Here is a 71,485-nt window from a genome sequence, read left to right on the forward strand (position 1 = left end):
TCAATGATATATCATTGGAACACTTTACATGTCCAATGTCTTAAGAACTCTTTTGTTCATAATTGTTTGCCTAATCTAGGTTTGTTGACACAAGAAAGAAAATTAATCATCACTGTTGAATATATGGATATACTAGACTTGTACTAAACAAGAAAATCATATATGTATGCTTGCAATTGTAATATTACATTATTGTGAACCATGTAATCCTATAGTACATGCAACCTAGAAAATGCAAATTTTATAGATGTGGTTCACATGTTAAAAGTTTTGAGTTGTTACAACAAGCAAAATTTGCTTCCATGACCACTTATATAGCTTAACCCCATTCACGCGCCAATACATTGTTATCCATGCATGGGACACCCTACACATATATAGGGCACCATCGCCTATGTACGTATTCCCTTTACACGTGCTCAACTGCCAACATAGGCCATTCCATGTGCACTCGTGTCATACTCTAGCTTAGTATTGTCGTTATTATGCTATGATAAGCATGTAACGTTAATCGCCTCGAGACTAAGGATAGGTTCCAATTGGAAAGCAAATGTATAAGCGGAAAATATTTGCAATAAGATGTGGTATACCGTATACATAAAATGTAACTTTATTAAGGGGACAATATTCAAACATGGTATTTCCAACCTACAAAGCATTATAACTACTAGTAACGTAGAGATTGTTCAAACTTTCAAAGCATCTATATATTCTTCGTCTATTAGCTCATATGTGTCCTTTGTGAGATCTCAAATCGACATACCCATCTCTTGGGCTAGAACCTTAATGGTACCCCTCCCTCCCTCTCGCTCTCTCACACACACATTAAGCTAATGCTCTTTTGCACAACATCGTGATTATTGGGAGAAATACAACACATGGCATCATTCCCACATGAAATCACACAATATATCAACATAAGTTCTCACTTTCTCGATATAAAGTCGTCTTCCCCTACACAAATAAGAAATGTCATTTTGTGTATGTTAGAAAGTTGTCTTTCGTGGCATGAATACCAAAAGTATATGAACTAAAACCGTATAACGTTAAAAAATCTCATAGTGATCTTAAGGTATTGGTAGGACTAGTTAGCATAAAGATAGCGCCTTTAGGGACATGTTCCGCAAAGCTCAACTACAAGAACTAAAGAATCAATCTTCCTTTCCAATATCATGTATGTTTTGGTACTCCATTATTATGTATGCATAATATATGTGAAGATAGGTCAAGAATATTTACAAAATATAAGTGAAAGGTGTGTTAACTAATGTTAGAAATGGACTAATGTGATTGGATAGATGGAATGATGGGTGCATGCACATGATATTGACAATCAATGAATGAAGAGTCTTTTACAAAAGCACATGCATTCAAGGGCCCTAAGAAGAAGTACAAATATGAGGACTAGTTGCCCTCATAAAACACATTACATCAAAACGTTGAAGTCTTAAGATTCTAGTAGTGTAGGATAGGCTTTCGTCACAACGATCATGTTACCTCTTCCAAGGTACCAATCATCCTAATATACATCGGTGTAAGATGTTGCTTGATCATAGCTTGGGGAAGGTCAGGAGGATCAAGTCCTTCTACCCAATCTATTCACCTTTCTTTTGTATTACTTTGGTTGATTGATTAGTAAACGATGCTAACATCCATGGAGGCCATCAAACAATAACCCATTTCACATACTCCAATGATACAACAAACCAAGATATCTAAGGTAGTAAAATAAAGGAGAAATTATATGAACTTATTAAGAATGCTGAAGTATGGAACATAATAAGTTGAATGACTTTAGTGATTAAGCAACATAGGGAATCTACTCAAGCAATGTATCGCCAAAACGTGCACCATGTTAAATCTTTGTCGAGCAATTTCGTGACCTTTCAACATATTTCTTTCCTACGTAAAGAAACAAACAATTCCATCAATGTACTACTTTCTCCCTTCAAGGTATATCTTCCAAGTGTGGGCCATGAGTTGAATACTGAAAGAAGACTTGGTCTAATGTGAATAAAGCCTTTTCGAAATGCAAGATATCGAACGAAGAAACACACATTATACCTTTTTTAAATTGATGTAATGTAATGTGAATCTTACATTAGCTAGATTATTCTAGAAGTGATGTTCATGTGGTACCAAGCCCTCCTTCCGCTGTAACGTTTTTCAAGGCTTGGGAAAGGATTCATTCTCTTTAATGAGAAGCAAATGCGACGTAACACATTAACGCTTATGCTCTTTCCTGAAATAGATCGAGTCATTTCTACGCAGCATTCCAAGCGGGGCACAATAGGAGGATAGAGTGTCAGCTTGGACATTTCGCCGGCCCATACGTGTAGTGTCCTCAGAGAATCATGAGATGGTGACAAGATTGGTATAGGAGAAATGAGGGGTATTGTGGAAAATTAGGAGGGGTATTTTGGAAAATGATGAGGGGCATGGCCCTAAATAATGAATGTTTTCTCCCCTGTTCATTAGTTCAAACTAGAAGAAGAAGAAGAAGAAGAAGAAGAAGAAGAAGAACTTTCCTCTTTCTTTACCTCTCCATCTCTGCATTTCGTTCTTCATCATCAATCTCAGAGTTACACAGACAAAAAAAGAACTCCAGAAATGGGCTACTTACGCTGAATCAGGATTCCAGGTTCCTGATAAAAAAAAACCTTCATTGAGAATCGAGAAAATTTGCTTCCTCTGTATTCCCGTGTGTCTGTGTTTTAATTCCTTACTGAGAGGCCAAAAGATCTCAATGAAGAGGGCGAGGTCATTCATGGAAGGTCAAGAGAGTGGTGGAACAGGGTCCATTTCTAGGTCCAGTGGACCTTCTCCTTCTTATCAACAAACTAACCCTCCCATGGATGCTATGTCTATGAGACAAATCCCTCATAAATCAGAGAAAGGAAGAGATTCCGTTGATACTAGTTCAAGGCCATCATGGCCTTGCGAACAAAGGACAGGGGAAATGCATGAGGGGAGATCCATACCGTCTGTCTCGGTTGTGAAAGAAGAGACCTCAGCCATCCAAACTGTAGTCCATCGCGTTGTTGGTTCTGATCAAATCACTTTGAAAGACATTGCTTGTGATCCAATCGAATCCATTGCTGAGATTCTAAATGTGCTGCCTGATGAAGAATGTGAAAAGCTTAAGTCAGAGCTTCGTGAGATTTTGAATGCTGTTGGGGGCATAACACAAAAGGGGGATTTTTCAGTTCTTCAAAGCTGGGTCCTTAACCGAAGAGACATCCTTCCTGATATATTATCTCACTCCAATCGTACCCAATTACAAATTTTGGTTGCCTTGAAGACAGGCATTCAAGCTTTTCTCCATCCTGACATATCGATCACACAGAGTGTCTTGGTCGAAGTCTTCTTCAATAAGAGATGCCGAAATATGGCTTGCCAGTGCCAGTTACCTGGAGATGATTGTAAATGTGAGGTTTGCACCACAAAGAGTGGTTTTTGCAATGTTTGCATGTGCACTATATGTAACAAATTTGACTTCGATGTGAATACATGCCGTTGGATTGGATGTGATGAGTGTTCACATTGGACGCACACTGATTGTGCCATAAGGGTTCGCCAAATAGCAATGGGTGTATCGTTGAGAAGAGGGAGAGGATCGTCGCCTGAAATGCTTTTCAACTGTAGAGCTTGCAAGCATACTTCTGAGTTGTTAGGATGGGTTAAAGACGTGTTTCATACTTGTGCTGGTGATTGGAACACCGAGGAACTAATGAAAGAATTCGATTCGGTGCATCGTATCTTCCAGGGTGCTGAGGATTCAAAAGGAAGGCAATTGCTCTGGAAGTCAGAGGAACTACTTCAAAAGCTAAAGAATGGAGGGAACAGTGCTACAGTTTGCAGTGAAATGCAACAGTTCTTCCAAGGTATGTATGCTTTTCAATTTCCTAGGTACTGTCCACTTAGTATGTTTTTCTGTTTTTGTTTTGCATTTATATGTTAATGAGTGTGAAAGTAAAATATATGCTACTTTAAGATAGAACACACAAAAGGGTTAATATCCACACTAAATGTTGCTGAAGAACTAGTTTAAAACCACTCTGAACATATATAACCATTACGACTTAATTTTGATGACATATTTTAAATAGAATTCAGCCAATGTTGGCATGTGTTTTAATACCGTGGATGTTTTACTCATTTTCTTTCCACTAGTAAAATATGTTCTGGCAACAAAGTTCACGCCTTTAGATCAGGTTTTTCACTCTGTCAATGTAACATTCCATAGACTGCTTTATTATCACATGGCTGAAAATTAAGGTCCTTACCGTTCCCCCTCAATATGTTCCTCCCTCTGTAACACCATTCCAACTAAGAGTGGCGTCATATGCAAGTCAGATATACAATATCCCGATACAGTCCTTCCAAAATAGGTTGTGACTGTAGGCTTGATGAGCCAGATGTGTAGGAATGTGTCAATGTTGAGGGCTTCATTCTTAGCTGAAATGGGTGCCGACTATCTTTTCCTTGAACCTTATTTGATTGAGACTTTTATGTGATCTTACTGTAGAACTGGAAAGTGAAGAAGATGTGGCGCAATACAAAGGTGAGAATGCAAAGATGGTAGAGCCACAAGAAGCGTGCAATCGGATTGCAGACGTTGTCCAAGAAGCCGTTGCGAAAATGGAAATTGTGGCCCAGGAGAAATCCCGTGCTCTCAAACGAGCTCGAACCGCCTTAGAAACATGTGATAAAGAACTGGAAGAAAAGAAACGAGAATTACAAGATATGCAACTTGAGAGGCAAAAAAAGAAGCAAGAGATAGAAGAGCTAGAGACAATAGTGAAGCTAAGGTTGGCGGAATCGGAGATGTTTCAGATGCGTGCTGATGATGCCAGACAAGCCGCGGAGAATTTGCAACGCCTTGTCGCAGATAGGTCAGAGAAAGCCGAGGAAGAGTACACTACAAGATACCTTCAGCTTAGGCTTAATGAAGTAGAGGCAGAAAGGCGTGCGCTTTTTGAGAAGATTCAACTCCAAGAGCATGTGCGTGCCTCATCACAGCCGAATTCTTCGTCGCAAATGGCCATGATGGGTAAAATACACGATTTGCTTAAACAAGTCTATAGCCCTAAAAAGGATGGCACCAATACTAAAGAGATGTCAGTGGCATGAGGGCACTCACATGACCTTTTTTTTTGGCTTTTTTGGTTAGGATTCAATGCTACTGCTATATACATGGTTTGTTGACATAAGCTGCTTGTTTTTTGCTACATTATCAGCTTTCTAAAAAATTAGTTATGCCCTGTACATGTACTTTTCAGTTTTCTTTTTTTATCCGGATGTTTTGAAGAATGTATCGGGCTTATTCACATCCCTCATAAAAGAGTATTTATTGTCTAACAATATTGACTTGCCTTAGTGGATTATATAGTTTTGAGTCTGGCACACTACCTTGGTTTTTAATATGATGAGTTTTTTAATCGACTACACATTTCAGCATGATTAAAGCCAATCGACGAAATGGAAAATGCATTTTCCAAAATAGGGTTCTATTACATTAAAGCTCCTTTCCATTGTCTTTGGAAGTATCACTAGTTTGTCATGTAACTCTATTGCAAGGGGAGGTGTTGAAACATGGACCAAGTTTGCCCTACCTATTGGATGATCTACTCAATATTGTAACGTCATGTTTAACCATTGAGGGTTATGCATCTAGTACTATTTTGGTGTCTTCTTTATCCTCAAGTATGTAAAGGCACCGTGATCCCATTATATTTGCATGCATAACCCATGGAATGAATAGATCACTCTAGTTTCTACTCTCAAGGTGTCGTCCTACCTAAACATAAGGCCAATATTTGAAAAAGAAATTCACATGAATTTTTGTTGATGGATGTTTGTGTACATTATAATGTGAAGGTATCATCCCCTAGGTTGCTAATAGTGCAAACTTCCTGGGTACAAGAAATTACCCAATTATCAATGATCACAATTATATTATAGGTGAAACCCAACTTCTCACACAATTAACATACAAAATAATAATTTGAACCTTACACATCTACATGCAACAAAGCACACCACCTAATCATGTGAGTGTATGATCCTGATCGTGTAAAATCAAAATCACATAAGGTTCCTAAATCGATAGAGAACGTGTAAATTTGATTTCTTTTGAATCAATCTTTCTCACTATATTTGCCAAAATGTTGTTAATTGTTCTCCTATTTGCAAAGCTTTTTTTAATTGTCTATAAGTGCAAAGGATCAACAATGGTAACTGAAACCTATTAAACAAAATCTGAAAGATATTTAATTATCATCCAAATGTTTAATTAATTAATGAAACAAAGCACCAAGGGTCGATTTATTATTAATGAATTGATTAACTAAGAAATGAACCATTTTGCAATGGAATTTATAAATTAACATAATTAGTGGCATGCTCTTCGTGTGTTATTTTCCTTCGTTCTCTCAACCCCACTCTCACATAAAAGCCCAACTTTTGTCCACGTGTGCAACACCCGCATAGCATAACAATGTCTCTAATCCATTATCGTACAATTCAATTGGCTTGTATTACTATGAGTGCTTATTTATGAGACCTCTAAGGAATTCATGGTTAAGATAATGGTCAAACTCATCAATGATCATATCAACATCCCTATTTAATATCAATCAACAAGGAATTTCAAGAACTTTAGGAACTATTTACTAAAGGAAAAGTTGTTCCAAATTAATCAATACTTTTTCTTGCAAAGAGATGCAAAAAAGAAGGAAACCTGGCTTGTGCTAAGCAATTACATAACCTTATTATAAAAATGGTTTGTTAGCAAACATCACTATTGCAAATAAGATGATAGACATGACAACCATATAGTTGCAAGTGGTTATGACTTGAATGTCTTCGTGAGAAATGCTCTTATAGACATGTATTGCAAGTGCAAGGAGATTCTGATGGGACGTGAGATGCATGTTGAGATTGAAAGAATGGGGCTGTTGGATAAAACTTTTTTGTTGGATATGCCGAACATGAATAAGTATGGCTACAAAGATGATTTATCTTTACCTAGAAAGATTGGTTACTGTCATTCAACATGGCTATACAATATTCATTGTAATATTGGATTATCTTTTATATTGCCGCTGGCCACTTTAATTTTAATACCAATGGAGGATAGTTTTTTATGAAAAAAAAACATCCCTATTTAATGTATCTGCGCCATATCCTCTTATTAAGTGATCCAATGGCCAATGCACTATGATGCACCTATGTGCCCTCATTGGGGTCTCTCTTTTGACCTTAAGTATGGTCCCACTAAGTGGCAGTTTTGGTCGATATTTGGGCCTGAGCGCAACTTCTTCCATCTTCCAATTGACGCAACTCTAAGACCATAATCAATATTAGTTTCATTTTACCATACATCAAATTTGCTTTGCAACCTTCATTCTTTCGTCATAACCTTAAATTCTTAGTCGTATGAGAGCAATGTATTTTATTTTCTATATCTTTTTGCACTATATCATAGGCATGGATCTTCCATCTTCCTATCGGCACAACTCTAAAACCACAATTGAAATTAGTTACATTTAACCATACATCAAAATTTGTTGACAACCTTCATGACTTTCCTTGTACTTACCATCAATTCTTAGCTCTATGACAACAATGTATTAGACTTTCTATATCTTTTTGCACTACATTAGAGTCATGTATCCCGCCTCTAACCATAGTGCACCCCACCTTGTACGATTGCTACATAAAATTGGAGGCTATTTGGAATACTCGGTAGGTTCGGTGGAATATTGGAGAGTTCTTCCCGTCAGGTGTTATTCATATGTCTATGTCCGAGATCCTCCCCTCTTCGAGGAGTCTTTCTAGGACTTGGACCCCACTTGTATAACTTTCATCAACTATTGCCTTGATGGAAGCCCGAGGGAAGCAAAAAAGGCTCATGTAGTATGATCCCTAAGTTAAATACAATGTGTTGCCAATGAATCATCCTATTTTCTTGGTATTCCCCCTAGTCCAAACCCATATTTGTCATCCCAAACCTCACCAAATCCTCAACCTCTTATTCATTCTAACCATCAGCTTAAATAACACTTTGGTATTGAGTAGAACCACTCCACCTTATCAAAACGTCGTCTATAAAATATACCTATGTCCCAAATGGCATGAAACTCCACACGCCTAAGCTCCGCTAGATGCCTATTACCTTTTATACTATCCAAAATCCCTCTGAGATTATGCACAATCTCTATCCAAATTCCCGAATTTATTTGGGCAGGTCTTTTAGTAACATTTTGAAATACCTTCAAACATCGAGCCTTCCAAATATACCAAATTGTAATACTACTTACCAATTGTCATATTTGAGGTTTATTAGTTTGTATTTGTGGATTCAGAGGGGTCGAATGTTTTTCCATCAAACCATGTCTCATCATAATAGCATCTGCAACCTCCTCTTGTTCATATACCAAAGGGGTATGTTCATAATATCAAAGGGGTATGTTAACTAACTACCAAAGATATTATCTTGTTAATTAATAACTTTTCATTCATTGCACTTCCCATGCACTTCCAAACACATAACGTTGGCATTGATGTCAAATGGACAAGACAAAAAGGATGAGAGACAAATATTTATTGGGCACCAAAGAGTGCTTAGCCATCCAATTATGAGCAATGATCTAACATGAAAATATTGTTAATTAATCGTGTTGGAGCAACACAACACCTTAGAGTATGCTCCATGTTCTTAAGCTCCATTCATAGGTTGCGAACATGTATTGAATGCAATAGGAAATATTATGTCTTTTCTCATAAATTGTAGAACATTGTCACATTACATTCAACAAGAAATGTCCTTTTAGCTCGACAAAAGCAAGACATTGCATGCTAAACTATTGTGTGAAAGTAATCTTTATATACATTACGAATCAATTTTTTGAAAATTATTGTCATTTGACTTGTTCCTTTGACACCAGTGCCAATGTGATGTGTTTGGAAGTGTATGGGAAGTGCAATGTATGTGGGAAGAACTTACAACCAAAAGTTGTATAAACTAAGAAGTCTAACCAAAAGAAGTTGTAAGTTTAGAACATGAAAGCTTGATATAGTGGTAAATGTTCTAGTTTGCAAAATTGAGGCAACAGTTTAAAGTATCCAATAATGTTATTGATGTTGTGCTCAACGTTGTGGGGCATCCAATGGCATCTTGTAATCTAGCTAATTGAGGATATTGTTGTATTGTAAATAAGCGCATAGTCCTAAGGCTACGTGTTGTCCAGAGGACAGAAATGTAAAATTAGGAAATTAGCAAACGCCGAGTCCGAGTATCACGGGCCACCGATGGCTCGGCTGTGTGTTAGGGGAAAAGCTATTTAAATGAGGAGCAATACCTCAGAAGGAGAGAGAAAAATATAGGCGGAAGCACTAGCTTAGTCATTCGTAATTAGATAAACTCGTAAGGTCACCGGCCATAGGCTGTGTTCTGTAACCCTTTTCTACCATAGTAATATATCTTAATTGTGCCTATTTGTGTTGCATCAGTCTGTGGTTCGATCTATACCTATGAGTTTCACGCCGCCACGTCTATCAAAACCTCGCTAGTGTTTTCTCTCTGAGCCCTGTATCTCTCTCGACGCCTCTGTACGAGCCTTCACGTACCACGCCCTTGAAGACCGATAGACGCAGATCTATCGAAGGTGTTCACCCAAAGGAATGGGTAACACAATTTGGCACGCCCGGTTACAACTGTGAGTGCACAGCGAACTTCGTTGAAGGTAACCACCAGCCGCCGTTACGGCGCCCTCTCGAACCACGAGGTCTCGGCCACCTGCCCGACGCCCTGAGCCAGTCGAAGGAACTTCCGACTCGGCGGTCACTGACCAATCCTTTCCCGATCAATCGGGGGCTTGTCCAGGGCAATCCTCGCCACCGGACACTCGATCGCGAGTGGATTCAACACCAGAACCCCCGTCGAGCCCTCCGGAGGTCAATCAACCGGAACTAAATCCTTTTCCGGTGCTACCAGAAGAACCACAGTACGACATCATGCCGTACCCATACCCACGATATGCCGACGGACCGGACGCGGAGTCACACGTCCGTGCCTTCATATCCACGTGGCAGGCTAACCACTCCACGCACCGCCTCACACCGGCCGAAATCGATGCCTCGAAGATTGCCAAGTTCACACTCTCCCTCGATGGACCGGCCGCACGATGGTACTCTCGCCTCGAAATAGGAGAGGCCACCACTTTCCAAATCGTGCACACAAAGTTCCTTGAACTTTTTCATCGCGAGGTGCCTAAACGGGAACTGCTACGGCAATTCTTTTGTATATGCCAGGAACCGCACGAAACGGTCGCGCAGTTCACGATCCGGTTCCAAGATCTCTACAGACAAGTGGCCGATGATGTCTCAGCACAATATATACCGGACACTTTCCTTTCCAGTTTACGAGAGCCTCTACGAATGACTCTCGCACTTACAAATTTCGCCAACCATACTATCGAACAAGTCATAGCGCACGTTCTCGCCCTCGATCGGAACCAGCACGACACAGCCTTCTCGATGACATCCTTGCAAAACGCTCTTCCCCAAGAGGACAATCGCTTTCGCCAAGCCCTCCAATGCACGACGTGTTCAGGATCAGGGCACCTGGCCCTCGAATGTCCCCACTGACCACAGTGTCCGATCTCTCAGTCTCGAGCTCACACGGTCGAGCAGTGCGAATATAATATGCTGAACCGCACAACGGCAGCACCGGTCCGCCAGATCGAGCCACGCAATACATACTCTCAGTAGGACGAGCGATATATCTACCACGACCAGGATAACGACCAACCGCGATCCCCGGATCGATGGTGCCGAAACGACGACTACCAACGTGATAATCGCGATGACCGGTACGACGATTATGCTCGATACGATGACGATCGCGATGATCGGTATGACCGAAGGAACTCACGCATGGATCGGCGAAACGGCAATCACAACACGCGCAACAATAGAAGACCAAATCACAACCGCCGACAGGACGCTCCTCAACATGACCAGCGCAACTCCAACACACCTCGGAACAATCCACCACCAAACAAGACCGAGGATCAACAACAACAGCTTCCACACACAGACCGAGCGAACACCAGTAGCTCGGCCAACGTGACATGTTATAAATGTAACCAACCAGGCCACTATGCCACACAATGTCCGACAACCAACCGTGGCAAGGCACCCGCGGTAAACAGTATCATGGCCGATGTTCAAACGGTCACTACCCGGCGTAAAGCGCAGACTACTCAGTGGCAAATCCAGGATGAAGTACGACAGGCAGCAAAAGAATGGGTCGACACGGCCAATAAAAATAATGTCGCACGCATGCAAACTGACATGAAGGACGGGCCCAGTGAAGTACCACAAACCCTGGCACCATCCACGTCGGAGGAGGACAACCAGCTATGGGATGTTCTTACCAACTCCCGCATCTCGCTGCCCCTACATAAACTGCTACCACTTATGCCGAGATTTCGGGACACCCTGGCGGCACTACAGGCCAATACTAAGGCCGTGACACCACTAGTACACCTCACCGAACCAGGAACCGGTCCACCACTCATGGATTCTCAGAACCCAACCGTGCGAATCATCATTAAGGGACAAGACATGCACAGATGCATCATCGACGGCGGATCCGGCGTAAACGTTATTAGCGAATCAACGTGTCTCAAACTCGGCCTGAATCAATGGGAACCATGCCCCTTTTGGCTTCGGATGGCCGACACCCGCTCCGTTCACCCCATTGGTTTAATCCGCCATCTCGACTTCACACTCGGAGGCCACATGTTCACGATCTCGGCCGTCGTGCTACGACTGGAGACACAAGGCGCCTACCCAATGTTACTAGGTCGACCATGGTTGCGTATAGCGAATATCAAGCAACATTGGCAACGCAACATGATCTCGTTCCGAAGAGGGAAGACAAAAGTCTGAATCATCACTGAAGAACGAGTCCCCGTCGCCCTCAAGGCTTCGCCGTTATACGCGGAAGGGGTCCATATGCTCGACGGATTGGCCGATGAGGAGGTCGATGACTTCCTAGATGATCATTCCTCTCTTTGAAATCAATGCCTTACCAACCATCGAGCCATCTAAAGACGAGGAAGTCACGGAGGAGCCACCACCCTAGGATGAACCCGATGCAACCACAGTTGCCGAGCTACGTCATGCTCGGGAGGCTTTCGAACGCGAACTCACCATTTCACAACGAGTGAAAGCATCAACCCTAGAAACAATAAACCTCGGTTCGGACGAGAATCCCCGTACGGTACAAATTGCCAATAATCTACCAACCGGCGAACGTGCATGTCTCGTAAAATTACTCACCGACTACCAGGATGTTTTCGCTTGGTCTTACACTTATATGAAGGGGTTGGATCCTCAATACTACCAACATCAAATTCACATCTTACCCGACACTCGGCCGGTTCAGCAAAGGCGCTACAGGATGAACCCCAACTACGCCGCTAAAGTCAAAGAGGAAATTGACAAGTTACTCCGAGTGGGCTTCATTCGCCCTGTTAAACGGGCTACATGGTTGAGCCCGATCGTAGTGGTCCCAAAGAAGAACGGAAAAATCTGCGTCTACGTCGACTATCGGAAGCTTAACGCGGCAACAGTCACCGACGGTTTCCATCTCCCATTCACGAATAGCGTCCTCGACACGGGAGCCGGCCACGAATGCTACAGTTTCCTCGACGGGTTCAACGGCTATAATCAGATAAGAATGCACCCGGAGGATCAGGAGAAAACTGCTTTTGTCACGGAATGGGGTGTTTTTGTAGCAGAAGTCATGATGTTCGGTCTAAAAACGGCACTGGCTACGTTCCAGCACATCATCACTGAAATCTTTCATGACTACATCCCGGCGTTCATGCAAGTTTTTCTCGACGATTTCGCTGTGTATGACCATCTACGGGAACACATGACCCAGTTACGACTCTGCCTGGACCGATGTCGCCAAGCTATATTGAGTTTAAACCCGGCGAAATGCGCGTTCTTAGTCACCAGCGGCAACCTTCTCGCCCACATTGTCAGTCAAGAAGGCATCGCTATGGACCCGGATAAAGTAAAGGCAATCATGGATGCCACCGCACCCTCGAACGCTAAGGCACTAAGCCGGTTTTTGGGACAGATCCGGTGGCACAGCCGAATGATACGACACTTGGCCGATTTCATGACACCCTTACACGAGGCAGTCCATCGCCTTCCTTTCCAATGGACGTCAGTCGAGGATACGACTTATCAGACCCTGAAACGAATGTTGTCACATGCCCCGGTGGTCTAGTCTCCGGTTTGGTCCGAACCGTTTCACGTCTTCGTAGATGCTTCGGACATCGCCATCGGAAGTGCTCTGATGCAATGTAGACCCCCAAATTGGTATAGGCCCGTGTACTACGCCAGCCGACGGCTCTTGACCGCGGAAAAGAATTACTCCACCACCGAGCGGGAGGCCCTCGGTATGATTTATAGCATCAATAAATTTCGGCATTACCTCTTGGGCCGAAAATTTACCTTTCACGTGGATCACTCGGCCCTTATTTATTTGGTCAATAAACAAGCCCTCACCGGACGGTTGGCTCGGTGGATGCTCCTACGACAAGAGTTTGATTTTCAGATTCAGCATCGACCCGGGGTACAACATGCCGTCGCCGACTACTTGAGCCGTCTTGAGTCAGGAGAACCGGCGAAAACAACGTACGACGAGCTACCGGATGCCAGCCTATTTAACCTAACCACGATACCAAACGATAACGGAGATGAATGGATCACGGAGATGACCCATTTTCTCACTACCGGTGTACCTCCCGAGCACATGACCCTTGACACGAGAAAACGCCTAGCAGTGCGTAGCCGGAATTTTTGCCTCGTCTCGGACATTCTCTACCACAAAGGCTCGGACGACATATGGCACCGAGCGATTCGGCAATTCGAGAAGAACGTCGTTCTTCAAGAAGCCCACCAGGGAGTAGCGGGGGGACACTACGCCGGGGATTCCACGGCAAGGAAAGTTTGGCAAAGTGGATTATGGTGGCGAACAACGAAGAAAGACGCTCATGAGTTTTGCAGGGAATGCGATTTGTGCCAACGATTGGGGCAACCAATGGAACAGTCACGGATGCCACACCAGCCAATTTTTCCGTTGGACCCATTTCAAAAATGGGGTTTGGATTTTGTAGGCCCTTTTAAACCACCCGCGGCCCGAGCAGGGAATAGATATATTATCGTTGCCACGGATTACTGCACCAAATGGGTCGAGGCTAAGGCACTCCGAGATAACACGACGGCATCCACGGCTAAATTTGTGTACGAGCACCTCTGGTGCCGTTACGGATGTCCAATCGAGCTCGTTAGTGACCAAGGTGGGCACTTCATCAATCATATAATACGTGAGCTTACACACCACTACGCGGTGGTGCACAAGAAAAGCACACCATACTACCCGCAGGCGAACGGCTTGGTAGAATCGACCAATAAAATCCTCCAAACCATACTGAAGAAGATCGTCAATGAAAACAGGACCAATTGGGATGACAAACTCCAGAGCGTGTTGTGGGCATATCATACGACTTTCAAAACAAGCATACAATCGACCCCCTTTCGAATGGCGTTCGGGTTAGAAGCCGTAATGCCTGTTGAGTTCCAAGTCCCGAGCCTTCGAGTTCAAGTCAAAGCACGGCTCCCCGAGGCCAAATCCGAGCAATACCGGCTGGAACAACTCCTCGAACTCGGGGAAGATACGATAGAGAGTATGGCCCAGCTCGAACAACGCCAACGGCAACGCAAGGCTTTCGTGGATCGACATCGACATGGGCTGGAGAAGGAGCTCACCATCGGCAAACCAGTTCTTCTTTTCCAAACATGACTCGGGTCAATGCCGGGAAAATTAAGATTTCAGTGGACCGGTCCATTCTGGATCATCGACGAGTTCAACGGGACGTTCCAGCTCGGCACACTCGCCGGCGACACAGTCAAAAGCTAGGCCAATGGTTTTCGGCTTAGACCATATCGAGGGACTACACCACCCAACCCGTTTACCAAGCCACACGGCACCAACGAGACTCGGGAGATCACCACGGAGGCCGCCACGTGTCCCCCTGAATAAGGACTCACCCACCTTCTTGAAATTAATAAAAGTAGTAGTAGGTAGGATTAACCATAGTTTAGCCACTGTTTAGCTACACCTACACCACCCACCTAGGCACCCACAATTTTAGGAGCACCCCTGCCACCACCCCGGACCCCGAAAGCATCCTCGACATCTTAAAGGAGGAATGAAACGAGGATCACGCCTAAAAGGCAATTTTTGTAATATTGTAGTATTTTGTAAGTCGTGGGTCCGACGGACAAGGTCCTGTCCCACGGGCGTGCCAGGTGTTGTCCAGAGGACAGAAATGTAAAATTAGGAAATTAGCAAACGCCGAGTCCGAGTATCACGGGCCACCGATGGCTCGGCTGTGTGTTAGGGGAAAAGTTATTTAAACGAGGAGCAGTACCTCAGAAGGAGAGAGAAAAATATAGGCGGAAGCACTAGCTTAGTCATTCGTAATTAGATAAACTCGTAAGGTCACCGGCCATAGGCCGTGTTCTATAACCCTTTTCTGCCATAGTAATATATCTTAATTGTGCCTATTTGTGTTGCATCAGTCTGTGGTTCGATCTATACCTATGAGTTTCACGCCGCCACGTCTATCAAAACCTCGCTAGTGTTTTCTCTCTGAGCCCTGTATCTCTCTCGACGCCTCTGTACGAGCCTTCACGTACCACGCCCTTGAAGACCAATAGACGCAGATCTATCGAAGGTGTTCACCCAAAGGAACGGGTAACACTACGTATAGGATATTAAAGGCCTTCGATTAGAAAGGGACATTGTTTAGATAGGTCCAACGAAAATATATTGAATTATAAGTAGGAAAGTAATATATTCACTCAACTATAGTTCTCAATTGTTATATTATATCATTTGCATAAACACCACTAATGAGAGAATTACTCACACTTACAAACTTGTTTCTATATCCCCCCTACTATCTATCTATCATTGTGGGGATATGCTCTAGGCGAATATATGCATGATGTTATTGTGGATCGAGTTTGGAGATTGCGTTTTCTCCCGTCTCTTCTCTATTATGCAGTGGTGGTGGTCCACCTTGTAAAATTCTCTAGGCTTGTGCACGTCTTTTCCCCAAGCGTTGTTTAAAGTGTACGAGATGTGACCATATCCGATCAAAGAACAAATCATTTAAACCAAAATCAAGTGAGCATTGTGGCATGTTTCTCTTGCAAGCATATTGAGGTGTTAGACCACTAGTGTTGGTGACAATTATCACGGAAACCCTTGAGCATAGAAGAATAACTTGTCCACTCCTAAAAAATGGCTTCACAACATCACCACCACCAAAGATCCATGATACAAAGAGTGAGAACGGCGACAATACCCTTGAGATGGCAATGTTAATAGGTAAAAGAGCTTGCAAATTAATACAAAAATATTTATAGTCCCTCCTTTCCATAGTAAGGTAAATAATGTGGAGTCACAAACCTAGCATATGGAAACTCCCAAAGAAAAGTAAGACAAAACATGCTTGAAGTGAGCCAATTTGTTTAGATAGAGCATGTTATATGTTTGTTAGTGACAATTTTTTCTTTTGTAGTACATGTATCCATATAGAATCAAATAAACAATACTCTTCATGTAATAACCCTCCTCGGATATCAACAAAGAGGAAACTTCACTCAAAATTATAGATATATATGTATAACCAAGGTTGAACCTTGGACCATATCAAGATGACCATCAAGCACATAATTTGAGTACAAATACAAGTCAATCTATTGGTCTATGACAATATGACATAAACAATGCTACATCAAATGAAAGTTATCTTAATGATCTTAGCAATATAGTCTACCAAATTAAATATCTTAACAAAATTATAAGAAGAAGAGACTTTTGGATTGTTCTTCAATTGCCAACCTTCCATTTGAAAAATATATTTGTATTCTCCATATTCTTTGTCTTATATATTTATTTATTTACTTTTATATCTATTGGCAAGTAGTCCACTATTCTAACTAAATAAATGCAGCTTCGGCAACTGGGATGAAAGAATCACTACAAAATTTGTCCTATGAGAGTATTACCATATTCGAGTTTCTAATACCAAGAAGATTCATCTACATTCCATTGTCTTGGAAAGGAAAACCCCCATCATTTCCTTTAAAAGTGTTGCTTGTAAAACCTTATAATGTCTTTAAAAAAATATGGATATACATCATTCCCCTTAAAAGTGTTACTTATAAAGTCTTGAAAAAACATGGATATACATGAAGGAGAGAAATTCTATAACCACGTTGATTTTAGTCAACTTATGGATCACAATCTTTTCCAACTGGGGATGTGCTCAAGTCCATCTTGGTCTCCTTTTGTGTAGTATCTTAGTCTCCATTGTGAGAATGAGGCAATCTACAAATTTGATTAGATGAAAATTTATTAGAAATCTTCAACAAAAAAGAAAACATCAAGTTTTACATTTTAGAATGCATAACTCTACCTTTAGAATAAATTTCGAATTTGTTCTTAAAGGGAGAATACTAGCTCTGCACGCAACATATGAAGCACTAACGTCCAAACTTAGTAGAGTATGGTCACTACTATGATATTTTATGTTCTTGAAGTCACACAAGGTTTCATAAGCTGATGGTAATTGAATAACATCTCTTTTCGTGATCAGTGAACAATACTGTGAGTGATAAATTCAATGTATTCAAATCATAGATGGTGAAATAGTTTTTGAAATTCACATATTCATAATTCTACATAATGGTGTATGTTCTCGAGAGGTAATATAGAAAACACCCCTCATATCAAGGCACAATCAACTCTACCCCTTGATAATAATAACGTAAAAATACTTGTAATACCCATAACGTAGAAAGTAAGATTTAAAATAACGAGTTTCCTTTTCAAGACAGACTAATTTCTTTTTTTTTGTTGTGAGAAGTATTATGTATGTAGGAATTCTTCTTGTGAATAAGATAACTATTTACCTTAAAAAGTATGCATCAATTATTCTATGTTGCCATAATAACAAAGAGAGATATAAATCATTCCATGTTGTACCAAGCATGTGCAAATGGTCTGAAATTCTGAATATTAATTGGGATTCAATGTAGGATTGGATATCATAAAAGGGAGACTTCGTCAAATTGTCATAGTGCTCTTCCACGAGCATCAATTAATAATATAATAGAATCATGTTTGTAGCGTGATTAGCTAATGCTAAAAATCAAGGTGACTTCTACAAAATGTTTTTGATTTTAACATCTCCATCAAATCTGAATCGAACATTACATTGTTGTTCTAAAGCACAACCTTCGCATAAACATTGTCACAATATTTTAACATCCAAAAACAATTATATGAACAAGCGTTTTGTCAAGTCAATGTTCTTTTATTGTGGAAAATATGTTTGATGGGTCTCAAACAATGCTTTGTACATAAAAACATACATGTTAAACCGCACGAGTCAATGGGTACTCTTAGCCTGAAGATTCCAATGCATCTATCTATGGGTATCAAAGGTAATTCATAGTCATACCAAACATGGAACTTGATTGCATTGGGAACCATATCTATTCTCAACATGAGTTAGAGCAGGACATCAAATGTTCATATGGGTCACATCTCCTTGTTAGATTAGTTGTCAATACAACCATCCATGCACCTATCTATTCTCACCATCGATATGATTTCACACTCCAATGAATCTATCTATGGGCATCAAAGCTAATTCGTGGTCATAGCAAACATGGAACTTGATTGCATTGGGGGGCATCTAAATTCTTAACACGAGTTAGAGCATGGCATCAATTTTCATAGTCAAAATGCTCATATGGGCCAAATCTCCTTGTTAGACTAGTTGTCAAGACAACCATCCATGCACCTATCTATTCTCACCAAGGATTATATTACAAGCCTCGTGAATCTAGAATTTGATGGTATCTAGGTCCCACTAAAGGGAAAGTTTCCCTTTGACAACTTGAACAACCCCATGCAAACTCAAAACCCTTTGATGAATAATAGGTTATAGTCACACAACACCATGGATATAGGCGTCAGATATCGTATTATGGGATAATGGATCCCATTGAATATTATTTTATTGGATATTACAATGACCCAATCTATAATTGGATCATATCCAAACTTAAGTCATTCACAAATATTCTTCACCTATTCAAGTATTTATACCAAATCAACACCTGAAAGCATGAAGAGAGCCTACCACACTTTATTATTGGAGCATACATATGATATTTGTCTTCTCTTACCATTTCCACTATATATATTCTATAAATTTTGAATGTACAATAATGTATTTTTCTTGTTGGTTTATCTTACCATATTTGGTTGCTCCACAATATACTATCCATAGTATACACAAGGAATGGCATCACAATTTCTAATAATTTCCAAAATCACACGTACACAAAAACCACTCAACATCATGAGTTCCACAAATGTTTATCTTCTTTTAATAATCCATATTGATCTTACCTTCGAGATCATTAGTTAACTCTCAAATTAATTAACCCTTTGTAAGTACAGATATATTTATATATGCTCTTTATTCAAGTTGAGCAACATTGTGTAAAAAGATGCACACACCATGGGCAAGATCTTGAAGCAGTGAAGTGTTTTGAACATATGCAAAGCGAGGGGCTTTCTCCTTATGTGATCTCATTCATTTGCATTTTAAAGGCTTGTGGAAACATAGGAGCTCTATTCAAGGGTAAACAAATGCACAATATAATTCTAAGCTCGAGGTTGCTGAAAATTGATTTTATGCTTAGAAATAACTTAGTGAATATGTATTCTCAAAGGACAACATTTGCATGCAAAGGCCATCAAAGTTGTTTTTGATGGAAATGTGGTCGTGGGAAACTCTTTGATTCATATCTACAAAAAATGTGGTTTGATAATGGAAGCAAGAAGGATCTGTGATAGCATTTCACGAAATGTGATTGCATCTGGATATGCTGACTATGGGCTCGAAAAGCAAGTGTTCTATTGCCTGGAGCAAATGCACAATCTCTAACAAGGCAGAACATGGAGATCACAAAAACAAGTGCTCTTATTGAGATGTATGCAAACAATGGAAGTATACTTGAAACTCAACAAGTCTTTGCTATAGGACAAGCAATAAGTCTTACTGAATGAACTAGTTTAATTTCAGGATATGCTCAAAATGAAGAAACAATACATAAAACACTTAGCACTATGATGATTTGAATGGACTGGTTTATTTATTTATTTATTTCCCCCCCCAAAAAAACTCCTTCCATTAGTTAGAAAATTTTACAAACGAGACGATTATGTACAAATCCCTGTAGGGACGCGATAGTTCCATCTTATGTGGATGCCCACTGACTCAATAAAGGGAGAGGACGACCATTGTTGGATGAAGGCTATTCGTTGTCTATGAATTTAGTGTTGGCTTGATCTTGTAGTGGCTGTGACATAAACCATCGCCAACATTCTATGCTTTTTCCTGGACCTTCTGCAATGTATCCCCATGACAACCCCTTACGTGATCCCAGTAGTTTATTAGATTCATCCTTGATACATGGGTTCCATAGGATATGTTGACTGAGCTAGGCAGGTTTGGAACTCGGTTGATCGCACTTGAACCTTCTGCAATGTATCCCCATGACAACCCCTTACGTGATCCCAATAGTTGATTAGATTCATCCTTGATACATGGGTTCCATAGGATACGTCGACTGAGCCAGGTAGGTTCGGAACTTGGTTGATCGCACTTGAGCCCTTGTCTAATGTCACACCATGCCTTCCACATGGATGCATTGAATGGACTAGTTTAATTTCGGGATATGCTCAAAATGAAGAAACTGTACAGAAAACACTTAGCACAACATATGTATAGTGTTAACTTTAATTTTAATACCAATGGAGGATATTTTTTATGAAAAAAGAAGATGCACAAACCATAAGAATAAATACAAATAGAGGAGAGATCAAATTTGGAACATTATTATATATAAATTTGATAGTGTTATAGAGGTAAACTTTGTGTTTTTTGCAATGTCAAGGAGAGATAGCGTGTTCAAGAATTAAATCAAGCAAAATGGATTTGATACGATAATATTTTTATATCGTTTACCATGCACATATATGTCATCCTCCGACATAGTGATTTGCAATTGCACATTCCAAACCCAAACTTTTCATGCACGTCATTGCTCCATGGCTATAAAATTGGCTTTACAAATCCACGTTCAATCATATAATGATAAAAAAGAGAATCACAGCTTCGAATATTGATTTCACACAATTTTACTGTCGTGGCTCATATGTTTAAAAAAGCAGTAGCAACTGCCTTTTGTTTTAAATCGTGGTGGGCTAAAAACATTGCACTTAACTTTAGATCATGCTAGTAGCTACCACTTCACACCTCAACTTTGGCACTATGATTTCACTTTCCACAACTGAACACCATATTGTTGCCTTTAGAGGGTGTGACCACTAAGGCAAAACCCTAAACCCTACTTCTTCACAAAGAACATCTTTACCACAATCCAAGAATTGAAGTAGGAGCATTTTGTTATACATTTTTTATTGCATGCAAAGCATGGTATGGTCATTGCCATGTGTTTTATAACGAGTCTAGTTTGAGAACTAGCATAAAAAATGCAATCGTCATAAAATAAGAGAAAGGGTGTAAGACCCACCTCCTCTGATCAACTCATCTCATCAACTTTGAAAGGTTTGCTACCATGAAAAGGAAGGGTTTATAAGGCGAATACCTTAGAAAATTTCAGGAAATTCTCAAAATACCCCTAATAATTTTAGAAATTGTCATGAAATACCCCTCTAAGAGCACCCCCAACATTTGAAGGAGTTCTTTTTTACAAGGGGTAGGGGTACTAAGGAGATTTTCAAAAAGTAAGGGAAGGGGTATTTGGAAAAGGAAGCGTTTCCAAGGCCTTCTTCCCCCGAGGGAGACACTAGTGCGCAGTTTTTTGTTTAAATTTAAAAAAAGAAAAAGAAAAAATTGAAAAAATTAAATTAAAGTATTAATGATTTACAGAAAAACAGGGGAGGGGAGGGGCTCTGAAATCTATGTAATGAATGGGATGGGATTTTATAATTTATTTTATATTAAATTAATTGATTTGTTCTTGATTGATGGTATTAACCTGATTTAAAAAAATCAGATTAAAAGAGAAATCAAAATAAATAAAATGATTTAATATAAATAAATAAATAAATGAATGAATAAATAAATAAATAAATAAATAAATAAATAAATAAATAAATGAATAAATAAATAAATGAATGAATAAATGAATGAATAAATAAATAAATAAATAAACAAATAAATAAATAAATAAATAAAATGATGGAGAGGTCATGGTAAGCAGAGAAGCTATAATGGCTGTCTGTCTGTCTCTCTGGAGGCCTTTCTGATTCTGCCATTCCCAACTCCTCTGTTTCTCCTCTGCTTTTTCTTTGTTCTGTTTTGTTCTGCCCTTCCAGAGATCATAAACCTAGTTTTCTCTCTCTCCCTCTCTCTTTCTGAGCACTCATTATTGAAAACAGAACAAAAAAAAAAAAACAAAACAAAGGAATTAAGGAAGGAAGAAGGAAAGGAATAGTACCAACCAATCCATTGGAATTTGGAATCCCGTTTCATTTATTCTTCAATTCTTCTATTACTATTATTTCTAATCCTCCATATCCACGACTCCACATCAATCATCATCATCATTCGGCATCTCATCCATTGCTCTGTCCTTTCGCCTAACTGCGCCTGTGCCGGCCAATAATCAATCCTTCCTTCTCCCAACATAGCCGGAGAATATCATGCAAAACAGACGATTTTATAGATGCGTTTTTTATTCCTTTGATGGGGTTTAGGGTTTTAAGGTCTAGGGTTTTGTGTGTCTGGTGGTAAGGGGATTAAGGGTTTGATTGAGAAATCGTTATTGTTGATGGGTTTAGGATTTAGTGGCAAATTTTGTTTATTATTCCTAGATAATAAGGAGTAAGGTTTGATAGAAAATTTGGCCTTGCTGATTGTTTTAGGGTTTAAGGTTATTGTTTAGGGTTTAGGATTCTGATAAGATGAAATCAAGCAAGAAGCTCCACGGTTCCAAAGCTCCCATTGGGATTGTTGAGAGTGTTGTGGTGGCAGTGAATGTAACTAAAGAAGAGATGACCAAACATGCGTTAGAGTGGACTTTGAGCAACATAGTTCAAGCAGGAGACCACATTACGATTGTTGCTCTGCTACAAGGAGGAGCAACGGGACATGGTGAGTAACATCATCTCTGCGAGTATGTTTAACTCACTCTACTCTATAACCCTTACATGCAGATGCATAATTTTCCTTCTCTATACATGGGTTTAGGGTTTAGGGGATGTGCATGTAGCATGTGTATTTGCTCTCTCCATTGCTATATGTTTTATACGTGGATGTGGATGTGCCTGTGTATCATCTATATGTATATGTATCATGCATGTGTGATCCGATGTAAGTTTCATTTCTGTGCTACTGTTTTGTTAGGAAGAAGGCTATGGGGCTTGCCTTGGCTAGCAGGGGACTGTGCAAATAGAGCAAGTAGAGGAGTTAAAAGAAGAGTTGAAGAAGTGATGGAGGACCTTTACCCTCGCACCATGCGAGAGCTCCATGCTCTCTGTGATGCCAAACAGGTCTGGTATCTCTCTCCTGAGTCTTTCTTTCTATGTGTGAGAGAATATAATTTTGCATTTGAATTTACTTAATTCAATACATGGCTAATATAACAGGTCACCGTGAGTGTAAGAGTAGTTCCTTGTAACTCTAAAGGAGCCGTTTCCATGGAAGCTCAGAAAGTTGGAGCAACTTGGGTTGTCCTAGACAGGCATACTTTGCTTACTTATTCTTGTAAATTTGTAGTTCTTTTCATGTGGATTTCCTAGTCTTGACTTTGTTTGAATGTTTTCTTCTGGCAGCCAGGTGAAGAAAGAAGAAGGAAAGAGGTGTATGGATGATCTTCAATGCAATCTAGTGGTGGTTATGAAGGGGGATGATGCAAAAATTCTTCGGATCAACCTTCGCTCAAGTAAATGTAAAACCGCTCATCCTAATCTTCATAAAAATCAGGTTGCTGAAACACATTCAACGGCTGGAAATCCCCGGCAAACAACCGCGTGTTACGGTGATCCACGCTCCCTGATTCGCAGGATTGCAGAAGAAGAAGGAGAAGGCACTTCCTTAAGCAGTCCTGAAGTGAGAACTCCTTTCACTGCCACTGACAAGGGCACTTCCTCGGCCACAAGTTCGGATCTAGGAACATCTCCTCTTATTGGGTTGGAGACAGTTTCACACTATGCAAAGCATGACCATTGTGGTTTGTCCATGTTGATGAATGAAACAACATCTCCTAAGCTTGTGGGAGATGAGAAAAGCAAACTGCGTACAAGTCCCCCGACGATGGTACAATCTGATACTGATTCTGAGTACGAGATCCTTGCTAGGGATGAAGAATCTAGTGGTCATGAATCTTCCGAAGCCACTAATGCTGGTTGTCGGGATTCACTCAGCTCAAGGGATACTCTAGATTCCATTCCTCATCCAATGTGGCAAGATTATAGCATAGAAAATGGTAACGTCTCTCTTTTTCGCTGATTTTTAGTCATCATTGTTTCAATACATGAGATAATCCCTTCTTTGTGATTGATTTTTCATATCGTAGAGCACAACGAAGGCCCATGGATGATGCACATGACCAAGACAAGACTCGATTCTGGCAGCGTCACTCGGAAATTGGTTGTACCCTCTCAGCTAGGGAGATCTTCTACACCTGCATCTCCTTTAGGTGCATGTAAGAGAATACCGGGAAGATCTGCAGTTTCATTCAATTCTAGAGAACACCGCCATCTGCAAGGCATGCAGGCTCATCGGCAAATGCATGCTGGAAAATCCCTGCAACCCTCTGAAATCGAAAAGAGCAAATGGTCAAAGAGAATGCTAGCCATTGATGATCTGCTAGATAAGTTTTCTAGATGGAATCCTGATGACATTAGACTGAATTTAGAATTGGGAAGCTATGATGTCATGTCAAATAATATGGATCTTGAAAGAACTTCGAGTGTGAGAAGGGCAGTGTTGTTATCTAAGAATGTGCCTCTGGGTCCTCCACCATTGTGCTCTATATGCCAACATAAGGGTCCAGTATTTGGAAAACCACCTCGAAGGTTTACTTTTGCTGACTTAGAGCTCGCTACCGGAGGCTTCTCCCAGGCAAACTTCCTTGCAGAAGGTGGGTATGGATGTGTACATAGAGGCGTTCTTCCGGATGGCCAAGCTGTGGCAGTGAAGCAACATAAGCTTGCTAGTTCCCAAGGGGATGTTGAGTTCTGCTCAGAGGTGGAAGTCTTAAGTTGTGCACAACATCGGAATGTTGTCATGCTCATTGGATATTGCATTGAAGACAAGCGACGGCTACTCGTATATGAGTTTGTCTGCAATGGGTCCCTTGACTCACATCTCTATGGTATTTGATTTTTTCTTTGATTTGAATGCTTGAGCGTAATCACACATTAATGGGTCAATTAGGCTGATGAGTTCATCATGATTACGTTAAATGGATCAAGTCGGCCAAAGATGGGTCCATTAACTTGCAAATGTCTGTGTGGTCTATCAATGTAGGATTTACATTAGGCTCCTAACAATCCCGATTGGCAACTGTGTCTTTAATAGGTGCTATGAGCATGAGTACTTCATAGATCATGATTCTTGTGCTTTGATAATATTTTGAAGGCAAGAAGGATAAGGGTTGTTTAGAATGGGCGGCTCGCCAAAAGGTTGCAGTTGGTGCAGCTCGTGGTCTAAGATACTTACATGAGGAATGCCGTGTTGGATGCATCGTCCACCGTGACATGCGACCAAACAATATTCTTCTTACACATGATTTTGAACCAATGGTAACTTAATCCAATGATGCCTATTTTCACAAAGTGCTTCAATCATTGATGTACTATTGCTTTTATTAGGTAGGAGATTTTGGTTTAGCAAGATGGCAACCTGATGGTGACTTCGGGGTTCAGACTCGAGTTATTGGAACTTTTGGGTGAGGATCTATTTCTCTTCATTTTCTAAAAACATCCTGAAATGTTTAACGCAGCAATTTCTTGACTAAATGAACACAGGTTCTTAGCACCTGAATATGCTCAAAGTGGGCAAGTTACGGAGAAAGCTGATGTCTACTCGTTTGGAGTGGTACTATTGGAGCTCGTTACGGGTAGGAAGGCTGTTGATCTAAATCGGCCAAAGGGCCAACAATGCTTAACTGAATGGGTGGGTGTTATTGCCATTTACAAACTAATCTTACTCATAGTTCTTCGTAAATGAATGAAACCCTGTATATCATGTGAATATGTACATGGATATGCATTTGCAAATATGAAATAAAAGTAGTCAAGTATATATAATATGGATGTGCCATATATACCCAGGCCAGAATTTCCGTTGGGCACATAGTACCTATGTGAAACAAACCTTCATAGAAACTTTTTCTATAATGCCTTTTAACCTTTGGTGGCATGTGTTTGCAGGCACGCCCTTTACTTGAAGAACGAGCCACTGAGCAGTTGGTGGATCCTCTACTGAACGGTAGGTTTTCAGGTTGTGAGCTGCAGTGCATGCTGTATGCAGCATCTTTATGTATTCGAAAAGATCCACATCATCGCCCACGAATGTCGCAGGTATCACACTAAATTGTGCTCATTCTTTTTTACATTTTTGAAATTTTTTTAAATATCCGTAGGCATGAATTTTTAAATATTGCATATTGATCAGTATATGAATCATGCATTATTGGAGTTATTTGGAGTTAAATGATTTGTCTGTGAGCAATGGAGTGTATCTAAAGTTGGATTTATATTTGTTCCAATATATACTCGATGTGAATAGCTTTGATTATTTGTGGATGGTAAAGGTCTTAAGGATACTCGAGGGTGATGTGGTGATTGACAAAGGTGGTTCTTCGTCAACACCATGCTATGGAAGGAACTTGGATTATGATGACAATACCTCATCAGGATATGGTAGCCAGAGTAGCAGAATGTTCAATGAACGTGTGGTGAATAAAGTGACTAGGGGTCTTGCCCCTCCTTGGAGGATGAATTTCAATGCTTCTTTTGAACCTCGAGTTGAAAATAACAGTTGTGATGGGCGCGATTCTAACAAACTCTCATATGAAGCATTAAAAGCCGCATATAAGGATAAAAGCAACACTAGGAGACTCTCCTATGAAGACATTATGTAGAGACTCTTCTACAAACGAATACACTGTCTACTTGTATACCTTTGTAATGTTTATGCCAAATTTTGCTCCTCCATTAATGTCTCTTTTCTTCCTTTTCCCCCTTGAGGAAAATGTAAATTTCTTTTATAATATACATAATTCAACCCAAATGTAATTCATATTTCAAATGTTCCCTCTATTGACATAATGCACATAGCATATTCAGAGATGGTGCCTATCTGTAAAAGGAAGACAAAAGCTACTTACAAGAAAGGGGGTATTGATCAACAATCATTTGCTGATTGCTTCTTAACTAGTAATTGGGAATTTTCGAGGATAAGATTCTAAACTTCAAGTGTAATCTAATTAAAGCTTATAGTGGAATCATTTTAGGTCATCGTCTACTGTGTATTGTCAAACTCTTGTACTTATTGAAGAGAGGCCACCGAAATTGCATACCAGAGATTGTATATAATGTGTACAAGCAAATAATGGAATCGATTGCCCATAGACTTTTGGGAGTTCTAGAAATACAATTTAAAAGGAGAGCTCAAGTTTTGGTAGTCTACATTTTGAGGTAGAGGTAAATATTCATCAAGATTTCAGTTCTTTAATATCAAGATTCAAAACTATATTTTGTATTTTTGGGAAAAAAAAAACTATATTTTGTGTGTTATTTTGGACTAAAAACTTAATTTAATGAAGGTATCAGAGCCCCAGATCTGGAAATTAAGCAAGTACAAAATACCTTTAATAAAATAGAAACATTTTATAGATTGGGATCTTGACTTAGTACAAAAACACCTTGACTTCTCAATAATGGAATCGATACAAAAACACCTTGACTTAACAAAAAATTAGTGTAGACTAAAAACCTCCTAGTGCTTGACTTAAATAAACCACACGCATGTGTAATAATGTTGTAGGCTTTTTGAAAGCCTTTATTCACTTATCATGAATAAAGAACATGATATAGTGGCTTTCTTTGAGCCTTCCACTATCTGCCCTTAGTCACAAGGTCGAGACCAATTTGTGCTCCACAATAAAAATGGTCAATGAAGTAACAATAATAATATAGTGATCCATGATTCTCTCGACTCTTCAATCGGCACCTCTACTGAGGACCTGCCTCCAATATTTCTTTAGTCAGGTTCTTGTCATTCCCCAGTTTGCAATCAGTAAAGTTTTCAAAGTTCTTATTGAAAAGCCCAGCTAACTTGACCAATGTGTCCTTATATTCAGTTGCATCAGACCACTACATAAATGAAAATCACACACATAATCCTTTCATGAGGATGCATACACATGTTAAGCAACATTAATAACAACTTCGTTTACTAACATAACCACTTCATGGCAAGGGATAAATTTGGGTTAACTGCTTCTGGGGAAAGGGATAAAAGAAAAGGTTAAATCATTTTTTTACCGTGTTCTCAGGATGCAGCATTGCTGAAGGTACACCTTCCACGTGGTCTGGAATGTGAAGCTTGAACACCGGGGTCTCTTCATATTTGGCATTTAATAACGACCCATTGTGGATGGCATCAATTATTTTCCGAGTATATGAAAGCTTCATCCTCTTGCCAATGCCATAACTAGGATCACAGTATTAGATTACTAGTTAAAACCTTATATTTGTTTGATTCATACCCAAGTAATTATTAATGGAGTATATAAATTTGAGCATAGTTTCCAATTATATAAATAGAAACTCAGCCAGTATATAAATAGAAAAACAAAATCTCAAACATTGGCGCACATCACATTCATGTTTAACATCCATCAATCACAAGCTGCATTTGATTCATACCCAAGTAATTATTAATGGAGTATATAAATTTGAGCATAGTTTCCAATTATTTAAGGCATCAAAGAAACTCAGCCAGTATATAAATAGAAAAACAAAATCTCAAACATTGGCGCACATCACATTCATGTTTAACATCCATCAATCACAACCTGCATTTTTCTTGTAGAGGACATATTTGCATTAATGATGTCATATATATATACACATACAAACACATATATATGCATAGATTTGCATTTGATACAATCATGTCATATACATATACACATAACACACACACACATACAAAGAACACACTGACTTGTTTACCTCTCCCGCCCACCCAATATTAACTAGCCAACCAGTTGCATAGATACATAGATATATACATATAACAATATTAACTAGCCAAAAAGTTGCATAGATACATAGGTATATACATATAATAGATACACAGATACATGCTGACTTGTTTACCTGCCTCCTGTCCACCCAGTGTTCACTAGCCAACCAGTTGCACCATGGTTTTTCATCCTTTCAGCTAGCATGGCTGCATATTTGGTTGGATGAAGCATAATAAAGGCAGCTCCAAAGCATGCTGAAAATGTGGCCTGGGGTTCCAGGATTCCGTCCTCAGTACCAGCAATCTGTTTAATTATTGTTTACCCAGCCAAAAAATTAGATAAACCTATGTGGAAAAGAAAAACATTGCAAGAAAAGAATAGAAGACGATTACCCCGTAAGGCACATGACATCTTACCAGAGCAGTGTAGCCACTAATGAAATGATACATTGTCTGTGGCAATGTTAGCTTGCTCACTGGTGGTAGAACACCAAATGCGTCACAGGTCAGGAGAATCACATTCCTTGGATGAGGACCAACACATGGTAACTTTGCATTGGGAATATAATCTATGGGATAGCATGCTCGTGTATTTTCTGTGAACAACAAATAGACACAATTCTTTTACGATGTTCTCCCTTTCTGGATTGGTAGATAGCTGCTGTATCCAACTTTACAACCAAAACGGTTTGAACAATTTGAAAGAAAAAGATATGAACCTGTAACAGATCTATCAAGATAATCTACTTCCCTGGTATGCTCATCGAAAACCACGTTCTCCAACACTGCAAAATAAGAGTTAAACTTCAAAGTTAGCACTGTGGTTCTTATCATCATGTGACATGGATTACAAAGTAATTTTGCAGCTCTTCTCAATTTTGAATCATAGAAATCTTCATATTCAATCTAAAAAAATCACAGACATTTTTCAGGGCACCCTATCAGGAAAACTTATTTGGCATTACAAGAATCACAGCCAATCAATGAATCTATGTATATCCATGCCCTGAAAAATGAATCTATCAATGAATCTATACCCACCAATCAATGAATCTATGTATATCCATGCGTCCTTAAATGCATGGACATACTTTTAACATAATAATACATAGTAGAATGGATTATAGAAACACCTGTCCCAAATTTGATGGCATTCCAGATGTCTGGTTCTTTATCCTGAGAAAGATCAATGCACTTGGCATAACAGCCACCTTCAATGTTGGAAACACCATTATCACTCCAGCAATGCTCATCATCACCAATCAAAAGCCGGTTAGGGTCTGTTGAGAGGGTAGTTTTACCAGTTCCTGCGTAGTTACATATAAACCGGCCTTAGTGTAAAGGAAACAGGAAAGTAATCTTAGTACTTCAAAAAACAGAAACCAGTATCCAAGACCCTTATCTACTGTCCAAACCTGACAATCCGAAAAATAAGGCTACATCTCCATCTTTGCCCATATTGCATCCTGAGTGCACAGAAAGGATTCCCTTCTTGGGCATCAAATAGTGCATCACGCCGAACAATCCTTTCTTCATTTCCCCTGCATATTGAGTACCAAGGATCACCATTTCCTTTCTTCGAAGGTTAATATCTATACTAGTTGATGATGTCATGTAGTGTGTGTATCGATTGCATGGGAATTGGCCAGCATTGTAAATAGTGAAGTCTGGAGTTCCGAAATCCTCGAGTTCTTCAGCAGTTGGTCGAATACACCTGCCAAATATGATTAGTTCCATATGTTAACTAATCCAACATATGCATGTGCATACATCACAATAGAGCCTAGCACACTTAACAATAAGCTAACAATGGGTTGTAAACAAGGATAGCCCTGGATAGGTTAGCAGCACCATAATGGATGGAGCATTATAGAAAGATATCAATAAACATAGAGGCCAACATAGCCTTTTCTTAGCGATATAGCTGGTGAAATGGAGATGTAATATGAACTAAGTGAAGAGGAAATTCGAAAATCTGTACTTACATATTATACATGAACAATGAATGATAAGCTCTTGCAGAAATTATCCGTACTTTTATGCGATGCTCTGGATCCCAGTTGAGGAATTGGTCATTCACAAAGACCTGAAATTTTATTAAGTCAGTAAAGCACGTTATGTGACAAACGTGAACTTGGGATTTCTCATCAGTAATGTTTATAAATGCCTTTTTGCTTAACCTTATCCAATGAATTGAGATAGTCCACCGCCCGCTCTCTATTGACAAGAAAAGTATGCTCATCCATCTCTATGTTAGGGGAGCCCCTGCCAATACAATGAGCATAAATAAAGTTAAAAACAGCCTGAAGAGTATAAATACAGATACACAAGTGCATACATAGCCTCATCAATATTCAGACTTGAAAAACATGCTCATCGGCGGACCCTATTCTATGGATAAGAAAGGGATACAAGGCTTTTTAGCACATACATTTTTTCATGGTTGTTGGTTTCATGACAAAGCATATATCTTTCGCATTCAAAACTTTATTGCTAGAAAATGCACTTGTTCATGGTTGCTGTCTTCATTACAAATCATATATGTTTAGAATAAAATTGTATGGTTACCAAATGCAGAAGTTCATAGCTTTTGGCTTCACTGAGAAGCATATATCTTTCAGGGTTTCACGCTACATATATACAACAGTCCTAATAAATGCTGATATGCTCATAAAATTTGGAGATAGGATACTTACAGGGTTTCATAGTATATATATGCAACAGTCCTACAAATAGAATGTTGACATAGTCCATAAACAGGTGGATATAAAATATTAAAGACATAAATTTATCCTCCTCTAATATGGACTGCTAATCGAAGGAATTTGAAGCAATGTTTAGATTAAACTCATCTCCTCAACAAAATCATCGAATGGATAATTCTATGGAATTATCGAATTTCATTGAATCTCATCTAATTGGTAAATAAGATTGTTTGAGCTGTTGTGAATAGGAATCTTACTTTCCCCACCAGAGGTCATCCTGGCTTAGTTCCTCCTTGACCACCCTTTTGTCCCTTGGAGCACGGCCAGTCTTTGCACCAGATAATGTTGCCAACGCCCCAGTTGAGGTAATGAAAGATCCCTTTTCATACTTGATAGCCTGTTCATACAGCTCTTTACCAGGCACCAAAAACAAAACAAAAGAGCTGAGATAAGGAACAAAGAAAAAAACAGCAAACATATAATAATGCTTCCAACTAGTACTGCAACCAAAAATCATCTTGTGTTCTTGAAATGCTGACCTGCAGGGGAAAGATTGTACATGATATGAGTGAACTTGAGAGCACTATCACTTATGTTAGGCTGCAAAGTAAAATGTGGCTTGGAATGATGCTCAAAATTATTTTCAAGAGGTGCCTCCCCTTTCCTTTCTGGGTCACCCCTAATGACCTTGGGGCCAGTTTCCCTCGTAAGGGATGCAAGCGATGCACTGAACAAGGGGAAGAAAACAGAATCATTATCATTAGGGTTTAAATTTAGCATAAAACCCATTTCATGTACATACATATGCTCCACCTGAGCTCATTTTCCACATGGTTATCACAAATGAAGACATGAAAATGAAGATGGTGTTAGAAGTTTAAGATTACATACAAACACAGACAGACCAGATACAGGCTAACAAACTGACTGACTGACCTGATGGACTGGAGTTGTTGACGCTGGCGGAGATCATCCAATGGCGACGAGTGGTCTTTAGGGGTGGATGGGGCGGAGCGTTTCCTCTGGAGGGAGTGAAGCTCTTGTAGCGTGCTCACTCTCACACTCGGTACACTATCATCTGTGCACACATCCTTCACTGCCATCGCCTTGGTCGGTGTGTAACCATTGCCGTCATCATTAGTGTTGTTGCCATTGCTCGCAGTCTCTTGATGTTTCTCCACATGTGTGTGGATCATTGGGAGGCCATTGATCCCATTCCCATGGCCATTGGTGAAAGAGAAATCTTCCATCTTGCTGCCCATTCCTGTAAATTAAGGACAGATTAGGGTAAACATAGCTACAGAGAAGAGAATGTAATAATTAGCAAAATAATTTCTCTTTCATTTATCGTACTAGGATGAGATTATTGGTTAAGCTTGGAGCCTATCAAAACAAAATGTAGTAGGTTCAAAACTCTCTCGCTCAATCAATCAATCAATCAAAGTCAACATTGTTTTCTTTCAATTCCTTGAAAATGGTGAAGATCTTTTGATAATTATTAACAGCGTAGTACTTTCCTTAATCACTGATCATGTAAGCCTCTCTCTTTGCAGAGAATGTTGGTGTTTAATTAGAAGGAGTTCTAACCAAAACCAAGGACTGTAATTAAGTATATTTTAAATTAAAGGAATAAGGAGCCTTCTTTTTAACCAAACATTTAACATTGAAAAGCTCTAAATATAACATGCAGAAGGGACCAAATCCTAATAAGCAATGTTTAAGACCATTGAATTAGGGTTTATAAGCAAAATTTAGTGGTATTAAGACCCTCTAAAACAAGCAAAACTGAGAGTCATTAAGGCCTTCTAAAAATGAATTGAATGGAGTTAAGAACTTTTTAAAAACGGGAAATTAAATCAAAGAAGCTCTTAGCAGCTCTCCATAAAATCATTGTATATGAAATGAAGAGAGAATTTAAATAAATGAAAACATGATTAGTACCTTTGGTAAGGAAGCAGGAGTTAACTGAGAAAGGAAGAAGAAACAGGAGCCAGAAGGGGTAGAACAAGAAGAGAATGGAGGAATGATGAGTATGGGTATTGGAGCAGGGGGGGGAAGGGGCTTCCCTATTTATAGTTCTCTACAATAATATATTATATAATTAATATTTTAAATATTATTTCATTAGTACATATCTTTATGTTGTATGTTGTATATTGTATGTTGTATATGTATGTGTGTGTGTGTGTTGTATGTGTGTGTGTGTGTGTGTGTGTTTGTGTGTATGTGTATGTGTATGTGTATGTGTATGTGTATGTGTATGTGTATGTGTATGTGTATGTGTATGTGTATGTGTATGTGTATGTGTATGTGTATTTGTATGTGTATGTGTATGTGTATGTGTATGTGTATGTGTATGTGTATGTGTATGTGTATGTGTATGTGTATGTGTATGTGTATGTGTATGTGTATGTGTATGTGTATGCGTATGCGTATGCGTATGCGTATGTGTATGTGTATGTGTATGTGTATGTGTATGTGTATGTGTATGTGTATGTGTATGTGTATGTGTATGTGTATGTGTATGTGTATGATGTGTAGTAGTAATGTTTTGGATGGAGTGGGTTAAAAGAAATTTAGAGAAACCTCTTTTTATTGAGGCTGTTTTTGTGTTTAGTTACCAATGGACCCTCTTTAAAGCACCTCCTCTCTCTCTCTCTCTCTCTCTCTCTCTCTCTCTCTCTCTCTCTATTTGTTTGGAATCTGGATCATCTTTTGGAGGTTCCTTATTGCAATGCAACTCTTTAGTATTTGTATCTCTCTCTCTCTCTTGCTCTCTATGCTAGTAGTATTCACACCTCTCTCATCCGAGATATATACGCTTCTTTCACGTCACACGATCCACAATTATCTCTTGACCGAACCCAACACATGCTACATCTCGACCACTGGTTTGGCCATGTGAAACAAAAACCCCAATTCCATCTTGCTCCCGGTTTGCAAGCATGAAGTCCCCCATTCTACCACATGTAACTAACACCCAAAAGAATCGTCTCGATCCAACATTCCACCCTTGGGACTACTCACCCGACTCTCCTAGCACCACCATCCAATATATATTTTGTTTGCTACCATCTCGACGTAAAGCTTCATCTTGTATGCCAACAAAACACAACCGCCATCTCATGTTATTTGGACAAGCATTCACCTTTGAAAACTCTAGCTTCCAACCCATGTTTTTTGTGTTACTACCCCAACATTCTGTTGCGTCCTCCTACAGCTTTGTGAAGCGCGATATTTCGGCACCCAATTTCCTCTTTTTTACCTCAACATCACAAATGCATGCATCATAGTTCACATTGAATGTCTACAAAATACATTATTTCTTATGTGGGACAATCAAGTTTCACAACCATTCTTTAGTCGACAAGGATACGTAAGAACTTCTTGGCTCATTTGATTGGTGGAGATTTGCATTGTTCAACATTACCTTTGACTAGTGTGCACTGTCACTTTTGAAAACCCATTGTTTAAGTGGGTCTACAAAGAAACCTTTTGGCGCTGCCTGTAACTTAATCAATCATGCTCACCAATTGGCAATTGTTGTCGAGAAAACCAAATAACACATTCATAGGTGATTTTATTCTTGGGATAAAATGTCACATAACCGCTGCATTTCCTTGGAGAAGTAAAATATATTGGACGTTATTAAATCAAAGTTTCTGGAAATCGCCCCTCATTATAAATATTCCTTGAAGTCTATTTTTAATCTACATCATGTACCAGAACCAAGACACGATTTATGATATCTTGAGTCATTTCAAAATTATCAACATTGTGAATTAATGCCAAACTTTAACTAGTTGCCATTAGGTTGTTGAAGAGTGGGCAAATTTACATTTTGTCTTCAAACACAATGGGAAAACATATTAGGCTTTCAAATACCATTGTTATTTTAAAAAGGAGAAAAAAAACCCAGCCCTTGCCGTTCCTATCTTTCTTTCAATGTGATGGGAAAACATGTTCATATTTAAATTATTGATGTTCCTTTCAGAAGGAGAAAAGAATACCACCTCGTGCATTTCCTAACTTTCAATATGATGGAGAAAACATATCCGTCTTTCACTTATCAATGTTCTTTTGGAAAGAAGAAAAAAAATGCCACCCCATGCATTCCCTAGCTTTGAACACAATAGGAACACATTCTAGTCTTTCAATTATCAACGTTCTTTTGTAAAGGAGAAAACTACGCATCCCATGCATTTCCTCTCTTTTTTGTCTATCTTCATAATGCGCATACCAATTTCACTCAAGTATGAGTCGTTCATTCTAAACTTTTATTATCGATCGTCTATTGCCACTTCAAGGAAATATTTCGTACATTTTGTCTTCTTTTATTCTCGAGGAAAGCATATGAATTTCCTGGAGAACTGCTTATATCTATGTATATTTGCGCGTACATAAAAGGTGATGCATGAGTCCCATGGCAAACAAACTCAAAGCATGATAATTATTGATAAATACGATTCCCTAGTTAGTCCACACTATCTTGATCTATGTTACAAGTGAGAGCAATGTGATACACATGAAATTATCGTTAATGCCAATTTATTCAAACGAATCTGCCATTTCTCAGATATTGTTCGCATTAAAAGGAGTCCCTTATCTTTCTTTTTTATCACATTTACGTCCTATTCTTTATGCCCACTTAAAGCCTAGTTGTATATGACTATCTCATGCAAAAGTTATTCCTTCTTCTAAAAAAGTCAATCAATGGTGCACATACATTGGCAAAAAGTTTGTTCTTGTCACGTATGGCCATTATTTAGAACCTTGTGATAGAATACCTCGTACCACTTAAAAAACTCTTTGTTTCCAAATCTAGTGAAGTTTCTCATATCGCTTTTTTATTTACTTGTTAACTATTTTTAGCACATTTTAGTGAATATATAACAATATCCTTGCATGTTGTATCTTTCCATTTAAATCGTAAAACATTTCAACAATGTTTGTAGCCCATAAAGTATGTACATATATAGAACCCCCATTTCTTGTGTTCTATTTGTACCATACTCCTAGTGCAATGCATATTTAATGTAATAATTGGGAAGGGGGGGGGGGGTTACAATTCTATCTCCTTGAGTTAAAACCCATTGAAAATAGACAAAAAAATCCTATTTTAATGATGCCCAAATAAGTGACACAACAACCCAAATGACTTTAGCAATCGACCACTATGGGAATCTGTGCCTCGCATCCTTGAGCAATATGAAGAATGAACATTTCCTTGAAAATATGTTAGCATTTTAAAGCCATTGCCAAAGGATCCCAGTCAAAGAAACACATTTGCTAGTAATGGAAAACTAGGATTGCCATTCTACATCCAACACAAATGTCACCATTGAACCCATTGAATCCCCATTGAAAAATGTGTAATCTGAACGATATCTCCATTACAAACAAAGCTCCATATTCGATAAGCTTAAGATATAAATTATTGGCCAAAATTTATTTATTTTGTTATCTATAATAATAAAACCTAATACATTTGATCCAAATGTGATTATATGCTTTTTTAGCATTCAAATGGTACTTTGTTCTATCACCAAGCATGCTTAGCATTATACATAGTGGAATTCTAACATGAACTTGTCTTTTTAAACCCAATGTAATAGCTATGAAGATATGAGTACCTCAGTTGGTTGAGGATTAATACAACGCTTGTACTTTAATGATAGCAAATAACTGAAGCTCAAAGGTCACTCCAAAGACAATGCCAAGTACCAATGAGTCATTATTGAAATGTTAAGGCTATGCATGAATGGTAAGCCACGTTTTTACTAAGTTATGCAAATGAGGATTGTAATGTTGAAATTTTTAGGTATGAACCTTAGTGATATACTTGTAGCCTTGTAGGTTGTTAAGATGAATGGGGGAGAAATATGTCTCTCGTGCCGATAGACAAGTAACTTTGTAAAGTGCAAGTCCAAAACACACCATAATTGACGTGGTATATGTATAAATTATAATGATATAGTTATTATAATATACAATGTATAGATTTCTCGTTACCAGCAAAAATAAATATCATACTAAAAATTTATGCAAATATGTGCCAAACATTTTATTCTTTTCATGACTCTGTGACTCATTCTCTTGAATGGTTTAATAGTGTATAGCTAAATTAAACTTTATTGAACACTTGAAAAGTGAATTCTTATTCATCTATCCAAAGTGATTAAAATAATTTCAATCAATATTGATATTGACTCATTCGAAGGTGCAACATTTGTTGTGTTGATGTGTCTCATAGAGCTTAACTTGTTCAACATCATATAGTTCAAATATCACTAACAGTAGAGAACATCTTAAATAAGTTAATTGATGTATCGAGCGCAACAATCACTTGGTTGGCCACTCAATCGGCCTCGTGGTTTCAAGGGTGGAATGGCAACAATCCTTCTTTAAAGGTGATGCAAGGATCTGTGCAACCAGCGCAAGGAGGTTTATTCTTCTTACAGGAACGCTGCGTGGACATATGGGTATGAGTGGTCGGCCTTACAGTCTGGCAAGTGTGGGTATCTAGGTGCAAGGAGACTTTCGCAGGTAAACGAACCCCACCGGTTGAGAATTTAATGATGATCTGGTTCAATCTTATTTCTACGTTGCGAGGTGAGTTTGAAAGTCTTCAAGGGCCATCTGACGCAAGTGAAGAAGCTAGATCTCGTTTCTTGCTGAAATGGAGCGGTTCGTCGATGCTGCAGATAATGGATGGTAAAGTGAAGTGGAATTATCAACCACCACGGTGGTTGTTCCCTCCAAGTGTACCTAACATCTAGATGGGTGTTGCCATGAGGAGTGAATGGAGGACATCTATGCTGAATTTTGTTTGTATGAGGCTCACGTGGAGAATAGGCGTTTGAGTAATGTTGTACACATAGAATGATGTGGTGCTTTGGAGTTGTTTTTTTTGTTGATGCATCTACACATATTGTTTTCCTTCGACATGCAAGATGTCTTGTAAGATATGAGTTGTAAATTATCCTTTCTACATTGCTTAACTAATGGAAGTAGTTTTTTTTTGGAAATAAGTTAATTGATACATTCAATTTGTTATTCCTTGGTAATACATTTACTCTAGATACATTTCATATTGAATCTTTCATGAGATATTGGATGCATTTCACACCATAATCACCCAAATCCATAATCACCCAAATTTTGAGTCATATGTCTAAAGGTGATGAATTGAATGTTTGTGAAATGTATAAAATGTTACTTTTTGTTTTTTTCCAAAATGAAGCTACTTTCCAATTAGTTAGGAAGGATTATTAGAAAGCGACTATACAAGGAGGCTTAAACATAGATCGAGGAATCTCCCCCCCATCAAGTTCAAGAAAATGAGACTAGTTACATCGCCTTTTGAACTGACTACTTAATGTAAGTACCTATAGCTAAAAACAGTGCCCTTCAGTGATGGCTAGTACAAGACAACTCCTCGGGTCGACAACGAAGGGAGGGTGGTAAGTGAGCCGGAAACAGCCAACGTGGGGGCTGGTAGTTCCACCTCGGGCCACTTCCTCCTTGTGTCACCATAGGCGTGTTCTGCCATTTTTGCCAAAAGCGCAAACGGGCAATAACCACATCAGTGGAATGGCTGCAAACCTCATCCAATTGCCCTCGTATGCAGCTGATAAGTGCAAACCATATGTCCATGATCACTTCCTCCAGGGGCCACACCAGATCCTGGAAGACCTTTAGGCGACACGCTTTCCATATATACCACAGGGTGAAGCCTGCGATCAACATCCAAATGTCTGGGAACCTAGGGGATGCGGACTGCAAGCCTCTCTCAAATCGAATCTTGGCGATTTTGCCTCTTAATTTGCATCAAATATTATGCTACATTATGTAATCATTGGTCACACAATTTTTTTGTCCAAAGTATTTTGATAAAGATTTGGAGAGTCTAGATGATACATAAAACAATAGATTTAATGTTATTACTCAATCATTTTGGGAAATATTCATGAGTGTTGATTGGTAAAATAATAATATAAATGAGCAAGGCAATATCTTATTATGAGGATGAGAAATTGTTTTAACAACTATAAAGTAACCTTGATTGATGAAAATATTGTATCTTCTATAGTATTATGTGGGTATCCGGTCAATCTTCTCTTAGGATGGATAATATCATCTTTCTATAGTGTTACACTTGTTTTGGAGCACCACTTACACTTGTTTTGATCATAGCAAGCTATGATATTGTGTGGATCTATGAAAATGTCTTATGTTTAAGCTTTTGGATGATTGATTGCTAAAAACGTTTGAATGACAATGGAGTGCCAAGCCAGAAATTTGTCATTTCAATAAGGTTGACATGTTTTAAAAATATGTGCACCATGAAATGGTAGATTGCACGTCAAATTGTAGCATTGCCCATATATATCTACAAATCTATATTATTTGTCTTGTTAAGGATTTGCTTGGACATATCAATTTTAATATATAACGAACGAGAATTAATAAGTGCTAATTTGTAGAGCATTTGGCAGCATGAATCATGGAATGCATTTGGTGAATTGGTATATGTAGTAAGTAGTTCAAGGGGATTGATAAGAAATGGTACATTGTTGAGGGATGGTTTCACATTAACAGGGACCAAAATGGTACTTTTTTTGCATTAAAAATGTACCATTTTTTTGCGCAAAAATAGAGCCTCGTTGAAAGTTGAGAAGAAGACAAGGGGAGCTCACCTCGTGAAGCCCATGAATAAAATGGTGTCGTTATTTCACATGCGTGTATTTGTGGCGCGTACAATCGTGTATCTAAAGGTCATCATTCGAACACAACGAAACCATTCTCTAATTTTGGCATATGTCTGGGAATTTGAAGACTTAAAAAATAGACCATGACATAGTGTAGTTCTAAAACCCCATTGATGTGATTGATGAGGCCATGTAAGTACACTTTAACATGTGATGCTTTCTATCAAATTTTGTAATCCTACTCAACAATAGAAGGCTTTTGTACACCTCTTAAATCCACTTAGTTCAAAAAAGAAAGAAAGAAAGTGATGACACCACATAAAATATCCACATAGTTCAAAAATCATGTCTACAATGAGAGATTAAGCCATTCCCAACTCTATACATTTATGATTGATTGGAAAGGTCATATGTATCGATAACATCTATACCAATTTAACATTATTGTGTTCTGTCATTTGTATGTTTGATGAGTTGTATCATATGAAAGGTATGGCAAATGGTAGATAAGTTACCATGAGATTTGGTGATTTATTTGTTGCATACTTTTGCCTTTATAGGTTTTGCATAAAAGAATAACTCCATTGTCTTAGCACTTACGAACTCTTCATGATCCCTTATGAGCATGTGTAAAATTTACAAAAATGGCAACCAAATCTACCATAAGAAATGAAGCATTTAAAGAAAACACTAAATTTAGTTTTTACTAACATCTAGTCCTTATAAGTTGTGATGACCATACAAGAATGATATTCATATGGTCATGATTGTATATGAATGATATTTTTATGGCCATGACAATCCTAAGATGTTTAATACAATTTCGTGTTCTTTTTTATTCAAATATTTTAGTTTGTTATGACACTTCTATTTTCTCATCAAGTAAGCAAGTGACACATCTATAACTTTTTCCATACACTAATTATGTATAAACCTTTCCTTTGATATAAGTTATAACATGATAATGACTAGAGAAACATGTTCTTGCACATTACAACTACTAAATGTAGCACCACCATATAAAAATATGTAGAGGAATTTGCAAAATTCTCAATTTTTCTAACAAAATAATGATAGTTTATGGTAATATATGTGAACAAATCTAGAAAACTAGCATTAGACTTAAAGCAATTTTACATTACCAATATTATTATAGCTCAAACCATGGTCTTTATACTTGTTTCTAAAATAGAAAACTTTTTTTGTTCAAGTCACTATCTATAGGATCCGATTCTAGACTCTCATATAGTATGAAATTTGAATATGCAAAAATAGATTTATCAAAGTAGGACACTACTAGTGAAGCATTATAAACGAAATGATCACTCAAAGATGAATGTTAGGAAGAAAAATTGTACTCAAGAATATGTTTTAACTTTATCAATTGAGCAAATTATGAAAGAGAGATTCATTGCAAGTGTTAGGCTTAGCCACGTAACCTAGTGATGAAGTGGGTATGTTGTAAAGGGGACATAAAGGACTCTAAAAAACATGGTGCTCTCTTTAAAAAGGAGGACAAGTGTCAATCAGAAATGTCATAATCATGAACATGTGAACTTTGCTAATGTAGTGAAAGCCACTTTGTCTTACGAAATGTTGTCAATAGACTACTGGCGATTTTATCGATGACAGAAAGTCACGAATGACGCAATAAGTATTAGTTTTGTTTTTTAGTATGTTGGAGCTGAAATGATTGCGACTATTTAGAGAACTGCCAAAAATGTTCGTTAATCGAGAAATATCTTATTCAACTATCCTATTTGCGATGATGAATACTACACAAGCAAAGGACCAACAAAAGAATCTAGACATAGGCTTCACGATATCTTGAAGACAAAATGATGTTTAAGAACATCAAATTTTGAGCTAGATGGACTATCATATTTGCATAATGATGATGGACATATGTGATGTAGCTTCTATCTTCGATTTACAATCTGAGTCATAGAGACAAACGATGATCCGAACTCCAATCCTTTAGAGATTGGCTAGCTAATAATATTTTTTTCATCTCGATAATGATGTAGAAATACCATTTTTTATCCCTCTAAGAGGTTCACCACTTGTCTCAATGTGTATCTCAATTTCTAATTGTTTTAAGGCTATTGTATCTCTACATATAGAATGTAGGTAGCATTACTCATTAATAATTATATTCCATTTGCCAAAAATTTCCCTCAATTTATATTGCATTATAAAAAAGAACTTAGAACATTTAGTGAAAAGCTTGTTAACATTCGAATTATGTGTATGAGAACCTTAATTAGCTCATGGCTTGGTATCACATGAAATGTTAGCATGGTAATACATAGAATGTTATTACTTGAAGTTGGAAAGTCGTCCCATAACATTTGCAATCTTTACACGATATCAACAATGGCTCTTATAATCAATGTTTGAACTGATAAAGAGTAATATATATATATATATACACACGCATATCATATAATTTCAATCAACTAACACTTTACGGCATGATAGGTGTGGGTGGCATGTTTTTTCTTCATGTGGGCTAGATATGGCTTCATGTTTCAACATGTAGTACAATAGTGAGCAAAGATGTATTGACCAACAAAGGTCTTCCATTTGTAAAGTCGTCTTAAGAGAAAAACAAAATTCAAGATTTGTTCTCCAATGCTCATTCAAATGCACCCTTTTCTTGATCATACATATTAATGTGGCATATCACTTTTATGATCCTCCTTTTAATAATACGAAACATTTTGACTTGTGAATCTAAACATTTGAAAAGTCAAAGGTGACATGCAAAATTTACAACAATGTGGTCACAAAATGGGAATGAAATAGGGTTTGAAAGGCCCAAAGTGCCTAATTGTGACTCATGTACAACATATGCATTGGAATTAGTTATAATTTCACATATTTTATCGTTAGTGTGTGTGTGTGAATTAATACATAAATCATAACAAACAATAGAAAATCCATTCATAGATCTATATTAGCATAAACTTATGTCCTTTTGCACCGATTCTCTTGACGATGTTGAGGTCTTTTTATTGAACATTTTTATGCTCTCAAATTATACACAAATAAATGGTGAAATTTGTAACCATGGATTTCTAACATCTCTCAAGATATATCAAAGATTAGGAAAGTACATAGCATTAGCCCTATAACGACAATATGATCCAATACTATTATTAGAGCAGTTATGATCAAAGATAGTGAGAGGTCATTTTATAGACTACCAAAATTTTGAATTTCATTGTTGTTCGAACACATGGTAAAATACATATGGTTGCTACACCAAGCACTGAATTCAAAGTTAAGCTTTGACTAATGAAGATAAAACACTTAGTCAAGTGAGGGTTAAACAATGACAAGTTATCTCCAACAATATTCATGTTTGATTTTAAATCATAGACAATAACAAAACATAAATTATTTCTTAGCTTAGTTGTGAGGTGGCCAACAATTGGATACCCTAAAGAATGAGCATAAACAATTAAAGTTATTATTGGACTCCAAATTAGGATTACAATTAGTAGCAAGTAAACATTCTACAATATTAATCAATACATTAAGAGTAGCATAACAAAGATAACCTGAGCGGTATCAATGGGTAAGTCAATTATCCATATAAGCTTTGTGCAATTACTGATCAAGGTGGCAAATAAAAAATATCTAAGCTTATCATGAAGGAGATTTGGAGGTAGATTGCATTGACTTGTGAGAGTCTGATTCACAAGTGTCCTATTGTCAGTTTCACATTTATAAGGCTTGTAATTAAACAATGGAGAGCCCCCTGATACTGATTTTGAATTGTGCATACTGCTGCAGAATGTATGGCAGGTGCATCATGCTTGGATGATGCTTGCTACGCTAAAATTATTGCATTAAGTAACAGGTATCAAACACCATATTAAATGACTATCACAAGTGCCAATTGTAAAGAATGCTTGCAGTAATGATTAGCTAATAGAAAACTCTTGGATATCTAATACAAATGCAACAGCCCACGCTGAAAAGAAGTTCCAATCCAAGCCAAAGCACAACGTTAAACCATTGCCTTACATTAAATCCTATAAGAGACTTTAGACGATCCCATAAATACAGGATACATTTTTGGAAGTTCTAAATTTGCTTCTATAGAAACAGGGTTGTTTTACATTTTGAACAAATTTTTATGGACTTTTGTAACTGTGCGGCAAGTCAATGATACACGGGTTCCATTTCTCTTCAATGTATCTTCAAAGCCAGTCTGGCAATGCTCAGAGTCTTTCAAGCAAGCATCTTTTATCTTCGAGTGTTCATTGCAATCATCATTTGGAGTGCCGGAAAGAAAACCTTCTGGTTTTATCAGAGAAGTATGAAGATTAACCTGCTGTAAGTTAACTATCGTTTCGTCCAAGTTATGTTCATAGCAGTCGCTAATTCCGTGCAAATACTCTGAGAAAACCAACCATTTATCTCGTTAGTATAACTATTATCCAAGTCATTTAAAATATTGTCTTTACTGATCTTGATATGCAAACTGTAGAAATATATAGAGTGAAAAAAACACCCAAAAAACCCTGTTATTTCTCAAAAATTACCAGAATACACATTTGTAACGGTATATTTTGTACTAGACACGGCTATTTTGGTAGCTTTCACAAAATTATTGGTATTCTGGCAAATATCTAGGATATTCTGGTGTTTTTACCAAATACACACAGCAAAGAAAAATAAACAAACAATTTGCACTTGATTTAAAAACTCAGAAATGGGAAGCGCAACGATTCTCTCCCCACCTTCATATGCGACATCTTTGAACACGAGCAAACTTCGAGGCATCAAAACCACAGACACTGTCTTATGTAGTTGTTCAACAATCAAATTCGCATTATTTTCTAGCAACCGTTGGTGAGGAGAAAAGTGCAATACTGCCGGTGATCCCAGTGATAAGATGGATACCACAGGAAAATAAGCTGGACCATCTTGATGTGGCTACACTTCGACACAAGAATACAACACAAAACCCAATAGAAGAAAATATTGAGCCTAAACAAGCAGGTATTGAGTGGAAATGACATAAAGATCAAGCAACTCGAAAAAAATACCATAATTCCTTGACCCGGTAAGTATTCATTGATAAGCACATGGTTAATCGGTGATGGATATAACCCCAAGTCATCACAAATGGTTCCTGTTAAATCGGATAGCCATGATGGCACTGCAAGTAGTGTTAGTATGAATGACTAGTAGATGAACATGAGATTTCAGGACAATACCTACACTTTTGTGGCAACAATCCTTTCTCGTGCACAACTCCTCCTATAGTAATGATGATGTATTAAACATTCTTCCATAGTCAGTACTGAGAATACAATATGCAATTCCTCATCCACATCTATAAAATCATTGCACTAAAACTTACCCCAGTTCTGGAGCCTCCGGTTCTTTAAATATTTCCATTTCGAACTTGACACTACATTAACCTGAAAAACATGTGAAGACATAATTTATATTGTATTTCAAAGAATTTATTACATTATCGATGCTTCACACATGTAAGAGATACTGTATGAAGGATCTGTTAGTGTACTCTAATAGATCATGCTCTTGATTCGACTGGTTGTCATGATGGCTCAAAGGCTCTACATGCTAGCCCAGGTTAAGCCCAAATTGATTCCTCCATTAATGGTCAAGTTGATCTCGAGAGAAATGAAATAATATATTTTTTGAAAGGCCAAAAAGACCCCTGTGAGACCAAAGAAATTACATCCAGGTGTGACATGTTATTACAAAAGCGGAAAAGAGACTGGATGATACATCGAGGAAGGGTAGTGTGAATTAGGTGAGAGGACAGGAGTACTACTACTGCTACTAGTAACCATACAAAGATGAGGGGATCGATCTCATGAAAATCCATATAGCTCTCCCTAAAATGGCATCGATATCATCTATGGTATATGCCCAATTGAGCATGTTGATGCACGATGATGCTCCAGATCTATAGATGCATTTGCTTTTTAAAGTGTTGAGATCCATGCATTTAAGTTTATCAAGAACATTCTAAGCTCGAAAACTGGATCAGTTGTAATCTGACACACACTATTTTGGTACAATCGATCTCATGAAAATCCGTATAGCTCTCCCTAAAATGGCATCGATATCATCTATGGTATATGCCCAATTGAGCATGTTGATGCACGATGATGCTCCAGATCTATAGATGCAATTGCTTTTTAAAGTGTTAAGATCCATGCATTTAAGTTTATCAAGAACATTCTACGCTCGAAAACTGGATCAGTTGAGGAATCTGACACACACTATTTTGGTACACTCTGTATCTCAGTCTCAATCTCTAGCTGATATGACTCCCGCAGTTTTCTTGCGCTTCATGAAGAAAATGTACTGTTTGAAATTGTAGCTTGAATCTTATCGGAAAACTAACCAAAGTACGAGAGAAAAGAAAGAGAAAAAAAGTCTATTCTACATCTATGCTCTAGGTATATGGCAAGATACATACGGTAAAGTAGATAGTACACATTGCAAGCTTTCGTACCTAAATGAGGACCTGGAATAGGGTACAGTATAAATCTTAAATGGATCAATATACCTTGCATTTACACATAACCTTCCTCACATTTGTATTTGAGTATTTTGCAGTTTATAAACCACCTTCTCTCTCTTCCTTGGTGGTTGGCTTGCTGGGAAACCAGGTTTGACCCTCATGGGCTTGGTGCCATCCCATAGATCATACTCAGTCTCCTGTGGAGACTAATAATATGTCTAGATATCTCCATTCTGGTTACAATGCCCATCTCAATCACAACTTTGTGTAATGAAACTCATTTTTTCTAAATACTGCTCTCTCCTTTTTTTTCGATGCATTGTATTACTGTATATAAACATCAAAATGAGGTGGAAAATCCACGGAGAATTTTTAACAGCATGAAAAGAAAAGAAGTTGGGGAGTTGAATGCACCCACCCAAGACATGAACGACATAATTCAAAAGCATAACATAATTGTTTCTGAAGAAAAACTTAAACGGTTGATAATGATTGGGAAAAAAGAAATTTGTTCTCTCAAATGCGAATACTTACAATAGGCCATCCATATCTACCCCATGTATCGTGTGCTTGATGCGGATGTGCTTAACCAGAATGAAGACATTATAAAAATGATGCTAAAATTCCTTGTTGCAAAACTTAGTCTTTATATGCTATCCCTTCAAAACTAATGCACAAAAAAACTAGCTCATTCCTTTCCGTAGTCAAAACGAACTAACAGTAAATTTTTACTTAAAAAGAACAAGAAAAGGGGCTACTTTTCCATATATATATATAAATGAACTCTTAATATATGCAACTGTATTCATGGTTCCTCGCTTGTGAATGCGTGTTAGATGCGGAAAGGAGACATAAGAGAGAAAAACGAACAGAGACACCATACCTGATGTAAGAGGTGAGTCTGATCATCGGAGCTTATATAATCAGGAATGTAGAAAATGGTTGGAAGAGTGCCAACACGAAAGAACTCCAGCTCATGGGAAAGACCCATCTTTGTCTTCTTCTTCTTCTTCTTCTTCTTCTTCTTCGTTCCGTCTGTCTATCCAGTTTATTCCGTAATCTCTCTATCTCTATCTCTGTCTCTGTCTCTGTCTCATGTTTGTGATTTTTTGAGTAGCCCCTGAATTCTACTTTAATTCACCAAATGCCCCTACGTTTTCTTTTATCTCTGCAGATAGCCCTAGGCTTTCTTAGGCCCTATTAAATAGTATAGTAATTTTTATTGGAATTTGGTAGACCTTCTACGTCGCCACAGGTTCCACATAACTTTGTTTATGGTGGACAAGTGGGAATGCAATTGGCGCAAAGAGCATATCTTTGCAACTTGTAGTGCCAAACTAACATATTCCTTTATCCCGATTTCATGAATCAAATATACCCTAGACAATGTTTCAATGTCAAACTTAATGAGCTATCCGTTTTAGGTATGTATGACCCCCTATAGCATAAGCAAGTGCATGAAAAGAGAGAGAGAGAGAGAGAGAGAGAGAGAGAGAGAGAGAGAGAAAGAAAGCAATGGAATGACATCATGGCTTTCGAAGAAACAACCAAATGAAGAGTGTAGGGTAGTAGTACTGCAAATTGGGTAGAGGAGATCCTACCACGGGGAGAGAGAGAGAGAGAGAGAGAGAGAGAGAGAGAGAGAGAGAGAGAATGAATGACTTAAAGAAGCAACGCATGGAGTCAAAATCTAGTGTTAGAAACTTTCACAAGTACCCACATTGAGGGATAGGCACCTAAATTCTAATGCTTGACCTATTTGTTTGTTGGAAACCGTTGTGGTTGGAATGGTCTCATCTCCACCATTAGTAACAGGGGTACACCACTTCCCTTGTGGGCATCTTTAGGCTTATGATGATGCATGTGGAAGAAAATTTGAGACAAATTCAATTATGATGGAGATAGATTCCTAGAAGCACATGTTTTCTTTATTACTTTGGCCAAATGGAATAAAGCAATCATCAAAGAAATCCACTCAAAAGTCATTGCAAAAGTATAGTTTGAGGTGATCACAAAACTATAAATACCACGAATGGTCATCCCTCTCGATCTCTTGCTTGTTGTGATCACAAAGGTATACTTTGAGGTGATTGCAAAACTATAAAGAGAAGGAATGGTCATCTCTCTCTCTCCCTCCCTCTCTCTCTCTTTCTCATCCTCATTCATGCATGGTTTGTGGAACATTGAAAGAACCTTTTGTACAGTACTATTAGATGTATGTCTGGCTAGATGTATACAACCATTGCAACCTCTAGAGAGATCATAAAAGTGAGTTAAAGTTAACAAATAGATAAGATAACATTAGTTTTACTCCAATTAGTTTTTTGATAGTGTCAAACATTCATATTCTCAATCTTCATCCATGTTCATAACCTACGCATGCTTGTTGATATACCTATGCACAATATTATGTGCCCTTACAATGACATAGTTATACATTGTGTTGTGCTTGATTTCCATTTTCAAGCATTCACAATACAATTTGTGAGTGTTGGATTAAAATGGGTCAAGAAAGCAATTACATCTGCAAGCACATATCTTATCAAGTTCTTCGAAGTTTATGAAGATAAATGCATGCCTTAAAAATTGTTACCCAACTGGTTAAAACAAATGCCAATGGGCTTCCATATTGGCAAGTTATTGGAAAACTCCGAAGATGATTTTTCATATTAGCAAGTGTGATATACCTAATTAGTATCGCCAAACTGCGGTCTCATGTAATATTCAAGATTATTAAAATATATGACTGACAAGACAAATACCAGCCACATAATTTTACGTTCATGGTGAAGAGAGTCATGTGACAAACCAATTCACCATAAGCCTACTCAGAATATAAAAGAATATGAGACCAAGTTTTTACCATGTGCTTCACCGTCAGAGTTAAAATTGAGGTAATATTCAAAATGCCAAAAGAAAATAGGATTTCATATAGATCAACCTCCATTGGTTCTGGATGATGTTGTCCTTTGCCAAAACTTTGAATAACAGGAAAAAATAAACATCGAACACCTTACAGAGAGAGACTCCAACATTATTATATTCACTATTCTAGCACAAGATGTAGAAAACAAATGCAAAGCTCTATGCAATTTTGCGATCAGTGTTAGAATAATAATACAAAAATGTGCAGAGAAACATATAGAGAGAAAAAAAAAACCTTATAGAGAATATCTGAACATCCACTCTTCTAGCAAAATATACAATGCAAAAGCTCTTAGCTTTTACAAGGCTGAATTCACTCATCAACAGTTGATGTAGCAAGAGATGAAGCAGTTGTAGCCGTTATGATGGCATCTACCACATCTTGCTTTCCTCTACTCATAGCCTCGTCCAAAGGTGTTCTCTCGTACCTGCTACCATTGCTCAAAGTAAATTTCACAAGTTTTTAATTGAGAAAAAAATAAAAGGGTTTCTATTAGAGTTTCCAAGCAGCATAATTCCAAATGAAGCAATGCAATACAAAAAACACCAATGGCCTCACTAAAATCTAAGGGACATATCCATACATGTGGGTGTAGGAAAATGTGTTTTCTCTATTTAATGTAGAATAAACACACATATATAGATGTATAGATTCTCCAAGGTTTTTCTTTTTGAACTCTCAGATTGTCAGCATCTTTCAGGATATAACATCAAATTCATATTATTCAGTCAGTATCATCATTGAAATGATTAGGAATACCTTCTCCATTGATAACAATTGATATTATTTTCATTTTCGTTTAATCGATACTTTAAATCTTGTCACCACAAAAGTTTGTTTTAAATCAATTTCATATCCACGTTACCGATTCAAAGCACTTGCATCAGCTCCTCTTGCAATCAATTCTTCACACACCTAATATGACATCATCTCCAAGTTCAGGAAAAAAATGACAAGCTATCGTGCGAAAAAATGGAGCTACTTTTGATCAAACAATACAGACCTTAACTTGACCGTTTAAAGCTGCCCAATGGAGAGGCGTATTTTTCTCATCATTCTGAACATTGACATCCTGTGGAAACTAATAACAATAAATAAATGACGGAGTTGACAAATATATATAAAACAATAATGACAACACCATCTTAACTCACTAATAAGCCTAAAGTCTAAAATTTAGTTTATTACCGCTCCTCGATCAAGCAAATACCCTAAAACATCTAGATGCCCATTTGCCGATGCCATGTGAAGAGCTGCAATTTGCAAGTCACATATATATTACTTAATTATATATGTACGAAATTATCTTTTATTTTTATAGCATTTCAGCATAGATAAAAATTTTAATAATCAATAAAATAGGAACACAATAACCACCCACAAAGAAAGAAAGAAAAAGAAACGAAAACCCAGCTATAACTTATGATTAATATAAAAGTTGAGCCTCAACATGCACAAAGCTCCATGATGCTCAATTTAAGTGATAAATCCAAAGGGTTTCTTAGAAAATGCAGAGCTCATCAGACTCATGATAGAAAAAAGTTTGAAAAAATCTCAAGGAAGTTTCTTGTTGATACTGCAAACAAATAAATGTGCACGATAGAACACTGAAAATTAACCATAGCATTTTAGAAAAATGCAGGATCCAGACAAAAATTGAATAGATCAGAAAATATGCTGCAGCACCATTTTTTCTCAAAGAGGCCAAATGTATTTCCCTTGTCTTAATTTCATCTATTTTTTAGAAGGGACAAATGTGAAGTAATGAATGAAAAACGCATAAACAGTTGCACATACATGATCCAATTTGATAGCCAACATATATTGCATTCTGCTTTGAGAAACAAATAGAAGACAATGAATAACAGCATGGTGAATTGTCAAAGTAATCACTTTTAGCAAAAAAACACATAAAAAAGTTAGATGGCAGGGAAGAAAGAAATATTTTCAAGCACACTCAATTCATTAAGACTGAAAAGCTATTAGTAAATGATAATAAATAAAAACATTTTACCTGTTCTTCCATGCATGTCATGGCGATCAAGAAGAGGCCCATATTGTACCAAAATCTCCTTAACCTCATCGATATCCCCATACCTAGCTGCCTAAACTCCAAGAAATCCAAAGACTTGGATGACAAAAAGAATTTACCACATGTGAAACTATGCTATATGTGAAATACAGGTTGGTCTCTGAGGGAGATGCAAAAAAGAGAATTGAGCTATCATGGCATACAATCAATTTGAGTGTGTAATGAGCAGATATAGATACACAAAATCAACTTTCTCTTTCAAATGGCTGACATTAATGCCTGGAAACTCTCTCTCATAAATGTCTACCAATGAATGCAAGACATTGTCTGGGATACAGGTGCAGACCTTAGGCATTTCGGATTGATGCCCACATCAGACGGTTAGGGATGCTCTTGGATAATGCTGCTCCTTATATCACACATATCGTTTGATAGTCTTGTTCAGTACTAGGGGCACCTGATGCGGTTTATTGATTTGTAGCTAACAGCTCTAGTTTTAGTTTACAATCAATTCAACGAACTGTGTCTTCATTATGTATGACATATGAGGTGACATTATGATGGCCTCCAGAAAGAGGCCAGCATATGCGTAACATCTTCAGAACGTCCATCCTGGATGTCTATCTCCTACTTGTGTATGCTTCACAGAATCTGAGAGTGAGAATCTCTTGTGTTTATGTTTATGGTGATGGAGAGAGACAGAGAGACAGAGAGAGTTGGCCTTACCTCCACGAGTGAATCAACCATGGGGTCTGCTTCATGTCCAATTATCTCCACAGTTTCTGTGTCTTCTTCAGAACAGTTTGGCACTGCCATATCTTTGCCTCTCTCACTCTGTTTCTTCTATACAATCAAATGCTCTGTTTATTTGTATTGTCTGCTTCTAATCGTGTTCTTAATACAAAAGCCAATTAGAGATAAATGATTAGAATGGAGACCCAATGAATTTAATTCATTCAAATATCCTCAAGAGTATTGGGGAGGGGTATATATAATCATTTGGAAAAGGAGTGGGGACCCCCCAATGGAAATCGATTCATCGAACGTTCCGAGAGTATCGACTCTAAACGACTCAATTAGGGTTTCAACTTCAACATGTATGTGAAAAGCACGGATCTACAAAAGCATTTCTAAACCCCATGGTCTTCAAGTTTACGTTGTTTGGTATCGTTCAACGATTGTCTCTTAATGTCATCTTATTTTCCCTTCGTGTTCATGTGCATCTGGAAATTTGGGGAAAGCATGTTTCTTCAGGATTAGGACACACAGAAAGAACTCGCTTAAAAAGTCAAAGTAGGTAGTGGTGTGTGTTCACACCACTTACACTCGATTTAGGAATACTTTCGAAAAACTAGACATACATACATTTGGTCAAGAAGTAAGGGTGACTTTATCTCTTACAACTAGAGGTATGAACATAATAAACTTGTTAAACACATTGCCACGGATCTTGTAATAATCTTCCTCGTTGGAAGGGAATCCCCATCAAATCCTTGCGGGTGCTAATAAGGCATTAGATGTAGAGAGCACAAGTTGAAGCATTGCCTTTATCTAACATATAAAGACTTCAAACATCACTACCTATGTCAACGTTGTACATCGACACCTGTGCATAAATTCTAGTCTTGTTTTTAAGTACAATTGAGGCCATTACTTCACATCTAGACCATAGGTACAAATCTGGACCAATGGGCTCGTTAAGCTTGAGTTTGGTATATTTGTAGCACATTGCTCCATCACGCACGATGATCCTTTATAACTCTTCGAAAGATGGCTTTACTGATAAAGACCATAGGTACAAATCTGGACCAATGGGCTCGTTAAGCTTGAGTTTGGTATATTTGTAGCACATTGCTCCATCACGCACGATGATCCTTTATAACTCTTCGAAAGATGGCTTTACTGATAAACTTTCCGTAACCCGAAAGTTAGAAACAATACCATAGCCATCGAGACCATGGCAACAAACACATACGACTTGGTTTCCGAAAGATCTAAAACGATGTGAAACAGAAAGTCTGGCATCATCATCGTGATGACCTTAAAGAGATGGCAAAGAAAGCCATGAGGCAATTGGGCGGGGGGCGAAACAGAGAACGAACGAGATGTGCAACTAGGAGCATAACAAACGTAAAAGATTGGATCGAGCGAAAGGAATTGGTAAAAGCCAGGCGGTCATTTGAAGAGGCCGAAATGGCCGGTCTATTATTACGACAAGACCAAATGAGAGAGAGAGATGGGCATTTGGGCAGGCATAATAAGAGGATTGTTTTGTTGATGACCTCTCTCTTTCTTTCTTTCTTCTTCTTCTTCTTCACTCGGACACATTTCATTTCCAGAGGGAAAAAAGAAAGAAAACTACACACAGCTGTTGTGGTGGGAAGGAAGAGAAAGAGAGAGAGAGAAGAAGAAGAAGAAGAAGAAGACCCAGAAAACTACACTCTGTTGGAAATCTGACATTTCTTAGCAGATCAGACCAGTATGTATTGTTAGGGTTCGCAGAGAGGAATCGGAAATAAAGAAGCATATCTATTTCCCTCTCTCTCTCTCTCTCTCTCTCTCTCTCTGTCTCTCTCTTGAGTTGGATCGATCTCCTCGTCCGTGTTGTGTTGTTCTGTCTCCTTCCAACTCGCAAAAAAACATACATCTCCTGATTCTTCTTCGCCGTGTACCATGGTCTTCCCTTCTCGATTTATAGCCATCGCTCTCTCATTGACAATACTCCATTCCAATTTTTGGCTGCCTTGCTTCTGTGACGAGACATCTAGCGACGATGACCGGGTCCCCAAGCAGCCAGGGTGTGATAATGTGTTTCAACTGGTAAGGATTCTATGCCTCCAGCTTCTTGATTCCTACAACTATTACAATGAAAGTGACAAATACGATGGTCATGGGGATGGCTATGATGTATATGGGTATGATTATCTTAAAGATGATGTAGAGTTTAGCAATACTGAGGATGAATTACAAGGGTAATTTAGCACCATATAGTACTCAATGGCATGCATGATTGGTGGGCATGAATTGTTAGCAAGAATGAAGACGTTATCGACAATCTAGCAAATGTTTGGTACTCAATAGATGTTGGTCGTGGGAAGTTTAGCAACAATTAGAACTGAATATAGGAACACCATTTGTAATTTAGCAAGGCAGATGGTGAAGGATATGGAATACTTATTGACATTTAGAACTGAATAGATCAGAATTGATGATGGGTACACATAATTTAGCAACCAATAAATTTCTGAAGTAGATAATTTGGACAAGAATGACGATGGTCATGGATAGTTTTGACCATAACTGATAATTCAGCAACATTTTATACTCAATAAACGAGGAAGATTGATGAGGAGAATAGTTGAGTTAAAGCATGAGATAGTTTAACAAGATTGGTGATGGGCGTGAATAATTTAGATACAATTAATGCTCAAATAAATCATGGGTATGGATACTTCAGCAAGGTTGGTGATGGATATGTAGAATTTAGGGACAACTGATACTCAAATAGGTCATGGGTATGGATACTTGAGCAAGATTGATGATCGATATAGATAATTAGCAATATTTACTACTCAATGGAAGACAAAAATGCATAGTTTTGAGCACCATTTGAATGGACATGGAATTTTCAGGTGAAAGTTAGGTACTCAATAGATGGAGGAGATTCTGAAGAGCTGGTAGGATTAAGCGCAAGGTTTGGAAGCCTTTTACCTACAAAAGATGAACAAGCTTTAACAGGACCGTTGACTCTTGCGGAACCTTTCAATAGCTGTTCTAATTACACTTCTCAGGTTGTTTCTACTTTCTACTGCGTATTTATTTACATTCCTTTTGAATTGGCATCATTGAGTTATTGAATCACCTTTTAGAATCTCAGTTGACAGGAGATATGGTTTTAACAACTCGTGGAAATTGCACGTTCACAACAAAAGCTAGGGAGGCTCAAAGTGCAGGAGCAAAGGCGCTTCTTGTCATAAATGACGAGGAAGGTAAGTAGTGACAGAAAGTACTATAGTTATGTCATAGTATTTTGGGCAAAACATCAAGATACATCTAATTTTTAAAAAATAATCAGAATGTCTCTATATAGCAATGATTTTGTGCTTGGGTTGTTATCCTGGTAATTCTTGGGAATACCTAACAACTACATGTTAGGGGTATTTTGATGGTTTTCCTACACTTTTCATTGTGTAAATGCCTCACGGTATTTTTTTTTCTTTCCCTTTACAGAACTTTACAAAATGGTGTGTTCAGAATCTGGTGTCTATACTGACATAGATATCCCATCTGTGCTTCTGCCCAAAACTGCAGGGGAAAGTCTCCGAGCTGCTTTAGCTTCTGGATCAACAGGTTTATATCCTAGGGCCCTATTTCTTATTCTTTGATGAAATTATAATGCCTTAGCAAAGTACTTACTACAGAGAATTTCTGTTACTAGGAACTAGTCACAAGTAGATAATTGTATATTTCTAAGTGTCATGCCAAAACTACAAACTTAATAACAGCATAGCTCTCTATGAAACATATTAGATTGTATTCTTTAAGAGAGATTACTATGGTCTTGCTACTCTTATGGGCATAAGGAATCACAATGTCTATATCTTGCATTCTAGTGGTTCACTTGACTGTCTGCCACCATATTTGATGTAAAACGGAACTAGAAAATATTATTAAGGTTACCACAAGGGAATTTTTTCTAATATACGAAAATTTAAAGCATCCTATGACTGTAGGGATATTGTTGACTGACTTCTGTAATGAGGTTAATATCTTAATTAAGGGAATTTATACATTCAATCTATCCAGAAATCTTAGAATGGTTAACTATTTGAAGTTGAATTATTTTTTAATTGTTACTTCTTCTCATTTCTCTCCAAATAGTATTATGGCTTCCCATAACTGCTATGGTAGTTCCAACTTTCTAAATGAACAGAGGCAGATATGGATGGTCTAGCATGATCAAATGTATTAACACCTATCATGATGATTGGTCTGTATGTTGTTTTGCCATAATTTAGCTAATAACCCAGACTGTCCCTTCTGAATATGATCTCATTATTTTTTGGTTACAATTATAAAGGGAGGCTGGTTTTGTTATACGATGGTTAAGATCATAATGCCTTCGTTTTAGCCTTGGAGTGTTTGACATCTATAGTGATTTAAATGAATGCGGTGTTTTCTGGGCTTTGACATGCTAAGGCTGTAAAAAAGGAAGTGTATAATTAATAGTCCCAGCATGGATAATTCCTGCAATGACTGAAGATCAAGCATGTGGATTCTGGAATCTTCTAGACTTTTTTTTTCTTGTTTGGAAGGGTTCTAATCCATAAACTTGTCATAAATAAATATGCCCCTCATTTAAGCAACCTTTTAAAGTATACAAATCACACTTTTCAATGTGAAATTGACACATGTTAAACCTGTTCTAATTCAAATTGTATTATGCCATGCATGATATGTTATCCGCGAGTACTAAAAATATACAAAGTATAGGTCCTCGGCCTGATATATATATATATATATATATATATATATATATATATATATATATACGTATATATAATATCAGACCTTGACTCCATGAATGATTCAAAAAGTGAGAAAGAAAGAGAAATTTTGATGTTTACAAATCATAAGAGAAAGAAAGGTGAGTAAAACTCATGAGTTTGATGATGACCAGCGGTGCTTGATGATGATGATGATGATGATGATGATGATTTTCAGGGGTCCTTTTATGAGAGTTAGAGATTCGGCAAATGTTTTGGCACTATCATTTATGTATTGTTATTTGATTTTCTCTTGCTTTGTGGTTCAAGTTTGAACAGCACTCATTTTGTTCTTTCTCTGTAGATAACCTTCAGTAGTATGTATTTGTGTGAGCTTTCAACATTTCTTATATTACATATGATAGTTTATTATGTTATATAGCTTTTCCCCTGCTTCTAGAATGTAATCACGTTCTAGGATGTAAGCATATATAGGATGTTACTACTTTTCTGTACTTCTACACGTTCTATAGATGCAAAGTGTAGATTATTATTATTATTTAAGGTATGGCTGTATCATCTTAAATTTACATGGACATAGGCACAAGTGTAAATCACTAAACGTTCCCGATCAATGGATCTATCCCATTTCTTGAAAATGCATTTAGAGTTTTTTAACATCTGAAGAAATTCTCTGCAGTTGAGTTGAAGAATAACAATTTCTGCACTATAATTCCTGTCATGCATATGAAGTTCTGAATCTGTTAAACTTTATCTGGCAGTGCAAGTATCACTTGTCTCACCAAATCGACCTTTCTGGGATTTTGCCGAACTATTTCTGTGGATTATGGCAGTAAGCACCATAGGATGTGCTTCATACTGGTCTGCAGAGTCGGCTAAACAGGAAGTCAATGAACGTTACAGAGAGCTAGATGAAAAAGTAAAGTGGACTGAAGTTTGGATTGAGTAAATTGAAGAATTGGAAATAGGCATTTTTAGATTGTGATTAATTATTTTTTGCAAACTTTACTTGTTTTCCAGGAGTCACCTTTTGATATGGAGCTTGAGAAGATGAAAGAAGACGAGGATTCTGTGAACATAAGCATGACTGCTGCAGCCTTCTTTGTTCTATTTGCCTCGGCATTTCTGTTGTTGCTGTATTTTTTCTTGTCTGAGTGGACGATATGGATTCTGGTGGTGATCTTCTGTATTGCTGGTGTTGAGGTAGGGCTCCTTCGTTTGTGTATTCTTATTTGTTAGGCAGTTGATAAAAAAGCAATCCTTTCTTCAGTTCTCAGGTAATAGAATTGGAAATAACTAAGATGACTTGTGTTTGTGTTTTGATAGTTTTATTGATTTATATTCTTTCTAATATGCAGGGTCTACAACATTGTTCAGTCGCCTTGCTATCAAGGTACATTAGGAACATAAATACAACCAATAAGGACAATGACTTCTGAACAGAATAAAAAGCAATTGCCAAAATTGTTTGCATGCAGATGTTTCAAAAAATTGGGGCAAAGATATGTTATGGTTCCATGTTTCGGAGATATTTCAGTTATTGGTCTCATTGTTTTACCATTTTGCATAACGATGGCACTGTGGTGGGCTTTACATCGGCAAGAGTTTTACGCATGGACTATCCAAGATATATTTGTGAGGAAAAAATTCAAAGTTCTTATCATATGGATTCTGCATGATTACTGTGGCATTGATCTATCTGATTTTCTTTCGTAGGGTATTGCCTTTATGATTACAGTCCTTCAGATGATTCGGCTACCTGAAATTAAGGTGTTGTGGCATAATATAACTCATTGATTGTTTAATCCCTTGAAAGTGCTAATTTAGTTTTTTTTTGCTTCCATGTTATTGCTTTTTGATTGTCTAGGTTGCAACGGTGCTGTTGAGTTGTGCATTCTTTTATGACATCTTCTGGGTCTTCATCTCTCCTCTTATTTTCCATGAGAGTGTGATGGTTGTGGTATGTAATGACATTTCCTTGTACTCATACAATTGATATTACAGTATCATATAGTTGTGGGGGTAAGATATTTATTATGAATGATGGCTTTCCCTGTATATACCCTTAAATGATCCTATAAAGCGTTGATGCTTAATGTTGACAGGTGGCAAGAGGTGATAAGAGCGGTGAGGGAATTCCTATGCTTTTGAAAATCCCTCGTCTTTCAGATCCTTGGGGTGGTGAGAGCATGATAGGATTCGGAGACATCATTCTACCAGGGCTTCTCATCTCTTATTGTTTGAGGTTTGTCTTGTTTTACTCTGTTTTTGTCATGTCTAAATTTGTGATGTAAGAAAATTTGTCATCAAAAGCTATACATACAGGTATGACAATGCTACCAAGAAGAGCATAGTTGGAGGGTACTTTTTATACTCTTTCATCGGTTATGGTGTCGGTGAGTGTAACTTCTATGTGCGACAAGATCTTTGTGTGTGACTTCTATATGGAGAAAATTACTGATCAGATATCAGTATTTACTGATCCTTGTATCACTTTGCAGGTCTACTAATAACAGATATCAGTTTGGTTTTGATGAATGGACATGGTCAACCAGCTCTGCTATATTTGGTTCCTTGCACTCTTGGTACAAACAATTTCACTAGTAGTTATTGTTGTTCAAGTGGTATTGTGGTGGCTATAAATTGCAATCGATGATGTGATTTGAAGAATCATCCTCAAATTGCTGTTGTTTTTATGATGTTGGTATGCTAGGTGTTGTCATCCTTCTAGCGTTGTACAGAGGAGAGTTGAATGTCATGTGGAAAGCAACGAAGCAGAGAGAGGGAGAAGTTGCAAGGAATGATCCAATTGATTCCATCTAAGCATATTTTCTCATCACTCCTTAATAAGAGAAGTGCAATAGAAGTTAACTGTTCTTGCATGTGGTAAAAATGTCTTTGAAGAGCATCACATTGGAAAGCATTGCCTATATAATGCCTTCAGAGTAAAATATAATCATATCGAAGGCGACCGTGGAATTTGCCTTTTCAAGGGCTCTAATCCTTATGTATGTATGTACGTATATGTGGCTTCAAGAGCCACTTCATTATATGTTTCATCTGGATCTTAGGTCTACAATTTGATCAAATGTCCTCCATTGATCGGTTATTCAGACACTTAAAACCATTGTATATGCAATATTTTCCCTTCTAAGGATATGGGAGGCTTATTAAATGAGCTTTTCTCTAAGGTACACAGTGTTTTGCCCTGACTGTATTGATAAGTGCAAATAATTGTGTATGTAGTATATGAAGTAAGGTTGTGTATTGACCTTTAATTCGATATAGAAGCCTTAAAAAAAAACTAAAAAGAACTAAAGAGTGGGTGCTTGTGATATTATTGTGAGAAAGTTATATGTGTTACTGGTCTATTGGTGGAGCTTGTTTCATTTAGTTGTTAAAACAACATGCACCACCTACTACATTCTCAGTAGCGCTATCATCATCTTCAAGTGTTACCCTTTCTATGCTGAAATTGTGAATTTCGGTTAGGTATTATTGTTTTGCCTTCGTGATGAATCTTTGAGCCTCCAATCACTCAGTGATCTATCTTCTCATGCTACCTCTAACATGTCAAATAGCTATTAAAATGTGATGGCAAAAGGGCTAAACCGAAGTTCTCAAAATTAGGTAATTTCTTAATTAACTTCTGAAAACACAAGAAATTGATGTCAACAACTACATAAAAACCAATTGCACTCATTGAGGATTTGATCTTCTAGTTTAAGGTGAGTGTCAAGGCTTCATGATAGTGAGAGAAAGAGAAAGAAAAGACAAAGGCTCAAGCTTAAGATGATAAGTGACGAAAAACGTCAAATTTGCCCATAGAAGTGACATGTACAATCTTTTATTTGTAGTGGACACAAGGCCTTGGTCTCTTTATTTTCCCTATAACTCCTTTGCCTTGCACCTATACTTATCCCTTAAGTACCAATGGTAATGGCAATGTCATTGGAAACACATGCAAAGTGAAGAGTACGATAGGTACTTACAATGTATTAAAAGTTATTTTTTTAATCTTTTTGATACTTATGGTTATTATTCGAATAAAAAAACTTAAGTATGAGGTAAGTAGCTTCTAGATCAAATTTTGAAAATAGTAAAATTATTTCTCTCTCTCTCTCTCTCTCTCTCTCTCTCTCTCTCTCTCTCTCTATCAGGGGTAGTGTTGATATTTCTAAAAATACAAAGGGTTTATATTTAGGCCATGCTTAATTTAAAGGTATACCATACAATGACATGCACTATGAGTTCTAAAGGTATTCTAACTTTTTTACCTCAATTCTCAAGAGGCGATAATCACTAGAACCTTCTTTCTAACCATACAACCTCTCGTTTACTAATTCCATGTGATGAATCTTGTTGTTCATTGTGTCCTTTACTAATTCATCGGTATCACGCTACTAATATTTCATAACCAACAAGACATTACATAGGTAGTCACAGTAAAAAATATTACCTTTACATGACATAAGAGACTCTAGTAGAAGTCACACAAACGGATGGTTTTCAATTAACCAAAGCTAAAAACGATATGGTGGCAAAGCCTGGAGTTTCGTAATGTTTAGGATGTGGGGTGTTGGGTAATGATGTGGTGTTAATTATAGAACTCTTCATTAATTTAGATTGAGAGATCATGGAAAGTGAAAAGTTTGTTCCTAAAACAACAACTTTACACCATTAAAAAAATACTCATTTTCAAACAATACACAAAGTGGAAACAATACCATTCCCTCTGAAGGTTGGCCTTAAGAAACATTTTTTTTGGGACCAATAATTATATTGCATGTTCAGTAGGCCCCAAAAACTTGGACAATATTCCGATTAAAACCAATGTTAATAAATCACGAAGAGAGTCTTGAGAACATTAATTATATTGCCCTTTGGCAAGCCCGAAAACTCTCAAGGAATTTGAGTTACATATAAAATGTACCTATACATTCTTCTTTGTTACTATAAATAGACTTATGGTTATTTGTACATAAAAATTTTCAACAATAACTTGGTGTAATATCAAGGGAAATTAAAGTTTTGGTGGAACTCCATCAATAACCACATATATCTCATCAATGTTGAAGTAGTGATATTTTAACATGTTTAGTGTCTTATCTTGCCTTCTCACACACAAAGTAATCACATATGAGTGTTCACATGGAGATGAGTAAATGATAAACTTAACTAGGGGTCAAGGACCACACACACACACACACACACACACACAAAAACAAGAAGATGTCATAAACACAAATAAGATGTGAATTTGATGAGGGGCAAAATATACAATTCCCCATGGTCACGAGAACTCAGTTTCATAAGAGAGTAGAATAAAAGGAACTTGACTAGGGATCAAGGACCTCACACACACACATACAAGAACAACAAGAAGAGGTCATAAACACAAAGACGATGTGATTTTGATGAGGGAGCTAAAAAATACAATGCCCCTCTACAACACATGGCCACGAGAACAAACACACTAGCATAATGTTTGCACGAATCAATCAACACACAAAGATACACACATATGTAAATGCATGTACACAAAAGTACACACACAACACAACTAGAAGTCGATTGAGAATGTAAAAATGAAATAAAGTCTTAATATACAAAAAACACCATTGAGAGGTAGTTAAAAAAACAATGGATGTTATTATTTTTGTGTGTGTGTGTATGGTATGCATTGCAAGAGTTAGTTTCGATTTATTACTATAGTAGTATGTGGTATGGATTGGAAGTGCGGGAAAAGGGGGAGATAAAGGAAGAAGGGAAGAGCAATGCGAATATTTGTTCATAGCAAATGATTGATGGAGGGAAGGCAACCAACCATGGAAGTCTTTTTCTTTTTTCTTTTTGTGGTGTAGGAGGTGCTCGAAAATGTGGGGGATGGATGAGAGAATGTTTCCCCATCATCGCCATCCTACCCTTTCTCTTTTCTTCACTTTTGTGGTATAGAAGGTGTGTGTGTCCGAAGAAATGAATGTGATTAACAAGTGTGCACGTCCATGTGTGTTTGTAGGGCAGGGCAGGGCAGGGCAGGAGGGGTTGGGAATAGGGTTCTCGCAAGAGAAGGGATGGATATATGTATATGGATGGATGCGAAAGTTGGCCCCGCATGGTGTGTGGAGCAAAAGACGCGTGTTTGGGTCTGTCCAGGAAAAGAAGGGATTGGTGATGGCATGCGAAAGTTTTGAGCATTGCGTTCGAGGGTTTAGGGTTTGCGTGAGCATGCGAGTGCGTGTTTGTGTGGAAGGAGAGTGTGAAAGGAGATATGTAGTGTGAAAGCAGAGAGGAGAGGGTAAGAAAGAGGTAAGGTATGAGAGGTATGGCTTTTGGGATTGAGCAAGAAAGAAAGGAAGGAATGAGAGGTGGAGATGGATGAGGTGGGCTTCTCTCTCTCTCTCTCTCTCTCTGGACTGGCTGCCCCTTCTCCTGTTTCCTTATCTTCTTTCTTTCTTTCTACATGGGGCCCAAGAGACAAGAGCCACATTTTATTTTTTTGCATTAGATAAGCAAACAGACATAAATAAGGAAGAAAAGCAGGAAGAAGAAGAGGAGAAGAGAGAGAGAGAGAGAGAGAGAGAGAGAGAGAGAGAGAGAGAGAGAGAGAGAGAGAGAGAGAGAGAGAGAGTTTAGGGTTATCTGATCACCTATCTATTCCTCATATACAAACCACAAACTCTCTCACACACCCAACACATACTCTCCCTCATAAGCAAGCAAGCAAGCAAGCAAGAAGAAGCCAATTTTCCTTGAAGACAACACATACACATACAAGAGTATATATATATAATATATATATATATACATACATAGAGAGAGAGAGAGAGAGAGATGGCTACCTGTACATCCACATCCATGGTCATGGGCAGCATGGTGAAGCCTACCTCTGCCCCACTACTCTTGGGTGGGCTCTCCCAGAGGGTGTCCCTCCAGAAGTCCAGCAATTCGGTGTCGTTGAGGTTCGGCTTGGGCGGCTCCACGATGGGCCGGATCCAGGCTTTCAATGTCACTTTGAAGCTGGAGGATGGATCCGAGGTGGTCCTGGATGTGCCGCCCAACCAATACATCCTGGATGCGGCCGAGGAGGCCGGGCTCGACCTCCCTTACTCTTGCCGCGCGGGCGCGTGCTCCGTGTGCACCGGCAAGGTGGTCTCGGGCACGGTCGACCAATCCGAGCAGTCCTTCCTGGACGATGACCAGATAGATCGCGGCTTCGTCCTCACGTGCTGCGCCTACGCCACCTCCGATGCTGTCATCCTGACCAAGCAAGAAGACAATCTCTAGGTGGTGCCCCGCGCTCGTGTGGTCCACTCTCGTGCCGCCACATGTCGTCATCGTCTGTCCGTCCGTCCGTCCCGACCCGTCCATCCACCTAGGTGTCCTACTTCCCTTCCTCCCCTCCTCTTTTAGAGCTATATGCAAATTTGTATCTTTGTTCCCCCCCACCCATCCATCTAACTCTATTTTGTAATGGGCCTTTCTCTTCATTTCATCTTGTTTTGGAAGGATTTCAAGGTTTCTTGGGACTATTGCATGTTTTAATTTTATTTTTTTTAAAAAGAAAAAAATGTTTCTCTTCATATTATCAAAAGGTCTTCTTATATTGTCTTTGGCATAAAAAAAAATAAAAATACCACATCTTAAATCCTTTCTACCATATCTTAATCTTTGATCTAATTGGCTTCCATGTCTCCGGTGCCCTAATTTTTATTTCCTAACTAGGACATTGATGAATGCACTGAATTCTCAATTCTTATTAGAACTAATATACTTTATTACAATCTGATGGTGTTGGAATCTATACAAAATAGAAATTCTCGGTAATCGTTGGGACCGTATTATTTACTTAGTGGCTTTTGTTTAAAATTATAGAAGCAAGTTGTAAAGGTAAAGTATATTGTTTGCTTAAAATTATGGAAGAAGATTGTGATTTGGTCTTTCCGAGGGAAAACATCACATCATCATCGAAGAATGGTTGTCCGAGTTTTCCCAAACAATGAAAAAACTATTATCTTTTAGGTAGATAGATCATGGTGCTTGGGAATCATTTGTTGGGTGTTGGTGGGATTGAGACTAGATTAAACTAGTGTATTTTCAAGTTTGTGAAATCGAGACTAAATTAGATTATTGTAGTTTCAAATTCTCGAGATTTAAGATTACTCGCATGTTGGTGCAACTGTCAATGCATGAACTATTATTGCTATGGCAGATGTGTGATATAAATCTACATTATTGTTCTTTTTGACAGTAAATTGGCCTAGTTTGGCTTTGGGATTGTAAGCTAAATGCTAATGTCATAAGGATATGTTGGGAGTATTTGCATGAAAACTCACATGATGTTTGTAATTAGCTTACCAAGAAATGCTAATATGGTGAATTGATTGGTGATTAGATAATGATGCATGGTTAGAGACTAAAAGTATTGTTGTTTGAAGTGTTTCATGAACCTCTTTGGACATCTAATTGAGGTGAAGACCTTGAATACATGTCTCAAAACATGTGTCTCGTTGTTTGGGAGTGTGTGTTTATTATTATTTTTGTGGTGCGATTCACTGATGTAAACGAGATGTCGACCTATATACATGAATTTCAGACTTTGCATGTGAAGTAGTGTCACTCTAGCATTTGTCTCTTTTCTAACCTTATAGTTCTATTACATCATTAATATATCGAGCGTGAATGAGTCTTGCCCTAATCCAAAGAGACTTGCCAACACAATTACTTTATGTCTTCTTGACCTGAGAAACTTCTAAGTTTGCATAAACTACTATATCTTAAGTCTTTCGTTATGTCCATCCATTTGTAGGCAATAACATGTACTAAGGCTCAACATTGTTCAAAGTTTCTTAAAACCCTTCATTTCTTTCATCAATCATATGATGTTGAGGGTATGCCACATTTACTTAAAGAGTGTTGAAGCATTTTTACAAAGTAGTGGATTGACAAGGAGTGTGGATAAAACAAAAAAGGATGGTAGTGGAGACCATCCAACCAACCTTAGTGATACCTTATGCTTACATATAAGTGAGAACATGTGCATTTGTGCAAAGATGTAAGTATCATCACATTGATGTACCACTACAAAATAAATGGAGTGAATGCTTTGAGGTTCGGCTTTTAGTTGGTTGGAAAAGTTATAACTTGTTATATGTTGGAGAATCAATGCCACCAAGTTATACTCATGTATGGAACATGAAACTATTGTTATTTAATGTCACGGTAACTTAAGTTTTGCTTTATGGAGTAGTAGTGTGGGGTGGCACTATCCCTCTTAATGTATGGAATGAGATTGAGAAGATGTTTTTAAGGAGACAATTGGGAGTTAAATCCCTCACCTCGTACCGAGTCATACTACAATATATATATATATATATATATATATATATATATATATATATGGCATCAAAAATCTATAAGGCATGTAGCTATGTGTTAAAGGTGTAGTAGAGGATGAATATCACTTGCTTTTTACATGCTCAATATATAGTGCGATTTGAAGAAAACTATGATGACACATTAGGAGGGGGGATTGTAACTTATAGTTTCATACTTCAAACACCACCTAGAAGATTGAGTTCATATATGTATGCCTTATTCATTCACACAAAGACTTTGTGCTTCAAGTATGAATATCCCTTCTTCAAAAGGAGACATATCACGAAAATTTGTGTACTCAAGTCCTAGAGGTAAATATTGGCCTTTTTATGGTCACGAAAGAATATCTTCATTTCATACATAAGCTAATTAAAATTTAGGTTTGATATCTTTTGTAAAGAATCAATGGTGATTCTATGCATCGGAATATGTTAGAGATGTATGTTGTGTGTGTGTGAGTTAGAGAATAGGAGAGGAGAGAGACACAAGATAGATAGAATAGAAAATAGAATACTCAAGAAGATGTATATTACAAAAGAGATAAACTTACACATTATAAAGTAGGAGGAGGGTGTTTTATATAGTCACCCTCTCTCTTCATTAACTACCGAAGCTCATCGATAATGGGGAATGCGGAAATTCATTAATTATGTGTCATAGAATATGATTCTATGACACATAGTTAATGTATAGAGAGTAGTGGTGTGACTTTTGACCTTTGAGTGTTCATACATTCTCAAGGGTGTGTTCACATAGTAGACTAGGTTGAGCTTGATTCTCAACACGCCACCTCAAGCTAAACTTGGGTCGGCTGCTTTCAGTTGATGCCTGCTTCAGCTGGTATCCGGTTTGGACGGTATTCAGTTCTCTCTTGTTTGATGTCCTCTTCGGCTAGTACCCGGTTCAGACAATGTCTGGTTTGTACTCCGCCTCAAGGGAGGCAAGTAAGGGATTGTTAGTCCAAGGTTTGACATGAATTGTTGAAGCTTGTCAGCTCTTAGGGCTTTGGTGAAGATGTCGATTGTCTGAAGATTTGTGTTGATATGTTGAAGGTCGACATCTCCAGCCTCAACGCGCTCTCGGATGAAGTGATAGTGCTGTTGTCCAGAGGACAGAAATGTAAAATTAGGAAATTAGCAAACGCCGAGTCCGAGTATCATGGGCCACTGACGGCTCGGCTGTGTATTAGGGGAAAAGTTATTTAACCGAGGACCAGTACCTCAGAGAAGGAGGGAAGAAAACTATAGGCGGAAGCACTAGCTTAGTCCTTCGTAATTAGATAAACTCGTAAGGTCACCGGCCATAGGCCGTGTTCTGTAATCTTTTCTGTCATAGTAATATATCTGATTTGTGCCTATTTTTGCTGCATGAGTCTATGCTTTGATCCATACCTATGAGTTTCACGCCGCCACGTCTATCAAGACCTCGCTAGTGTTTTCTCTCTGAGCCCTGTATCTCTCTCGACGCCTCTGTTACGAGCCTTCACGTACCACGCCCTTGAAGACCGATAGACGTAGATCTATCGAAGGTGTTCACCGAAAGGAACGGATAACAATCTTCATAGTTGGTGTTGGTGGCGTAGTTGGTGAGTTGTCGGCTTGTGGAAGCCTACTCATGCTTCTTCTTTCAACACTCTTGTTCATGGTGGCCGATTTTGTCGCAATATCGGCATTCGATCGAGGTTTGTCGACTCAGACCGGAATGGAAGCTCCTCCTTCTTGTTGCCAGAATTGCGAGTTGTTTTCGTAAGTCAGACCTCGCCTGCCTCGTCCTTGACCGAATCGGCCTCTTGCTCAGTCGTGTCCTCTTCTTCCATTCAAGGCGTTGTGTGTAGAGCATGTGTCCTTCCAAGGCGTTGCTCCTTGTTCGAACATGGTTTTCTTCAACCAATATGGTTTGAAGATCGAAGAAAGAGGGAGGATTCTCCATTGCTTGAACGACGGTTCTCATCGTGTTGAACCGTGGTTTGAGGCCGCCGAGGCATATTTGCACCATCTCGTCATCATCCACATTGACGCTTATTGAGCCGAGCAAATCACAATGCTCATTGATCTTCAAGGTGTAGCTTTGTGATGGACATGTCTTGTTGTTGGATATTGTTCAACTCTTGGCGTAGTTGAAGCTTTCGTGCCATCGTATTGGCGGCGAATATCTTGTTGAGATTCTCCCAAGCTTCCTTTGGCGTCTTGGCTTCTCGAATATAGACAAGCATATGGTCATGAACACATGTCGCCAAGCAATACATCCTGCAGCTTGCGGGCTTGCTCCCATGTTGAGTATATGGAAGTTGTTGGGTCGGGTTGATTTTCTTGTGCTCCTTTGATGTAGCACCAATAACCTTGGCTGACAAGGTATTGGTGCATATTTTACTCCCAAGATGCAAAGTTGTTTCTATCCAACTTCTCGCTAGGGAGAGCGCTCCCCATTTGAGTATTCATTCTGTCGATGTAGATTTCTTTCTTCTTTTCCTTCTCTTTCGAACACGAGCTATGTAGCGGCACTACGATAGCGATGAGTCGGATTTCTTTAAATCGTCGACGTAGACACAACACAGGAGGATGGGCTAGATTGAGCTACCAAAGCGCTTTGATACCATGTAAAGAGTTGATGGTGATTCTGTGCAGTGGAATAGGTTAGAGATGTATGTTGTGTGTTTGTGTTAGAGAATAGGAGAGGAGAGAGACACAAGATAGATAGAATAGAAAATAGAATACTCAAGAAGATGTATATATTACAAAGGAGATTAACCGACACATTACAAAGTAGGAGGAGGGTGCTTTATATAGTCACCCTCTCTCTTCATTAACTACCGAAGCTCACCGGTCATAGGGAATGTGGAAACTCTTTAGTTATGTGTCATAGAATATGATTCTATGACACAACTAATGTATAGAGAGTAGTGGTGTGAATTTTGACCTTTGAGTGTTCATACATTCTCAAGGGTGTGTTCACACACTAGACTAGGTTGAGCTTGATTCTTAACATCTTCAATGATCTCCGTTTAATAATGTGCCTCGTATTGACCATGAGTTGGCTCTCCATTTCCTTCATTTCGAGCATAAGTTTGGTCATATGCTTATGGAAGAACTAGCACAAATGAACTCACACTTAGCTCATTGATATATATAGTGCTCATTTGGTGGTTTGTATAGACTTGGTTTTTAAGTTCTATTGGTCTTTTGAACCCCGTAATGGGAAGTCCATCACATCCTTTATCATGCATGTACTCTTGCAACATCCACATTTAATTCATGTAAATCTATGACAAGAGACCATAATATACATATGTGGGATTTGCACATTCATCGTAATATGTAGATGTTATGTGATATAAGGGAAAGAACATTAGGGGGTACATTGTAGGCTACTTCAAGCACTATGTAATCCATGGGTTCAAAACATTTGTAATATTCTTGGTAAGGTTGCTTTCTTCTCATCCCCACCCTTAAGATATAATGTCTTCTTCTTTGGTCTTATACCCCATTTTGGCCTCATAAAAAGTCATCAATATACCTTTGTTTCTTTCTACATAAAACCTAAAAATGCTCAGTGGTTTGGCCATAAACTTAGAGAGAACAAATCATAATGATGGGCCGATGAAGTGGGAAAAGGCCCCTCCATCTGTCGATTTGATTTCCTACATATTGCATTGGCAGATAGTAAATTAGTGTAGTTAGTGAGATTTGAATGTAACTAATCGAGTAGGGCAAAAGATAATGTGTTCATGAGCCTCACACAATCCCTACACTTTGTAGGGTCATCTAATAAATAGTGTTGTTGGTAAGATTTGAACACTAGCACATGGAAGGTTAAAATGTGGCATACAACCCCAATATGAAACCAAAAATGAGAAGGCACAACACAGAAAGAGAGAGTGTATTTATGGGTTAAACATCGAGGAAACATGGCTTCCTTAACAATACTATATCACACCACATTCAAAGTGATGGGAGCAAACCATAAGGGGATTTCGGGAACAAACATAGTCGATGACCGAAGGGAAAACTTGCACCTGGGACTGACGACCTTCTGTGGATTCGCGTACTTGAATTTGGTAATGGCTTAGATGGACCCAAATGGGCCTAGGCATGCATGGATGGGAAACAATAGAAACATCTCATTTCTTCTTGTTGGGGTCTATAGACGAACTTAAGAAGCAATGAACTATAAGATTCCATGGAATATTCACTAAAACCCTCTAAAACCCAACAGGAAAATAAACATATTCTGGC

General features: G+C 38.1%; 7 protein-coding genes across 8 annotated transcripts in view; 4 read left to right on the forward strand and 3 right to left on the reverse strand.

Moving 5' to 3' along the window:
• The first annotated feature begins 2,577 nt into the window (after positions 1-2,577).
• LOC147862785 (OBERON-like protein) lies at positions 2,578-5,262 on the forward strand. 2 transcript variants are annotated; one of them, XM_087321541.1, is made up of 2 exons: positions 2,578-3,876; positions 4,524-5,262. In XM_087321541.1, exons 1-2 carry the CDS (start codon positions 2,747-2,749, stop codon positions 5,131-5,133), a joined length of 1,740 nt encoding a protein of 579 aa, XP_087177667.1. In that variant the 5' UTR covers positions 2,578-2,746; the 3' UTR covers positions 5,134-5,262. The 2 variants fall into 2 exon arrangements, with proteins under 2 accessions (XP_087177667.1, XP_087177666.1); XM_087321540.1 differs by having other exon boundaries at positions 2,579-3,884; positions 4,529-5,262.
• Positions 5,263-22,869: 17,607 nt separating this feature from the next.
• Positions 22,870-27,526, forward strand: LOC147862786 (uncharacterized). The gene is made up of 10 exons (XM_087321237.1): positions 22,870-23,366; positions 23,619-23,764; positions 23,861-23,955; positions 24,047-24,699; positions 24,790-25,590; positions 25,857-26,020; positions 26,090-26,166; positions 26,246-26,393; positions 26,651-26,800; positions 27,034-27,526. Exons 1-10 carry the CDS (start codon positions 23,177-23,179, stop codon positions 27,361-27,363), a joined length of 2,754 nt encoding a protein of 917 aa, XP_087177363.1. The 5' UTR covers positions 22,870-23,176; the 3' UTR covers positions 27,364-27,526.
• A 679-nt stretch (positions 27,527-28,205) lies between these two features.
• On the reverse strand, positions 28,206-34,218 carry LOC147862787 (phosphoenolpyruvate carboxykinase (ATP) 2-like). Its single transcript, XM_087320932.1, has 13 exons — positions 34,121-34,218; positions 33,116-33,443; positions 32,719-32,906; positions 32,437-32,590; positions 31,655-31,739; positions 31,460-31,560; positions 30,890-31,188; positions 30,608-30,781; positions 30,194-30,259; positions 29,892-30,070; positions 29,609-29,778; positions 28,769-28,937; positions 28,206-28,597 (listed from the first exon to the last, which is right to left on the reverse strand). Exons 2-13 carry the CDS (start codon positions 33,439-33,441, stop codon positions 28,457-28,459), a joined length of 2,052 nt encoding a protein of 683 aa, XP_087177058.1. The 5' UTR covers positions 33,442-33,443; positions 34,121-34,218; the 3' UTR covers positions 28,206-28,456.
• Positions 34,219-44,879: 10,661 nt separating this feature from the next.
• On the reverse strand, positions 44,880-48,470 carry LOC147862788 (oxidoreductase). The gene is made up of 6 exons (XM_087321753.1): positions 48,294-48,470; positions 46,271-46,331; positions 46,129-46,167; positions 45,954-46,066; positions 45,645-45,840; positions 44,880-45,300 (listed from the first exon to the last, which is right to left on the reverse strand). The coding sequence occupies exons 1-6, from the start codon at positions 48,399-48,401 to the stop codon at positions 45,017-45,019; spliced, it is 801 nt and encodes a 266-aa protein (XP_087177879.1). The 5' UTR covers positions 48,402-48,470; the 3' UTR covers positions 44,880-45,016.
• Positions 48,471-50,474: 2,004 nt separating this feature from the next.
• LOC147862789 (uncharacterized) lies at positions 50,475-53,229 on the reverse strand. Its single transcript, XM_087320694.1, has 6 exons — positions 53,095-53,229; positions 52,351-52,441; positions 51,525-51,589; positions 51,340-51,408; positions 51,202-51,251; positions 50,475-50,763 (listed from the first exon to the last, which is right to left on the reverse strand). Exons 1-6 carry the CDS (start codon positions 53,182-53,184, stop codon positions 50,649-50,651), a joined length of 480 nt encoding a protein of 159 aa, XP_087176820.1. The 5' UTR covers positions 53,185-53,229; the 3' UTR covers positions 50,475-50,648.
• Positions 53,230-55,002: 1,773 nt separating this feature from the next.
• LOC147862790 (signal peptide peptidase-like 2) lies at positions 55,003-61,065 on the forward strand. Its single transcript, XM_087321244.1, has 14 exons — positions 55,003-55,188; positions 56,001-56,159; positions 56,246-56,357; positions 56,599-56,718; positions 58,637-58,794; positions 58,896-59,078; positions 59,234-59,268; positions 59,354-59,510; positions 59,592-59,645; positions 59,743-59,835; positions 59,981-60,120; positions 60,201-60,271; positions 60,377-60,460; positions 60,589-61,065. Exons 1-14 carry the CDS (start codon positions 55,042-55,044, stop codon positions 60,696-60,698), a joined length of 1,623 nt encoding a protein of 540 aa, XP_087177370.1. The 5' UTR covers positions 55,003-55,041; the 3' UTR covers positions 60,699-61,065.
• Positions 61,066-71,422: 10,357 nt separating this feature from the next.
• Positions 71,423-71,485, forward strand: part of LOC147862791 (OVARIAN TUMOR DOMAIN-containing deubiquitinating enzyme 4-like) — a 3,206-nt gene continuing 3,143 nt past the window's right edge. Inside the window, exon 1 of the mRNA XM_087321900.1 lies at positions 71,423-71,485. This exon is cut by the window's right edge and continues 33 nt beyond it. The gene's annotated coding sequence lies outside the window, so the exon portion shown is untranslated.

Source organism: Azolla caroliniana, unplaced genomic scaffold, assembly GCF_043228905.1.
Source record: "Azolla caroliniana isolate FFs.n. ecotype wild unplaced genomic scaffold, voAzoCaro1.0.p SCAF_6, whole genome shotgun sequence".
NCBI lineage: Eukaryota > Viridiplantae > Streptophyta > Polypodiopsida > Salviniales > Salviniaceae > Azolla > Azolla caroliniana.

What these genes read in the sequence shown, in the direction of transcription:
- LOC147862785 (XM_087321540.1), top strand. Translation starts at nt 2,747, where the DNA reads ATGAAGAGGGCGAGGTCATTCATGGAAGGTCAAGAGAGTGGTGGAACA. An exon ending in AATGCAACAGTTCTTCCAAG is followed by an intron (nt 3,885 to 4,528) that starts GTATGTATGCTT and finishes ATCTTACTGTAG; the next exon opens with AACTGGAAAGTGAAGAAGAT.
- LOC147862786 (XM_087321237.1), top strand. Translation starts at nt 23,177, where the DNA reads ATGAAATCAAGCAAGAAGCTCCACGGTTCCAAAGCTCCCATTGGGATT. An exon ending in ACTTGGGTTGTCCTAGACAG is followed by an intron (nt 23,956 to 24,046) that starts GCATACTTTGCT and finishes TTCTTCTGGCAG; the next exon opens with CCAGGTGAAGAAAGAAGAAG. An exon ending in AGATTATAGCATAGAAAATG is followed by an intron (nt 24,700 to 24,789) that starts GTAACGTCTCTC and finishes TTCATATCGTAG; the next exon opens with AGCACAACGAAGGCCCATGG.
- LOC147862787 (XM_087320932.1), bottom strand. Translation starts at nt 33,441, where the DNA reads ATGGGCAGCAAGATGGAAGATTTCTCTTTCACCAATGGCCATGGGAAT. An exon ending in ATCTCAATTCATTGGATAAG is followed by an intron (nt 31,561 to 31,654) that starts GTTAAGCAAAAA and finishes ATAAAATTTCAG; the next exon opens with GTCTTTGTGAATGACCAATT. An exon ending in TTAGTGGCTACACTGCTCTG is followed by an intron (nt 29,779 to 29,891) that starts GTAAGATGTCAT and finishes ATAATTAAACAG; the next exon opens with ATTGCTGGTACTGAGGACGG.
- LOC147862788 (XM_087321753.1), bottom strand. Translation starts at nt 48,401, where the DNA reads ATGGGTCTTTCCCATGAGCTGGAGTTCTTTCGTGTTGGCACTCTTCCA. An exon ending in CCGGAGGCTCCAGAACTGGG is followed by an intron (nt 46,168 to 46,270) that starts GTAAGTTTTAGT and finishes TCATTACTATAG; the next exon opens with GAGGAGTTGTGCACGAGAAA. An exon ending in AGGATTGTTGCCACAAAAGT is followed by an intron (nt 46,067 to 46,128) that starts GTAGGTATTGTC and finishes CACTACTTGCAG; the next exon opens with TGCCATCATGGCTATCCGAT.
- LOC147862789 (XM_087320694.1), bottom strand. Translation starts at nt 53,184, where the DNA reads ATGGCAGTGCCAAACTGTTCTGAAGAAGACACAGAAACTGTGGAGATA. An exon ending in ATTTGCTTGATCGAGGAGCG is followed by an intron (nt 51,409 to 51,524) that starts GTAATAAACTAA and finishes TAGTTTCCACAG; the next exon opens with GATGTCAATGTTCAGAATGA. An exon ending in CTTTAAACGGTCAAGTTAAG is followed by an intron (nt 51,252 to 51,339) that starts GTCTGTATTGTT and finishes ATGTCATATTAG; the next exon opens with GTGTGTGAAGAATTGATTGC.
- LOC147862790 (XM_087321244.1), top strand. Translation starts at nt 55,042, where the DNA reads ATGGTCTTCCCTTCTCGATTTATAGCCATCGCTCTCTCATTGACAATA. An exon ending in TTCGGCTACCTGAAATTAAG is followed by an intron (nt 59,646 to 59,742) that starts GTGTTGTGGCAT and finishes TTGATTGTCTAG; the next exon opens with GTTGCAACGGTGCTGTTGAG. An exon ending in TTTCATCGGTTATGGTGTCG is followed by an intron (nt 60,272 to 60,376) that starts GTGAGTGTAACT and finishes ATCACTTTGCAG; the next exon opens with GTCTACTAATAACAGATATC.